The sequence below is a fragment of the Astatotilapia calliptera genome, chromosome 3, assembly GCF_900246225.1.
Source record: "Astatotilapia calliptera chromosome 3, fAstCal1.2, whole genome shotgun sequence".
Classification (NCBI taxonomy): Eukaryota; Metazoa; Chordata; class Actinopteri; order Cichliformes; family Cichlidae; genus Astatotilapia; species Astatotilapia calliptera.
Window position 1 is genome coordinate 27,721,661 of NC_039304.1, and position 59,806 is coordinate 27,781,466.

Below are 59,806 nucleotides of genomic sequence, written 5' to 3' on the forward strand. Positions count from 1 at the left end.
CCCTCGTTCACTGACATTAAGCTGATCAAAATGTCTGGGTTATGGATTTGTACTGCTGATGTTAAATGTTGAGCCAGTTCTGTCACTAATGATGAAGTTTCAGTCGGCGATCTTGTGTTTTCACCTTTCTGATCTTGGATGTGAACATTAACTGCAGCTCTTCACGTCTGTCAGCAGGAGTTTAGGACTCTCGGTGCTGCCACATGACTGCATCAGTGAGCAGGTGCACATGTGTTTCTAATAAAGTGGTCTGTAAGTGTACAAAGCTTATTATTGGTTAACGAAACATGATGTGTGTTAATGGTTAAACTACCAGACTTTCAGACTGAAGGCCAGAGTCTGTATCCTGTGTAAAAATGCAAAATATTGATATTTTTTTCTTAGTTAAGACAAGATAAAGATTGTTGCTTGGATTAAATATAATCTTGTTCACAACATTAACCACATGTTACATGCTGAGAACATTTAGCTAAGGTCTTGTGTTTGTTTCAGATAATAAATCTGTATTAAGACTCAAGGCTCACACCGAAGGCCCTCAATCAGGAGTTCTCTCAGGTCACCTTGACCATGTCTATATGCCTACATGCCTAAATGCCCTCAGTTACTTCCATCTGATTGGCCAATTAGATCCTTGTGTTAGCAGTAGAGCAGGTGTGTAAGTATAAGAGGTCTGAGAGGCAAAACCTGCTCTCTCTTTACAAGTTTGTTTCTCTTATTCAGGTGAGCTAACAACAAATGACACACCTGATCTAAACAATATAAAAGCTGGATCTAAATTAAGAAAAGGCCCCCATTTCAACCTGGTGATAATGTCTGCTTCATGTTGTGAGGTAGGGATGTTTCCTGATCTGTAACCACGACCAGGTATCACCTGATCCAGCTGGTATGTGGAGGTTTTGGCAGCGCCGGGAACATTAAACATTCTTCAGATGTGAGTCAGGTTAGCACAACGCTGTGGGCTGTTTTATGTTCGTGCCTTTTGATGAGCTCTTGTGGTTTGTTGACTGAAACAGTAACAAGGAAAAAGTACGTGTAGAGCAATGTTGAAGTACTTCACTTTGCGCTTACTTGTGTTCAGAGTTTTCTTCATCAGCTGAACTACTGCTACTTCACACTGAACCAACATGAGGCTGCACCGGTGATTTGTGTCAACAAGTATTGAATGGACTCCTGAAAATTGGGAGCAGCCGTTCCTCTCCGGACACTGTGCAGCCTGCTGTGGTCATACATCACTTCCAAAACGTAGTAACGTGCAGAGCTTGGTCAGAGCACCTTAGCATCACATTTTAACAAATGAGCTTCCTGTTCTGTTCAGTGGCAATTTAGTAATTCAAAAAATGCTCCTTGTCCCACTTCCTTCCTGTTACTAAGATGTTTAAGGATCCAAACACACTGGTTTTGCTGTTCCTAAATAAGATATGTGAACAGGGGTAACAGTGGCATCACTTATATAAGATTATATTATATAAGAACATTATTATGTGTAATACTGAGCTCTGTGTACTTCATCAAGATGCAAACAGTGAAACGTTGCTTATGTAATAATACAACAAAGACACATTAATAATTAATCTGACCGTTTATTCATAACATACCTTTAAACACTCCGCTTTACACACAAGACGTTCAGCTGGACTCATTGTGTGGACGTGACTCATTTATTTGAGCACAGCTGTGTACATGTGCATAAGTGACTTGAATGATTGATAAATGAATGCAAATGAACACGTACTGTGTCTTTCCTACGGCTGGCCTGAGTTTTAGGTTTTGATTTTGAAGGATTTTGTTTTTCTGGTTGATCTTAGATTTTGTCCTCTGAGCTGACGATGGAGCGAGTGTTAACCAGAACAAGAGAAAAGATTTAGTGCTAAAGTGACAAAAGGACACAGAGAGTTCTACAAGATTTTGATATTAATTCGAATTCGATGTTATTCAGTGTAAGAAATCTCATCATGTTGCACAGATAGCTTTGGTGTGTACCAGAGTAGCTAGAAGTTTCAATTTCATGTGAATTGAAACTAAACTAAGAACAGAGAGAACACACCTCTGAAAAAGCCAATATTGGGAAATATTTCCTTTTTTTTCCCTAAGCGCTGATAAAACTTTGTGCAGGACACTTGATAAATGGCACTTGCAACATCATGAAGTTAGTGTGCACACTAAATAATAATTACTAATATTAATGATTAACTTCAGATTAATGCACAATACGCATCATTAATCTGCAACTGAGTCTGCTGGAACTGACAGACACATTGTATGATGGCACACAGAGAAGGACCAACGTTCCCTCCAATGTGTGACTGAGCCGGGGTGTTCTGTTTATTCTTCTCTCAAAGATAAGATGGAGCTCTACAAAACCGGTTTGGCTCTCTGAAAATCTTTCTGCAACTCGGAGCTGATAAGCTGAAGTTGCCACTTGCGACCTGACAAAGCAACAAATCTGTGATGTGCATGCTCATAGACGGCTCCTCCTCTGCATCGATTTTCAAGATCCGAGGTTAAACGAGCTGCGGGTGCAAAGGTGAACTTGTGTCATGTGACAAAAATGCAAGTTAGTTAAAACTAAAAAGCATTTCAGTTTGTTAACCTTCTATGAATTACACAGAAAAGAAGAGAAAACTATTCTGAACAATATTATTAAATTGTATTTACTGAGATTTTACTGTAAGTAGTTACTGTGACAGTACTTTTTGTTTTATTCTATATCATTATGTTTAATCAATATAAACATGTGATAGTCCCTGCTTTAACCTCTGTTTGCTCAATCACTGCACTTTATTTCTTGCTATGGATGACCTACAGTGGAGTCAGCAGCTGAAGCTGAAGAACCAGAAACACCAGACTGACTGCAAAACCTGCGAGAATGAACTCAGGGAGGAGCTCGTGTAAATAATCTCAGCACAAACAAAGAGCACCTGTGAGGAGTATTTAAGTCTCTGTAGGCTGAATGTGAACTACACAGTACGAGCTGCATCTGTGAGGATCGGGGCTGCCAGCATGTCCACCCAAACAGGTACAATGTTATTATTATTACACTGCAGAAACTGGAAGATGAAACTGTAAACTGTGAGAGGAAACAATGTATACCAAGTTGAGGCTTTTCTTTAAATGTATCAGATTACTTTTACTCAAAAATGTAGTTACTGAGTTATAGTAAATGGCATGAATGGTTAGAAACATGTTTTAAAACAACACAACAAAAATGAGCTACTTAATCAGTCGCATTTAGGTTTTTAAGGTCAGTTTTCTGGTGTGGGAAACAGGAATCTACAACAATCTGTCTGAGTTTCAGTATTTTATACTCATTGGTAAATATAGAAAATACTTGTGCTGGGTGGGTGATCCCTCTGTGGTGTGTTGGAATAATGAGCAGTAAGAAGTCGAACAATCAGCACAGGGAGCTTAAAACAACTGAACCTGTCCTGAAAAAGAGCCGATTTGCAAAGTATGATTCAAAGCGACATATTGCGCTAAAAGTGGAAACAAACTAGTCTGTTAAGTGTAAGTGGTGTCAGCCTCTGTAACATGACACACTTTTATTGCAGTATTCACACTGAGTATTTGTAAAAGTGCACTTTGTCTTGATTTTTTGCTGGTGCAACATGTTGGAATATTTGTTGGAAACAAATAGTCAGATTTAGGTCCCCTCTAGACGTCTTCAATGATGATCTTAAAATCCATTCTGCAGCTTTTTTGGCTGGTAGAAGCAGAACCAGACGTTACACGATCACAGCTCAGTTAACACCATTAAATGAGGTTCATCTGTAGTTTGCAGTCTGTGTTGGGACTTTTTATTGCTCTGTTACTGCGAGCTTTCATTGCTTTTTGACTCAAAAACAAAAATGGATGTTTTAAATTTAATGAAAGGATGGATAAAGCAGCAGTTTCAGACTTCAAGTTTTCTATTTAAAGCAGACAAAAACAATCCAGAGTCTATTATCTTGAGCAGACATGTGATGTCACGTATTTGACATGTGATTCAAAACAAATCAACCACAACACAAAAAAAGAAAAAGGCTGCCAGGATCTGTCAAGATGTTAAATATACTTTTGAACTATGCCTCCAGCTACCATCTGCAAACAGGACAGACAGGACTGACTCTTTTTGTGGTATTTTCCAGTGACAAACATGGCCTCGGTACCATTGGAGAATCAGTTCCGGTGCTGCATCTGCCTGGACACCTACACGGATCCCGTCTCAATCCCGTGTGGACACAACTTCTGCCTGGATTGCATCGAAGGCTACTGGGACACAAAGGACAAGTCGGAATGTCCGCTGTGCAAAGAGACGTTCAAAGAGCGACCGGAGCTGAGGATCAACCGAGCTTTTTCCGACATGATTGAATTCTTTAAAAGGTCTGTTTTACTTCCATACTCTTTGTGTCCCAATCCCAGTATCTTTATTGCCAATGTACAAGTGCAACAAAAGTGAGGGCGGTAATGTACGGTGTTAAAAATAAATAAATAGCGATAATAATATACAAAATGAGAGACATACAGTAAATGTGTGTACACCAGTCCCTGCATTCACGATGCTGAATTAGAATTAATTTCTTAAAACTGCTTTAATTGTGTGTGGTTTCATGGCTGTGGAGTAGGAAGCAGATCCAGGATCAACTGACCAATCACGTTGTCTGCCCATTTAGTTAGCATTAGCCAAGAAGTTAGCTCTATTAAAAACTTTCACAAGGAAACCGACATATCTTAATTTGGCTAATATCCAACCTAACTTGATTATAGAGCCTTACTCTACCTTAAATGCCACATATATTGACCATGAAGTGCAATGTCACATACAGTGCATGTTTACACCATGTCCAGCTGGCTATGCATTGTGTTTCTGGCACACCAGAGTCCCTTAATTTGAATTTATTGTCTTGTTCCGTTTTGTGTTCTCTTCCAGATGGCAGATATATTTGAATATATTCAATGATATTTAACATTATCTTCAAAAGGTCTTTGTCACCCACACTGATGCATGGGGAGGACGTCAAGCCCCCGGCACACCAGCTATCAGACCGTGAAGACGTGCCCTGTGACGTCTGCCACGGGAACAAGGCGCCGTCGGTGAAGTCGTGCCTGGTGTGTCAGGCGTCTTACTGTGAGATTCACCTCGTGCCTCACCAGAGAGATCCAGCGCTGCAGAGACACTGCCTCACAGATCCAGCAATCTTCAACACCAGCCACCTGTGCAGAAAGCACAACAAGCCCCTGACGATGTTCTGCAAGCAGGATCACACACCTGTGTGCTCGAAATGCACAGAGGGCGACCACAAGCACCACAAGATTGTCCCCATGGAGAAGGAGAGCAGGAGGGTGAAGGTGAGGGAAAAGCTTCTTCCTTTGCCCTGCGTTTTTTGGGAGGGAGGGGGGGTTTCCTGAGTTCACAGATTTTTGTGCGTTCTTCTTCTCACTGTGTCATTTTTACATTGTTTGATCTTCTCCAGATGAATCTGAGGGAGACAAAGTCCGACATCCAACAGATGATCCAGGACAGGCTGAAAAAAATGGAAGACATCAAAAGTCCAGTGGATCTAAGCAAAGTAGGTCGTTGATTGGTTCAAAACGTCAGGCTTGCAACCAAACAGTTCATTTATCAGTTTATTTATTTATCTAGTTGATCATTTTAATCAATAGAGGGCCACAGAGAGAGAGATCCAGAGCAGTTCTCAGATCTGCAGCATGCTGATAACCGCCATCGAGAGGCAGCAGGCCGAGCTCGCCAAGGATCTCGAGGAGAGGCAGCTGGAAGCCGAGAGGAAAGCTGAGGAGCTGCTCGAAGAGCTGGAGAAGGAAATCCACGAACTGCAGACGAGGAGCAGCGAGCTGCAGCACCTGGAGCTCACGCGGAGCTCGCTCCACCTCCTACAGGTCAGATTTATCTGCTGCATTTTACCGTCTCTCTGCTGCATCCGCATCTTAAAGCTGGTGCTCACAAAAAGCTCCCTTCTGCTTTTAGAGTTTCCCGTCTCTGAGCAGGCTCCCGGCCACCAGAGATTGGTCAGAGGTGGCAGTGCACTCCGATAACTCCCTGGGGATGGTCAGGAGAGCCGTTTCTATGCTGGGGGACATGTGCCAGGAAGTTGCAAACAAACTCTCAGCAGAGGGTGAGTAACCCTACAGCAACATGGACAACAAATCATTGTAAAAATAAATATATTATCTAATTCTTTAACTTCTTTGTCATGCAGAAGTGGACAAGATGAGTGCATGTGCAGGTATGATCACAAATATATAGTTAGACATTTTTTCCTATAAATTTTTTTTGAGCTTCATCAGTACCTGACCTGCTGTTTTCTTCTTGTATCTGCAGTCAATGTGACCCTGGATCCCGAGACAGCTTCAGGCTGGCTGGTTCTGTCCCCAGATAAAAAGAAGGTATCACCCTATAATCACTGACTTTATCACGATAACAGTAAACACACTTAGATGGACATGCTGATTTTGTCAGCTTTTTATGCTCAAGTGGAGAAGGAGATTCAGAATGAAAGTTTCTTTGGCAGCGATGATGAGCCCATTGTTGATCCTCAGGTGAGCCTCGCCAGCCAGAAGAAGAAAACTCTGCTCCCAGACAGTCCCCAACGGTTTGACTCCTGCGTCTGCATTTTGGGGAAACAAAGCTTCACATCTGGAAGACGCTACTGGGTAGTTCAGGTGGGATCAGGATCTGGAAGTCATGTCCTTAAGAAATAGAAAAAAAATCCAAATAATACCAGAGATGCTTCTAGCCCTTCAGTTGATGTTTTTGCATTAAATACTGTATTTACATGTATGATTGCACAATTTAATAAATCCCTTCACCAATGTCTCATTTTCTTAGCAAAATATAAAGAAAGTAATGTAGTTTTCAACACAACTGGGGGGAAAAGCTATTATTCATAGTGGTTATTATTTTCTCTTCCTCTTGCTTTTTCCATCTAATTCTTTGTACACCGTGTTTCAGGTTGGGGATAAATCAGACTGGGATCTTGGTGTGGCCCAGGAGTCCATCAACAGAAAAGGTGCCATCACAGTTCGTCCTGAAAACGGTTACTGGGCCATCTGCCGGCGAAAAGGTGGCAGTCTGAGCGCTTGCGCCGGACCCTCGGTCACCCTCAACCTTCACGAAATCCCCAAGAAAGTCAGCATATTCCTGGACTATGAGGAAGGGTCGGTGTCCTTCTATGACGCAGAGGCAAAGACTCACATTTATACTTACGGCGGGTGCAGCTTCAGTGAGCCTCTCTACCCGTATTTCAACCCCTGTGTTCAAAACAACGGGAGAAACATGGCCCCGCTGGTTATCTGTCCTCTCGAGGGAGGTGTCAGGGAAGAACAGGACACAGCCATCGATTTAACCGTATGATGTGACGCTAACTAATGTTTTAGATCTCATTCCTGTGCTTCCCCTAGATGATTAAAATGGTTGTTCCTACAGAAACCACATGTCACATGTCTGAGTTAGCAGGCAGTCCAGCTGGAAGAGGCACTAACACTGTAGTTTGAGTCTCACGCAGGCGTCTTTGTTCCACAGGTGATGTGAACAGTGTGCACAATGTTATTAAGCAACCCTGCCACTGGCTAACATAGCAAGTTACTTCTGTTTGAGTGTGCAAACCCTAGCATGCAAAAACCTGTACAGCCTGTAAGATGGGAGTAAGTTTTGCTCTCTCTGTCATGAAGTGTGTGCAAAGTGGGTTTTTAACTTTTATTATTCAAATCTTCACAAAATACTACTAGACTAGTATTTACTGTACTTGAGATGCAAAAGTTGAAACTGAAAATAAATTCTAGTTTTTTTGGGAAAAAAAAAGAAAAACAAACAAAACTCAAATATGCGTTTTTGGGTCCTGTTATTTTGAAGGAAGCTGATTTGTTGTATATTTTAATGTGAGGTCTAAATAAGCTGCACCTCACCATTATATTCATTATGTATTATGACACACACATCAGGCTTCACATAGAGGAGAAATCCAGCTTTAATGTTTGAACATTAAGGCCTTGAATTAGTATTTGTTTTTTTTATTTTTCAGACGTTGTTGTTCAGATGTTCTATGTCATCAGACAGGTTTGTCAGAATATACGTTTTCATTTTTGGTTTCTTCTAAGGCATACTGAGACGTTCTGACTTTAAAAACTCTTGCATTTCATCACATTTGTGCTGAAAGTACCTAAAGCTCACCCTGAAACATATCCTATATCAGTGCCCAGACAACAAACTGAACAACTTATTTTCCTGCACTTGCACACAGTAAAACATAAATCCCAGCACCTCAGAACACACACAGATCACATCAACAGAGGGCCCTATGAGTGCATGATCCAGAAGGCCTCATAAGAGCTCCTGTAACTACTTAAAAACATGCTTTAGTGCTTCCTTTATTACCTCCTTAGAAACACTGAACCATATGATAGAGATCATCCACCATCAGACCCATCATGCAAACAAAAAAATGTGCACAGGTCATATAACAGTTAGTTAAAAGTTTATTTAGACCCTGTTAACAGAAAAAGGATTAAACAGATGTGGTGTGTGTTCAGTAAAAAAAATTACATCAAACAGTAACAGAGTATTATAAATATTTAAGCGATTCTGAGTCTGACGTCAGAGCACAGTTCTGCTGGATGTGAGCAGACGTAAGTACTCGGCATCTTTATGGTTTTGTTCCTCCCTCCTATAATTGTTGCTCTGCTCATTTTACTAGGCCTGGGCCCTGTTCTGAGTCACAGTGAGCAGATCCAGATAATGGAAAATACCCCGAGTGTGCTGAACCTAACATTGACAATCAGGATAAGCGGACACACAAAGCTGGTTATCAACATGATAAGTTAACTCAGTGTTTCCACTGAGCAGGTGTCAGTATGTGACCAATCACAAATGGTGGTGTAGAGGTTAAACACACAATGCGGACTGAAAGACAAAGCTGCAGCGTGGGTGTGTGTGCGAGGAAAAGCTCTGCGCAGTAGTTTAGTATTAAAAACAGAATGAATGTGTGAGCACTTTAAACACTTTGGTGAGAAAGACTGGAAGAGCGCCACTATGCTAACACATTTTAGCTTTTTGAAAGGCAGGAAAAAAAGGGAAAAATACAAACTGTGTAAATTAACGTATCTCTCTAACAGAGCTCTCTCATTTGGACAAAGCACAGTCTGATGGATTACAGTAAAGTATGTAATTAAATTAATGTCGAGCAAGTTTTACTTTTTATTCTCAGCTGCAGGCTTGAGTGTCTTTAATGATCTGAGAGTAAAGAATAAATGTAACTCTCTGAGTGAATTAGATCCACAACTACATAAAAATACTGCAAGTACCTGCTCTGTTTTAGGATATTTATGGAACAATAAAGGAAATAAAACCAGTAAAGTTGGGAATAAAGATGTGTCTATGAATGTTTATTACTGATGCTCATCGGGAAGACATCAACACTTTAGATGCTGTTAAAAATTTACACCCACTCAGAAGTCTGAGGAATCTTCAGGGATGGTGATTTTCTGGAGCACTGGTCCATCAGTAGGCGGTGATTTCATACCTCTTGATCTCTAATCCGAAACATACCCTGTTCACAGCATAAGTTACCATGGCGATATACCTGTCTAAATTGATGAATGTTTAAAAGGGGAAAAAAGCTATTTGTACCCGCTATCACCCATTAATAGTCATTTACTAATTAAAAAAAAACATTTTTTAATTATAGCAGGGATACGCGTGAGTTCGTGATGAATCCTTTAAGTCCCAGCGCATTTTCTGTAATATCTGAGGTTAGATGAGAAGGAGGGAGAAAAAGGTAGAGTGGGGGTGGGTTCGAGGAACAGTGAAAACAGAAGGATGGCAACGCTCGTGATGTGATTAAACGTCTGCTCGAACGCAGGGGTCCCCTGGAACAGAGATGTAGTGAGAGAGAGAGAATGAGAGAGAGAGAGGGGGAGAGGAGGAGAGATAAAGCTGAAGGTGAGTGTGAAACGAAGCTCTAACTTTACTGAGCCAAGCTGGCTTCTGTATGTTGCTGCAGGAGCAACGCTGACGACGTGAAAGGTGGGTGATGGAGCATCTGCAGATTCTTTCTTTGAGGGTCACTCTCGTTAGAGCGATTGTACTTTTTATCATTGCACTTATTGTCCATGCTTTTGAGGATTTTTCGGAGCAACATCTCTAATGTCACACAAGGAAATGCTAAAAGGTTCTTTTATAATTTATCAAAGTACTGTCTGAATTCTTGTGTTTGCTTCTTAAAACAGTGGCTTTTTTAATAGTAAGCGTGTTTGTGTAAAGGAATGCAAGTGCAAAGAGAGAGACAGGGATTAAATTGGAAAGGTGCACGAGGTGAATGAGTGGGAGTGTTTACCCACAGATGGCCTCTCGGCGGTGGGATTGTGATAGTCCGCTGTACCCCCTCCTGAGTCCAGCTGGCGTCGCTCACGCGGGCCTCTTCCTGGCCAAAGCATTACCTCATCACTTCTATTTATTTTCTGCTTCAATATAAAGCGGTTTTCTATTAATATTCTCACCGTTTAATTAAGCAGTGATGTGGCAGAGCACCGGGATGGGTTTTTTATTACATTTACAGCAGTGCGGGTTTGATAGACTTTAACTGTGCTGAGGCACACAACTTTTCTCCAGCAGCACCGTGCTGTGTTTTCAGCCTGTTTTCAGTCGTCATGTTCTGTTATTAAAAAGCAGAACAAGAACGAGCATAGTGGTTTTGTATACTTAATATTTTGATGCATGAACTTGTTTTAAAGGGCTAAACATATGTAAAAATGGTGGATTCTCCAACAGTATGGGTTGTTGAAGCAAACTAGGGGCAGGAGTCACCAAGGTTCAGGTTTTTTAACAGCTGTTGCCATTGTTCACCAGTAAGTTTATTTGCAAACTAAAGATGATCAGGTCGTCCAGTCATATTGAGATTCGTGCAATGTTTTCATGTGAATAACTGTGTCACTGACTCGCAGGCCTGAAGCTTCAATCCAGTCTGGACTTCTGACTCAGCACACTTGGCTGATGGCCACTCCTGCCCTGGTGTGAGGGACCGGACGCCACCACTTATTCCGCGCATTTATGGACTTCCTGTCAGTCGTAGTAAGCCAGCTGAGGAGTCCCTGAATCGTTTAATCTCCAAAGAGATGAGACAAAGCCCTGGCTGATGTTTTCTTTCCAGGTGAAATTATGACCCTGCTGGTAAAGTGAGGTGCGCGCCAAGAAGAGTCTCGCTAAAGAGCTGTGGTGACCATTCTGCAGTAGAAACGCGAAGAAAAAAAAGATGTCTTGTCTGTCATTTACCCCTGCACTCTACCTTGATGCCCACTCCGTCTTTGTCGTTGGACTGCTGCTGCTCGTCCACCGGGGGCCCTCCGAGGTCAGCTGCCAGAATGACACGGAGCCGATCGTGTTGGAGGGAAAGTGTCTGGTGGTGTGCGACTCCACCCCGTCGGCGGAGCCGTCAGGTAATGCCCTGGGCATGTCAGTGAGGTCAGGAACTGGGCGGGTGGCATTTTCGGCCATTCGTAACACCAACCACGAACCCTCAGAGATGAGCAACCGAACCATGACCATCTACTTTGACCAGGTGGGTTTTAAGGCTTGTTTTTGGAAAGGTGTGGTGCAAGTTAAGGTTTTGGTTGAATTTCACGAGTTCAACCAAAAATGACGCTTCACCTTCTGCTGCACTCTAAAAACGGTCAACAGAAACTTATGTTTCAAAGGACATAGACCTCATTTTGTATTGAATCTGGAGAGGATCCAAATCCTGGACACTGCAGGCAGAAAGCTAGTATTTTATTTTTAAAAAAATATCCAAAATGTCAAACAGAAGTCCAGTCAACACAGAGAAACATGCGGGGAAGCATAGACACTGTGACAAAGACTGAGAGCTGATTAGGGAATGGCCAACAGGACAAGGAAGGACAGTAAACAAAACTAACACAGGAGAGGAAAGAAAACAAACTTTCAAAGTAAGACAGGAAACAACCAAAAAGGAATGATACAGAAATTAATGCAAATATTAAATAAGCATCACACAAGGAAACAGCGCAAAGGAAACATGCATTTGTTTGGACACAGAAAGATGGAAACCACTGACGACACATTTGTATACCAGACCAGATTATCTTTGTTTCAAAATTTCCAACTTAAAACTGAGGAAGCTTTTAAATAAGTAAAAGATAAAGTGTATTTCTAAACCCCCTAAATTAATCAATTTAAATAAATAAATAAATAAATGTATGTGTAGGTCATTCAGCCTCTGAGCTTATGTCCCTTTGTGCACAGGTGAATTTTCATAGTGGAATAAAAAAGTAAAAATATAAATAAACTGCAAACCTGGGACAATAGGTCCCAACTAAAAACTAAAAACCTCTGTGTAGAATCTACGTCAGCTCCATTATTTGCAAGGAGCCACCACAGCAGATAGCTCTGCATGTTTGATTTGGCAGATTTTTACACCAGATGCACTTCCTGATGTAACCACAAAGAGATTTGTGTCTCCACCCAGGATCAAACTGAGATTTCTGGCTTGTTAGATGTAAACCTCCTTCTGGGGTGGCTGTAGCTCAGGTGGCAGAGCAAGTCAGCCACTAATCAGAAGGTTGGTGGTTTGATCCCAGGCTCCCTCCTGACTGCATGCCAAATATCCTTGGGCAAGATACTAACCCCACGTTTGCCTACTGGTGGTGGTCAGAGGGCCCGGTGGAGCCAGTGTCCGGCAGCCTCGCCTCTGTCAGTGCACCCCAGGGCACCTGTGGCTACAGTGTGGCTTGCCATCTGTGTGTGAATGGGTGAATGACTGAATGTAGCGTGAAGTGCTTTGGGGTCCTTAGGGACTAGAAAGGCGCTATACAAATGCAGGCCATTCTTCTTTTGGCTGCTCCATTTAGGGATCACTACAGTGTCTCCTCCTCTGTCTCCATCTCACTCCATCCTTACCATCCTCCTCTGTCACACCAACCCTCTGCGTGTCCTCCTTCACTACACCCACGAACCTCCTCTGTGGGCTTCCCTTTCCCCATATTCATTCCCTTTGTCCCCTATCCCTCCTCTGCACAAGTCCAAACCATCTCAACCTTGTCGTTTTAATTTTGTCTCCAGCTTGTTAGGTAAACCACTACACTAAAGACCTCTATCCATATACATAGAAATAGCAGGTCAGCAGGCAAATTTTGCAAGTTACAGTTTGCATGACTTTCAGGACTCTCAAATAAGACTACAAGAAACAGTCGATAAAAGAGGAGCATTGATGTCTGTGAGAAAATCTCATGCATAGACAGTTTACTGAGAAACCAATGTTGTGAACTGACCAACCAGCCAGTTTTATAATAACCAGAACAGACTGCCATCGCCATTTATAGATACAGCCTCTTCTGCTGTTACTAAACTTGATTTATTGCCATCAAAGTCCCCAGTTACTGATCACACTGTACAAACAGAAAAAAGGCCTTCACAGAAAAGCATTATTACGACGGAGTGACTCACTGCCAGTTCTCTCCCTCCTTTTCTTGTTCTCCTGCGAGGACGAGCAGACCAACTTTCTTGTAAAAGAGAAACATTAGAAAAATTTAGGTCAGAAAAATAAGAATAATAAACCACAGTGGAGGCTCAGTGAAAGATTATGGATTACACATTTGTGGCTAGTTGGTTGGTTGAATTTGTGAAACTCTTTGCTTCTCTCTTTTCCTTCTTAGATCATAGTGAACGTTGGCAGCCATTTCGATCCAGCAACAAGCATCTTTGTGGCACCCAGAAAAGGAGTCTACAGTTTCAGCTTTCATGTTGTCAAAGTTTACAACCGGCAGACGATACAAGTAAGAACAAAAATGTAAAAGCGTCACGTAACACTGAACGGATCTGTTTGTTTCTCAAAGAAAAGTTAGACTTATTGCTGTTCTAAGGTTTGTGAATTAACAACAGACAGAGAGGTGCTAAAGTCTGGTTCTTCTGTGATGTCCACACAGTACCAGATTCTACTGATGTATAGACACAATCATCAAAACTGCATCAGCGTCCAAACATACCTGATTCTGTTTTACATGCACTCATTCACAAGGCCACTAAAGGTTGTGTTCCTTTAACCTCCTAAGACCTGAACTCTTCCACTGCATGCATTTTTAATTTCTCTTTGATATTTGGGCTGATTGGGACCCGATGAATGGAAAAACAAAGAATTACCAGATTTTTCTTTTTACCTGATTTTTGTTTCTAAGAAAAATGAGAGCCACATATGAGGATATTCGTTTAAAATTTTGATAGAACAGTAGCAGTATAATGTCCTCTTAAGTGGATATCAGGCCCTTGTAGAGCAAAATTGAGTATTTTGATCTAAATAACCCAAAATGTGATGTCCACATATCTGGATGCCAGGTCCTAGGAGGTTAAAATACAACTATAACTAAAAATAATATCTTTCACCACAAACAGCCTCAGTCCCCTGACTTAATATCTGTGAATGAATTTACAGTCATCTCAGTGTTATTTCAGTGGAGCTGGTTGTTTCCCTGTGTAGCTTTACTTCTAATCGTCCATTTATGGACGCTATCCTCACTTTCGCGATTGCGCTGTACGACAAAAATGAAGTCGCAGTTGTACACATCACATTGAACTTTGTGCCTCTGCCTCCAGAGTTGAGAACATGAGTGCAGTTTTACTTCTTACTGCTATTTTAATGATATCAGTGCAGAGAGAATAATTCACAGATTATACAGAGGAAGAGTTTCTGAATGTGATTTCATTCAGTTTTTACTTCTTCTACTCCTGTACCAGCACTGATGTGGAGGTTTTAGGATACAGTACATACAGGATACTGTATGTACTGTAACCAAACACTGTCTTCTAACCAAACTTTCCGTACAAATCTTACATCCTGCTTTCCCAGGTGAGTTTGGTTCTCAATGGCTGGCCTGTGATCTCAGCCTTCGCAGGCGACCAGGATGTGACCAGGGAAGCTGCCACCAATGCGGGTCTGGTGATTATGGAGAGGGGGGACAAGGCTTACCTCAAACTGGAGCGGGGGAACCTAATGGGAGGGTGGAAGTACTCCACCTTCTCTGGGTTTCTGGTGTTCCCGTTGTAGGGTTGACTGAGGTAGGATTATGAGAGCTGGTGTTCTGACCATAGTCACAGGTGTGGAGGGGAGGGCGGGTGTTACATAAAGAGTTCTTTGTTACTTTCACAGCCATCAACACGAAGGAAGAGGAATTAACTGATACATTGAACTGCACTGACGCATCTTGATGTGTATCGATGAATTGGTGAATTCACCTTGCACCAAATAATCTTGGATGTATTTTCCATTTCCATTGCATTTTTATGGCTTATTGTGTGTTTTTCTGTCATTAGTCTGTGGTTGCTTGCAGTTTTCCTTTTAATGCATGAAATAAGAAATGGCCAATAAAGAAAATAATTGTGTCTACTGACTGCATCAATCTATTAGCACTAACAAATTAATATTTTCAGTGCTAGCTTGCCAGTTAAAATGCTTTATCTCAGAAAGGTACGAAGGAGAATATGATCCAAGATACTTCACTTTCATTAAAATGTTCAGTGTAGCACTTCATTGTTGTCTTAAGTATACAGACTGCTATAATAAAGAGGATTGACAAATTTGGGCAAAGTTAGCAGTATGCAAGCTTGCTAGCTAGCAGACATACAAAGATTAGATGTTTTGTGAAAATCCAGTCTGAAGCTTTTCAATGTTCTTTGTGTTTTGAAATGGGATGTGAGCAATACGCATATTTGACTGAGAAACAGCACACTCATTGGCTAACACTGACTTCATTCTTTTATTCAACCAGGGCACCGTGCAGTCACTCACACGGCCATGAACTCCTCTGTATACCAAATTACCCTCAAGTCAAATGTGAGGCTATCTGTCTGACAGCTAAAGCTAGCCTCAAACTGGCTCATCTAAAAACAATTGAAAGCACAAATCTGCAACAGAATGGATGAAAAATATAATGGCCAATTGTACAGATCTTTAAGTTCTTACTGCTAAAACAAGTTTTTGAATCAAGGACCATAGAGATTGTAGCTTTCACTCAGGCATATGCTAATTAGTGCTATATATCCATATAATAATATGTATTCTATATAATACCAGAAGTGAAAGTGATGCATACCAAGCTATGAGTCAGATATTTCCATAAAAAAATACTCCAAAAGTAGACATTGAGATGTCCAGCTCAGTGACTCGAATTAGCACAGGTGAGGCCTTAGAGCAGCTAGCTACAGCTAGCTTGAGTTACAGAAAAAAAATACTGATGTGACTCAAAGGAAGCTGTGAAACTGATAAGCTTACTTTTTTATTTAGAAGTTACAGGTAGACTACATCAACTCGTTTAGCTTTCCAGTTATAATATCCATAATTATCCATAATTATTATTCAAACAAACAGAGGCCCATACAAGCTTGTTAACCGTTCTTCCGTTTATTTAATGAACATACTGTTTCCCTTTTCTTCACAAAGGCTGCATTTTGCTTACCACATATGTCCTTAGTTAAATGCTGACACAATTGTGGCCCCCAAACACCCTCTATCACACTTTACATATGCTCTATAAATCGCTCTGTACAAACAGAAGGTTGTTCTGAAAATAGCAGGCCTCCCTGCTGTTTGTCCCAAGAGCTGTCCTGAAGGTAAGAGATATTGTACTATTGAGAGTTTTACTATGCCCATAAAAAATGCAGGTACTTTTCTCACATAGAAAAGGTGTTCAGTCATGAAAACTGCAGCTTTTTTTGTAAAAGTCATAAATTATACATGAATTTCTGTCTGTATTCGTCGCTCCCTCTGACGCACAGTGCGCACAGTACAGTGCACCTCTCAGCGGTGGATCCGGTGACAGATGGAGGGCTGGCAGTAGAAAATGAAACCATTGCCAGGAGCCTGCTGAGTTCACACTGGACCTTCACAACCTATTAGTGTCAACGTCCCGGTGCACAGCAGAGGCCTGTGTTAGCACTTTAGAGAGTCGTGTCTGGAGTACAAAAACAACATGAAGTGAAGACTTTGGTTCCAAAAGCGAGATAAACTCTTCAAAGTTAAAGACAAACACAGAAAATGTGACAGGGAACATTCATAAAAACACCACCACAGCTAAAGTACAATTACTGATGTAGATTACAAAAGACATGGCTATACATCAGTGATTGGGCTGAATCACTGAACAAAAAAAACAGCAGTGCCCCCTACAGACAGGGGAGGCATGGTAACATGGTAACAGAAATGATAACAGAAATACAAAACTAAGACTTAAGATACCAGTATAAACGGAGGGATTACAACTATAATAACCAAAATATAGGGACAGAATCCTAACCTCAGAATATAAAATATACAAGAATCAAAAGTCACAGACCAGGACCATGACATACAATTATTGTTGTCATCTATAAATTTTCCAATGCACTATTTTACCAACCAAATAAAAGCTGTAAAAAAATAGTGAAGCAGATTCTTATTTTTTTGATTAGAATTATAGTTATTTACTCATGTTTATTAAGAGAAACGTTAGTTTTAGTGGTTGATTCATTTCTGACTCCTCTCATATGTAAGCCCGCTGTGTTCGCTCAAATTTGGGTATAAACATAATTTTTTTTTCCCTTGCTGGATAAATAACAAAATAATATGTGTTTTAAACAGGTTTTCACTGTTCTTGTTTTATGACAAGTGGTCTAATGAATTTGTTAAGCATGGTAAAACAAAATAAATAATAACCTAAAATAAACACATATTAAAGTCTTAGTGGATTCTTTAACTGTTTAAAATGCTTAATAAATTATTCTAATGACATACCTGATGTGTCTTAAGAAAAATAAATGCAATTTTGGGGCTTCTGTTTTCCACATTGTAAAGAAAAGCTACTGTTATCAGTGCAGCTTATATAAAATCACATAGAAAGAACCAGCTGCTTATTGCCTTGATTTTATTCTATAATAAATGTTAAAGTTAACACAAGGTGTTGGAGATGTTTTTTTATAGATAAGATTAAGTTAGCAGTTCAGATGAAAATATAGTGAAAACTCCCGAATCTGTTCTTTTGTAACTTTCACATTTTGCAAAGCCATCCACATGACTGTACTGGACCCTGTAGCAGTTCTGGTCTCTGTTCAGTATGTTCAACATCTCAGGTTTAACAGAATCAACTTTTGGAGGAATACTTTCATTTTTCTCAAGGTGGACCTAAAAATCCTCTGCAGAGACATTACTCAAATCAATATAAAAATGAAATACTTAAACAACTTTCTGACTGATAGCTTAAAAATTACCTTACCTGCATCGTTCAAGAACTTGCTTATGTTGGTGTCTGAAATAAGAAAAGAGCAGATAACAAAACATAAAACATGTAAAGGAAATACAACACCAATAACTTCTTAGTATAAATGAACTTTTTATTAAATTGTCAGATTTTTCTTTAAAGCAACATCAGATTTTTTCCTTTTTCTTTCACAAAATTCACAGGAAAAAAAATTAAGGCTGAACATAAGGTTTAACATTTCAAGTTATTATCTCAAAATTCAAACTTTTGAATACGTAGAAAATTTGAGACATTTAACTGTAAGTTTTGAGATAAAAATCTGAAATTACAACATATAGAAGGCAAAAAAGAAATGTTTTTTGCGTCCTGTTTCTTAAAAAGTCCAGTTTCTGGACATCACCTACCCATCATTTAAAATAAATCAGATACACATTAGGATGATTTCAAAAAGTGGTAAAGTTCAGATAAAAACCATCCTAATATGAGAACATTGTACACATACAACACAACCGTACCAAATAAATATTTCACACAGCATTGTTCCAGCACTTCATTGAAGCTACATCATGCTTCTGCGCAATGAAAAATGTGTTTCTTGGGCAAGAAACAAAAACAAATTCTTGATTGAAATTTAAGTTAAGGTGACACTTTAATCTAACTGATTATCATGTAATGAAGGAAAAGCATGTGTATAGAAAAAATTAAATAATGAGGACACTGTACATGCAGTTTATCACTGTGAGAGAAAAGTTTCAACTTAAAAATCACTCTTTGATTTAACAAGAGAGTGGATATCCCCAATGTGACCCACCTGCTATTCAAACCTTGCTAAGGGGAGATTTGCTAAAATGGGCGGTCTCCACCAAGGCACAGTTTAAGATAAATAAAGATTATTTTCAACTGTGAACGCTGCAAAGCTGCCCTCTTAAAATATGGAGGTTGGACAGTCCATAATGGGCCAATTTTAATGCAGCTCCTTTATTTTTTAACATCTCGGCTGCACTTAATGCGCCAACAAAACAGCATGTGTAAGCAAACATACAAATACAGTACAAACCAGGTTTTTGCACATACCGTATACTAAACAGCAGTGATGTTTGTAGGGTTGCTGAAGTTTGGCTAGCTATATAATGATGCGCTACGAGCGACGCAGCTATGTTAGCATAGCATAAACACAATGAAGCTGGAGGGTGAACGCTAACTTTTTTCCACTCGATAAAAGTTAATGTGAGGGTTCCTGATGCTGTCAATGGACCAAATTTCAGTCACGAGAACAGCTGACATAATACATCCACAACACGAAGTTAGTCATTATTATGCTGCAAAAACACGGGAATAGAGCAGCTGCAACAGAATTCAACATTAATGAATCAATGGTACGGAAGTGGGGGAAACAAGAAGAATGAGTTGAGTAAAGTTTGATCTGATTTTGTTTTGCCTAATGCGCCTTATATTCCGGTGCACCTTAGTATGAAAACAGACCCATTCATCAACAGTGTGCCTTATAATCCGGTGCACCTTATGGTCCGAAAAATACAGTAATACAAACAGTATATGCTGAAAGGCATGTGTTTAATTTTAACCTCCTTGACAAGCCAAAGAAGTCCCACCCGTATCCATGGATTATTGCAGGGGTGTCAAACTCCAGGCCTCAAGGGCTGGTGTCCTGCAGGTTTCAGATCTCACCCTGGGTCAACACACCTGAATCAAATGATTAGTTTATTACCAGGCCTCTGGAGAACTTCAAGACATGATGAGGAGGTAATTTAGCCAATTAAATCAGCTGTGTTGGATCAAGGACACATCTAAAACCTGCAGGACACCGGCCCTTGAGGCCTGGAGTCGAAGACCTGTGCATTAATGCAAATCCTACGTTTGGTTTTATAACACATATTGACTTGTTGTGATTAACAGTCAGTCTGCCGTTAAGGCAATTTCTGGCTTAAGATGATTTCCTGGCACTGTGTCTTTGGATATTTGTTGACCACAGTAGGTGAAAAAGCATCAACCATATGACCAGACTTGGCCCATAATTCTACTGCTGACAGTGCAAAAGAAAGGTGTGATGTTTTTTTCACTGGTTTCAGCATTTCAAACAAAATAAACAGAATAAATACAGAAAATAATAGAAAACAAAAAGCTTTTTCAGAAACCTGTCCAGATATAAAAATCCACTACAACAGATTTAAAAAAAAAACATGCAAAAAAAACCCCTTAAATATGATCTCAAATTTGAGAAGTTAAAAAGAAAGAGGGAAGATTAGACAACACACTCAGCCAACTCCTCCAGCCTTGTTCCCCCAGCCTCCCAAGTGTGGCAGAGGGACGTTAACGGCAGATGGTGCTGTTGGGTGCCTCTTCCGCTCTAAAGGATCTGTGGCGCAGATGTGCATGGTGTTGTTGTCACCAAGTTGTAATCCAACTACGTTGCAGAAGTGCATGTTGATTCTAGGTGTGGCAGGATAGCAGAAATTACCAGGGCTGGAGGACTGACGCTGCAGAGAAAAGAAGAAGAATATTTGTTTAAAGCGGTTCAGAATAAAAGAAAATCATGTTAGTTTGAGCCGCTGTAAGATTGAACAAAAATGTTTACATTCATTTTCCAGCACTTAAAATTCAGTCTTTTTTTGTCTTTGCTAAGAACTATTTTGGAAACATTTCATTTGGTTTTCTTAGCTTCAGACAGCTCTTTTTGTTTTTCAGTTTTTCTACTTTTGGACCTCTATGATGTCACTGAGAGCCGATGTCCCTAATACAGTAACCCCACTGAACCCTCAAAGCACTTTCTTACTACAAACCTGATTCAGTCATTTACACACACGCACTTTTTTCCTACGTTCTAAGTGTTTTTAACCTAATATTCATACATTCATTGTTCAGTGGATACATCGGGGGTCAGTATTTTGCTCAAACATACTTCTACATGCAACCAACAGAAGCCTGAGATCAAAACACCAACCGTCCGATTGGTAGACGACCTGCTCTACCTCCTGAGCCACAGACACCGCTGTGAACTGTAAATGATACAAAGTTAAAGTAAAAATTTGAACATGAAGCTGGAATGGAGCGTACCATGTTTCATCTCGTGGCTAAAAATTGTGTATCATGCAGTAAACCTTTTAATCTTTTTTTTTAATCAAAACATTTCTTAGCACAAGAATTGATGACTGAAGCTCAAATCTAACTGAAGATTTTGGCCCTCTGTGGACAAAAGTAATGGGACACCTTCACATACCACCTACAGGACCTGCTCAGACATGGAAACACATGCTATGAAGCTCCTGTTGTATATGTTCGTGCTGATATTAGTGCCAGATGATGTTTGGAGCTCTGTAGTTACTGAGTCAGCAGAGCTTTGGAGAAGTTTGCTCTTTTCGGGTTTTTAACTACTGCCTACATATATTTTTACTAGAATTGCTTTTATTTTGACACATTTTAACATTTATGAGGCACAACATGCAAGAAACATTTGGGTTATGTAGCTGCATGCTAAACAAGCAGATCTTCATAAAATAGTTATGGAAAGTGGACCAGTTCTCATATATTGTTTTTCTACTGTACTGAAGGACCCAAAGCGCTTTATACAACATGCCTCATTCACAGCCATCCATACAACCGCTTTTTTCCTTACTATATAACATTCACACACATTCATTAAATCACATATTATACATGCATTTGGCCATCTGAGATTCCAGACTGGGTGTACCATATAGGAAAAAAGGGTAGACATGAACATAACCCTTGCCAGGTCACTGGTGACCAGTGCTGGTCAAGTTACTTGAAAATAGTAATTAGTTACTAATTACAGATTAATTCTCCAAGAAAGTCATCCAGTTACTTTACAAATTACTTAGTTTCTGCAAGTAATTAGTAACTTCATTACTTTTTAAAAACATGATACAAAACTTGAATATGTAACAAAGCAATGGTCCTTTCAGTCCAATTCTTTTTTTCTGCATAATCCATCATATACAATTGAATTTTTAGTAACGCACTAACACAGCGTGCTTATGGGAAAGTAACAGTAACTCAATTACTTTTTTTGCAATAATAATCCCTTTACTTGTTACTTGAAAAAAGTAATTGGATTACAGTAACATACTTCTTTTAACATGTTACTGCCCGTCTCTGCTGGTGAACTGGTAAGTTTTGAATTAGGTTAACTTATGAAGTTAATTAGTATATTCAAGCTCTTTTAATTGAAAAACATTAGACCTGCTCATTGTGGAAAAAGTCTTTAAGTCGGTGAAAAACAACGAACACACACACCTGGTACTGAGAGAAATGGTTTTGCTTAAAAGGTGGGCAAATGTTTTTCGATGATCTATTTTGCGGCTTCCTCGATGGAGCTGACGGGGGCTGCGACTGAATGGGCTGAACAGAGGATGGTTTCATTTTATAGCCTGCTGAGTGGGGTTGGTCCACCTGAGACACATTGGCAGTTCGATGTGAAGGTGATTCTGGAAGGCAACACATTTATCTTCAGACATGAAGCCACAACAGGCACTTTATTTGACTACAACAAACGGTTCCCCCTTCAGTCAACCGTTTCTGTTCTGCTTCAGCAACAACTTCCTTCTTACCTTTGACTCTAGTGTTGTCTCTTTGATTTGCAGGCCAACTGCCAGCCACTTCCTGTAAGAAAAGGAAATAAAAGAATTGCTCTGTTGCAAGTTACAGCAAAGATGAAGAATGTGGAATAAAGTGAGGATAAACAATCTTTACCGGCCTCATTTTCTCACAGTTCTTACAGGGTCTCAATGGGATCCGAGTGTAGTGAAAATTATTTAGATGCTTCCTGTGGCTTTGGTGTAGTGACAGTGTGTAAAACTGTGACGACAGTGGCTGATGAGCTTTACCGCAGTGTAACTTCCCTTGGATTAAGGCTCAAGATAAGTAACACTGATACTAATAATGGTACTAAAAACACACATGCTTTCCACTAAAAGTCTCTCACGATTGTCGTTCTTTCACAAGATATGCTAAAAATGTACAAACAAGATTAACGTATTTCTTTTATGAGTAAATCTATAAAATCCACATCTTGGAAAGCATCTACACTTACTGTAATGTTTTAAACTTTAGTTTTTTCTTGTTTTTTTAAGTGAAACAATATAATTAAATGTGTGGTAGACAGATCTACATCTACGCCCCTCTCATTACACAACTATGATTACATGTATGTGATTCATAGTCAGCATTACATTTTGGCTTAACGTAAGAGTCCATTTCCATCCCCCCCATATGAAAGTCCTCTACTTAGATGATTGCACCACTTGGTCTTACTTCCTATATGGACTATTTTCTATTATGAAATTTAAACCACAATGTATTGCAGAAGTCTAGTTACCATTCAGACCACTTGAATTACAATATGTTGAAGGGGTATTTTTGATTTTTTTTTTTTGTTCAGTGATGGCCCAATGTGAACCTTAATGTAAAAAACCACTAGACCAGCAGTTCTAGATATTAATCATTAGTTAGTCCTTCAAGAAAAGTATGCTTTATGATTCTAATAAAAATGTAACCTGAAGTGAAAGTCTATCAGTCTGTTATGGGGAGGGGAGCAACCATAGTCACTAAGGGATTTTTCCAGGTTGATGGCTTCTTAAACCAGAGGGTGTGGGAACTCCAGGCCTCAAGGGCCGCTGTCCGGCAGGTTTTAGATGTGTCCTTGATCCATCACAGCTGATTTAAATGGCTAAATTACCTCCTCGACATGTCTTGAAGTTCTCCAGAGGCCTGGTAATGAACTAATAATTTGATTCAGGTGTGTTGACCCTGGGTGAGATCTAAAACCTGCAGGACACCGGCCCTCAAGGCCTGGAGTTCGACACCCCTGTTGTAAGGAAAAAACCCTAAAATAATCCAAAGAAAAACCCAGCCATCAGACAACTCCTTACAACCAAGCACATGGTGACAGTGGAAAGGAAAAACTCCCTTTTAACAGGAAGAAACCTCGGGCAGAACCAGGTGCATGGACCATGCGGCCATCTGCTGCGACCGGTTGTGGGTGAAGGGAGGAAGACAGGATAGAACACACATGTCCTTAATTTTAAAATTAAATATAGTGGACAACAGTATCGGTCTTCACCTCTTAATCTTTGAATTCAGGTGCTTTCAGTCTCATGTGCGCAGGTATATAAAGTCCTGCCTCTGGCCATAAAGTCTGCCTTTACAAACATATGTGAAAGAGTGGATCATTCTGAAGACCTCACTGAATTACAGTGTGGTGCTGTTAACAGGACGCCATCGTTGCAACAAGTCAGGTTATGAAGTTTCTTGCCTCCCAGTTAGTCAACAATCCCCTCTGTTTAAGAACCAGAGTACCTCAGACCACGTAGCGTTACAGAGCGGGGTCACTGAGTCTAAAAGTTGCAAACCTCCTCTGGCATTACCGTCAGCACAAAACCTGTGCACAAGGAGCCCCATGCATGGGTTTCCATGACTTGTACATGTAATGCTTAGGTTGTCGTGCTTATTTTACATTTGCTGTGTTCAGGATTCCTCTTTGAAAATTCCCCTAGTGCAGTAGGAAGTGATGCACACAGTATTTCCCCGTGACTGAAGAAGCGCAGTGTTGAAACAATACTGTATTGGCCAATTCATGACAAAAGGGAAAGAAATGGCATAGAGCACATTTTGAGTATTTGAATGTTGTTTTTTGCCACTCAGCTCATTCTGACTACAACACTGATGGTTGGTTTATAATTTCAAACCTACATGGTGTTTGGAGCTAATCCTTTCTGACAACTATATATAATTTGTCAGCGTTGAACTGAAGCAAACGTGACTCTCTCTGCTCACCTGAATGGGCGGGCGCCCTGTAGGGACATCTTCACAAATGTTTGCAGGTTTCACTATGGTGCTCACTGCAAAAAATATACTGCTATTGTTATTATTGTTATTATATAGATAAAACAAGCTTTTATTGTAGTTTTCTTTTGTAGTTCTGTAGCATCAGTTCATTTTCTAGCCGGAAAGACAAATAGAGTTCACACTGCTACATGTTGATGACAATTAGAAGAACATGAAAGCTGTAGCGAAGTTTGGTTTTGACAAATCTGTTGGTTTTTTGTTTTGTTTTTTTGCTCTGTTTCACACAGAAACTTACGGAGCCCCGCAGGGGACATGGAAGAAAAAAAATTAAGACGGACTTTTGCAAGATCTCGCAAATGTTTTGCAAGATCTCGACTTAGTTTTGCGAGATCTCGCAAAACTAAGTCGGGATCTCGCAAATGTTTTGCAAGATCTCGCAAAATAAACTCGGGATCTCGCAAAATTTGCGAGCTCTCGCAAAAGTTTTAGCCGCCAGCTCGAGGTCGAGGCACGATGTGCCGGGAAAGCGGTGTTCCTCCCAGCTGTAGTACGTCTCGACCTCCCGTTAGCTTCGAGATGGTGGGTGTCAGATCTCCGAAAACGTCGGAGCACTTTTGCAAATATGTGATGTCTTGTAAACCAAGCAGATATCTGACGTTTACACAACTACATTCACGCCTCAAAACATCTTAAAAGTTTATTTTGTGACCCAGAAAGAATAATATTACAACTAAGTAGCTGCCGCCATTGTTGGAATTCAACTTTTGCGAGATCTCGCAAAGGTTTTGCGAGATCCCGAGTTTGTTTTGCAAGATCTCGCAAAACTTTTGCGAGATCCCGAGTTAGTTTTGCGAGATCTCGCAAAAGTCCGTCTTAATTTTTTTTCTCCCATGTCCCCTGTGGGGCTCCGTAGAAACTTTAAGTGGAAGCTTTAGAAAAAATCATGTTTTAGACACTAAGTGAGAAATTAGCTTATCTTTGCATTGACTTGAGTCTCTAATCTGACATAGCAACAGACAAGAAAAAATGTAATGAGTGCATTTTCAAATATTGTAGACTTTTTCTTTAATGCACTCAATCAAAAATATGCTTATTGGCTTCAGATATTGGTATAAATATCTGAACCAGGGCGTATTGCTCTTCTTGCTGTGACACCTATTAAATAACCAAGTTGTAATGTATTCACAAGTACGCTTTAAATGTGTGGTGTTAAACATGGTGCGAAACATACAAAACAATATCACAGAATCTAATATACGCTGATTATGGTAAAACAGACCTGCAGACTGAGCAATAGAAAACCTCTCAAACTGCTCAGTCATTTCCTCTGTTTCCGTTTGGTCCTGGAAAGAGGAAAAGAAACAAAAAATCAGTCCGTGACGTAAATTAACCTCCTAAGACCCGAACTCTTCCACGGCATGCATTTTTAATTTCTCTTTGATATTTGGGCATATTGGGGCCCAATGAATGTAAAAACAAAGAATTACCAGATTTTTTTTTAACCTTATTTTTGTTTTTATGAAAAATCAGAGCCACATATGAGGATATTTGTTTAAAATGTTGATAGAACAGTAGCAGTATAACGTCCTCGTCAGTGGATATCAGGCCCTTCTAGAGCAAAATTGAGTATTTTGGTCTAAATAACCCAAAATGTGATGTCCACATATGTGGACGCCAGGTCCTAGGAGGTTAAGAAAAAACAAAAAAATATGCTGCGTCATGTCAAAGTTTCACATAGTAACAAAATTACTTATGTCTATGAAAACAAGAGGTTTGTCCCTCACCAGTTTCTTCAGCACTCCATGAACGGCGTCAATAATTGCACGTTTGTGCATCTTATACAGCTCTTCTGTCACAATTGTGCACACTGCAGAGGGTGTGAAGACAAAACATTAGGGCCAGCCAAGCTGCTCTGGTTTTCTTTAGAGTTTAGATAACCTGGTTTGAAAGATTTCTTCAGCAATTAAAAATGTGAAATATAAAGTAAATACTGTCCTTAACAAATTTATTAGTCCACCCGTTTAAAACTAAAAGTTATGCTGTTATTTATTAGCCAAATAATGAACTGAATTCACAAATTTATAATCAAATTTACCCAAATTTGAGCTTCTTAAGGAAGCTGGGTTTTGTGTGCATGTAAAGCACTTTGGTTTAAAATGTGTTATAGAAATAAAATCTCCATTTCTTTGCTTAGTCCTGTTCTAATCAATAACAAGAGTCTCCAGCTATGCTAGATGCTTTAAGAATAATGCTAATGTTCAACCTCTGTGGTTCAAAAACTACTTTACTGCATTAAGTATAAAATAGCATAAAAACAGATAATACACATAAGAAATTTAAAAAGCAATAAAAAGGGTGAACAGAAAGACCGCATGACATAAAAGGAAGTTTATAAAACTGTTTCACTGATTCTGCAAGCCTCATCTCCTCAGGCACATCATTAAAAATCTGAGGGACCCTGATGACAAAAGGACCTTCAGATTTAAGCCTTTGCAGAGTCAGTAGAGACCCACCTCAGGCTCTAAGACAACCATCCCACCCAGTTTTCTTACCATGAGAAGTGGGTCTTTGAGCAGGTTTAGCCTCCCAGCATTTCTGCATGAGCTCCATTAGTCTTGCTAACCCGGCACGCCCTGCAGCCAAACAACGGATCTCGTCCAGCGATGGACGGTCTCCCTGCGGGATGCGGAGACGAACTATGCTGGACAATGCATCTGCATCAGAGGGATGTGTGCGTCAGGAGAGCATCAACATTTTACGTTTCTGCACTGATGATTATTTTGAAGTGATGTGTTTAAATTTTCTCTAACAAATAGCTTCATATGAACAAAGGACTAAAAGTAAAGTGTTTTTTGGTTTGCTAAATTTACCTTACTATTATGGGACACTCTCTGCCCTCTTCCAGGGTAGCATAACACTTATGCTATAACATAAGTGTTAGCACTTAAGCTTATTGAGTGGCAAAAAGCATGACTTCACTTCAGTTTTGCAGACATGTGATTGCTAACCATGTACTGTTAACAGTGAGCCACTTAGAGGTGTGAGATTAAGGTGACATTTGGTGACGAAAACACCAAATGAGATGCTGCACTCTATGTGAGAGAGGGTATCTTGGAGGACCACGACTGCCAATGCCATCCTACAAATCACTTAAGAAGAAGAATATTGCTGCATAGTTTGAATGGAAGCGACAGATTTATCTACAAACACTGTCCCGCTGCTCTCAGAGCTGTAACTGAAGTGCGACACAAAGCGAGATTGGAGAAGGTTTGCTTACAAAGTAAAAGCTGCATGTTTTAGACTATGATGATCTGGATGACTGAGAACCTGCACAGACATACTTGTTATGATGTTGTGATACAGAGCTGAGACACAAGTTTTACTAAAAATTCCTGAACAAAAAATTTAACATGAAAAACTAAAGGAAATTATTGCAATCTGCCAGCAATCAAGGCAATCACAGCTGAACTTTCTTTGCAACTGATTTCACTCACTAACAGAAACATTCAGGATCCACCAATTTTGCGAAATACACATTTTTCCCTAGCAACCAGTGGTTCTATGATGGCCAACTGGGCTTCACTTTTTAGACTGGGAGTAACTGCCATCTGTTATGCTATGTTCACACTGCAAGTCTTAATGCTCAATTCCTATTTTTTGATCAAATCCGATTTTTTTTTGTCTGTTTGATGATGATGACCATTCAAACAGCAGTCGCTTTCTAAAACATCAGATATGTATCGGATTCAGTACCACATACGAAAGTGACCCAGGTCGGATTTGAAAATATCAGATTTGTTCTGTTCAAACTGTCATACCATGATCGGATATGTGTCGCATAGGGTCAAAAAAGTCGATTTGATGCGCTTTCGCCTGCATTGTGAACGTAGCCTAAGACTCTATGCTGATCACAGACCGTCAAACTTTCTGTTTGACTGTTGGTTCATTGTCTAAAAACAGTCAGTGGAGTCTTTAGTTTAGTTATTCTATCTTCTGGTTACACATGGTGAATTTCCACTATGTGGCTTCAGTTTGCTGCCAGTTAGAATCAAAAACACTGGCTATAAAGGGGGCTCTGTCAATATGCATTCAATCATGTGAAGCTCAGAGTCAAATAAGGATAGAAGCTGTTTTTGAGCCAAGGAGGGGGAAGATTATGGAAGCTACCTACGTGGATATGGTTCTTTTCCTGTGACAATGGACCATAACAGTATACCATAGCTGAAAGAGAGATGGAGAAAATCAAACACAGCAATTATAATAATGTATATCTGCAGTCATTGTCGAGTTTGGCTATCAGTTTGTCAGTCTGCTCCATGACATCAGTAACAACAACACGACCAGATTACAGAGGGAGGAGTTAAGCAACTGGCTGCAGTTCGTCAAATGAGGAAGTCACATGATTACAATTACGATACATTATTCCTCAGCCAAGTTCCCTGGAACCTGTTAACCTCGTGTGTTACCACTCGTATTTTTATTTACCCACCAGCAATGAGCCTGTGGTTAATGGCTGTGGATTAGAATGCAAAGTTCACCATCTAATGTTTTAAGATGAGTGTGAAGGTGAAATTTGGCATTGGTACTAATTCCTAAATATCAAAGGAAAAATTGACTCTTTTACCTGTAGATATCAGATGCCCGAGTTGGGTTGTATGAGATGCTAAATGCCTCTGGGGGCATGTAGCTGATAGTTCCCCCTTCTTCTTCGTCGCTGTACTTCTTAGATTTCCGTGTGACACTTTGGGAAAACTTGGCAAGGCCGAAATCTGTAAGCTAGACGGAAACAGAGGGAAGGAGAAGACAATCAGGCAGTTTGTTTGGACAAAAATACTGTATTTTACACAAACCTACAGTGCATTGTATTAAAAATATTACTGCTTTATTAAAGACACCTTAAAAGAAACTGCTCAAACTGTTATCTATCTCATTTTACTGCAATCTTTCCGGTCTTTGATGTTATCCATGAAAACAGTCATGGATAATTATTTAAAATTACATTCATGACTTGTGGAGTATGTAAGTTGCACTTGAGTAACCCCTGAAATGACAAAGCAAAAAATCCATGTGAAATGCTGAAGTAAAACTACTTTGTAAAAACCCCCCAAAATTAATTATATTGGCCAACTTTCTGAAAATCTTACATTTTAATTTTATAAACACATCACAGAACAAATGTTTTTAAATGTCTTTAGATGTATTAAGAGTTTTAGAGGATATTATTAATTAGAAAAAATAATAGTAGTAATAAAATCATATGTAAGCTAATTTTAAACCATTTTTATTCACCAAAAACCTTTTAATAACCCAATTATTACAGGTGTGCTTCATAATAAAGTAGTCAAGTGGTCTCAATATTAAGCTAACAATAGTAAGAAATGGATTTAAAACCCTTTATTCAAATCAATCTAATATCTGCTAACATATTAAAAAATAAACCCATCTATTCACCAAAATCATCAAAATTTAGCTTCGTTGAGAAAGTTGGACCTATTGCCGCTGTCACAGGGTAAGAGGTAGTCTAGACTCTGGCTATCATTATTGTATTTGTAGAGTCACCAATAAAACACTCAAACATGTAATAAACGTGTCCATTTCATGCTTTGTCTCTTCAAAGCTTGAAAAGGACCTAAATTTAATCATCAACAGATGAACACAAGGTCAACTTGGTTGGTACCAAAGGAGATTTATCAAATAAAGAATTGTTGGCTAACGGCTTGTGATTGACAAGTATTCAGTTGTCTGGGTGGATGCTCTCCATCGCGAACAATCCTGCCAACATCTTTACTCAAGATACTTTGGAAGTCCTGTTTCTCATAACGTCTCTGATTCAGTCACAGTAAATACAGTTGGATGAGGTTTGGGACTCTTCCAAGAGGAAACTCCACCAGTTTTACGCATTAAAGTCTGTTTACAGTTGTGCAAAGCCTTTTGTGGTAAACACCATGATGTCATTGTGGTTAGGCTAAAGAGTGGGGCTCAAAGTCAGATGGAAAGCATTAGAGAAAATACAATTTTCTTTAAGCAAATAGTATTATTAAATTTCTTTATGACTGGGCCAAGTGTCCCCTTTTTTGGAAATCAAAATATGGTCACCCTAATATAAGACCTCTGCTGGTGATTCAAAGGTTTGAGTTTTCAATGTGAAGAAGAAAACGCAGCTGTTTGTATTTTTCCTTCCAAAATTTATAGAAAATAATTACTTCTAAATCAGCAGAGCACCATTTTAAAGTCTAAACAATCACCTTGGCATTCAGAAAGGAGTCCAGCAGCACGTTGCTCGGCTTTAGGTCCAGGTGCAGCAGAGCAGGAGAGAGATTGTGGAGGAAGTTTATACCTAGGGCCACCTGGTGGGTCAGTCTGAAGGCCAGTGGCCAGGGCGGGGGTCCTTGTAAAGTTCTCTGTTAGAGTAAGGGCAGATCATTTTGGCTTTACACTTTGACAATCTCTTGTCTTACATTTTTCTCATCTAGCTCAGTATAACCTCCTACTCATACATAATTTCTCAATTTAAACCCAGGTATTTGTAACTGGACTCTTCCAGTTCAGCTGCTTTGTTGTTTAAAGATGTTACACATGAAAACCGGCCTAACCTTTAATCCTTATAACAATTTCAAGAAAGAGAACAATCAATATTAGTCTAGAGCCACCCTAAAGGCTCTTTGAGGTTGAGCTTAAAGACACAATGTCTATATGATTGCAACTGACATGATAATTTAGCATGTTAGCATCAGCTAAGGTAAAGCTAATTATTTTGTAACCAGACATACTGATAAAGTCTGAACTACTGACCGTAAACTGAGTCACAAATATGTGTGGATTTCCCTAAAGGTGAATCCCAATAGACTTCCATGTTATAATGCTCTACTTTTAAGACTTGAAGTTACAGTATGCATAATTAGCGAGTGCTAGGGTTAGCTACAAAGTCCCCTTGTCTACTCTCCTGTCCATATGGATAAAAGACAGTAATGGACTTTTTGTAATGAAATAACCCACACTGCCATAATCATTATTGGGAGTTGTATTGTTCAGCTGAACCTAAACAATATCAAACCAAGATTTATTTACTATTAACTAACATTGATTTCTTCTTATGAGTGGTTCCTAGCTTTAAGCACATGACTTGTTACCATGATGGCAATGATTCTTGTACACTGAAAAAAAACAATTTTATATCTAAGCTCAACCAAACAAGCCCTTAACTTAAAACATGACATTTCCCTGACCCAAGGAGAGGTAGTTTACATGTTGAAAAAAACAGTACAGCATTTTAGAAGGGCTTGTTTAGGAAATTTTAGGCCAATCTATCCAATAAATTTTGAGACACTATAATTCGTCAAGCCTTTTGGCCTTCATCTAAGTGGATCAGGTATGTTGTTTACCTGCAGGTTGGCAAGTGATCCTCTCTCCATGAACTCCATGACCAGCCCAAGCTTTACTGGTCCAAAAGAGGGACTATGACCTTTAAAGACCCCAAGGACTGGAATGACGTATGGGCTGCTTCCTTTACACATCATTCTGACTTCACGCAGCAAGGATGAACTGGTCCTGTGTGTGTCGGATTCCCCCGTCAGTAAAATCCAACTCTTGTTATTATCTAAAAACAGTTTGGGTAACCACTTACCCATCGTCATCGTGGAGCAGTTTAACGGCCACATCGCAGCACCACATTTGATGTCTGGCCTTGTAGACTTGTCCGAAACCTCCAGAGCCTTTTACTTCCCAGTCATCCAGATCAGAGTCTCCAATCTCCGCGTGAGTGGGAGAGCTGTGCAGTGCCATATTTCACTAGAATATTATATAAATGAAGACAGCAGGGAAATTTATTTTGTTATTATACAACTGTAGCTTGCCTCCACCAGTGTGTGAACGTGTGTGTGAATGGCATTCAGTGTGGCACTGCTTCATTCAACATGCCTACCCATATACAAATAAGAAGTAGGTAAAATAAATACTTTTCTGGGTTTATTTGGCTTGAAATGCCAAAATTGGTGCCCAAAGAGCAGAAGTGTTAGCTAAAGACTTTCACGTCATGGAGTTTGAATGTGTTCCCCTTTGAAAAATGTTTACTTCTGTCAGGTGTTACCTTGTTATCTGGTCATCTGTTCAATTTGCTGCCAGCAGCATCATAAATACTGATTTTCTTTATTGCTTCAGTCATTGAGGAAGTTGAACCGTATGTTAGGAGGAACTAAAGTGCCTCTGGTAATGTCCATTTTAAAAGGTAAAATTCAGAGAACTAGCTTTTCAACACACACCTCAACATATACACAGGAAACCACACTCTTTGTTTTTCAGGGGCCTTGACACGCTACAAAAATTCCAGAAAGTCGGCAAAATAAAAGAAACGTGTCAACAATGCAGAAACACAACAGCCCTGCTGTGAAAGCTACCTCTGTAGACTTTGTTTTAGTGAACACTGTGAAGTATTAGAGACTTTAGTAGCTTCGGTTGTTCCCCTAAACTGCGATTTATACTAATTTAAAGGATGCCTAATGTTGTGTCTTCTGTGAACCAGACTGACACTACATTAAAGTTTGAAACCATTACGAACTCATTGCAAGACACTCACATAAACACTAGTAAGAGAATCTAGTGGATTTTTCAAAACATGGGGAATTACTCACCCTTAGTTATTCGCTCCTCTCTGTCATCATTCAATCATACCGAGTAAGTGTGAAAACCCTTGTGCTTATTCAGTGACTTTCTACTCGCTACTAGAGGCTGGACCTGGTGGAAGCAGAAGCGAAAGTTCAGCTCCGACCAATAAATGTCTTTTTTTTTAACTTCTGCTTCTGTCCTGCTCCTTTTTTATTTTTTTTAACCCTAGTTTTATTTCACAGATTTAAATCTTTAAGTGTTATTTATCACCAAAAAAAGGGAAGAGGAGAAATAATCAGGTGAAAAGTTACAAAAGACTTTTTTGTTGCTGTGAGAGTAATAATCATTCTGTAAGATTTTTTTTTTAATTTGGCCAGCAGATGGTGCTCAACTCAGTGTGTCAGTAATGTCAGCTGAGTTATAGTAAATGGGAGGGTTTTACAAAATCACAACACCGCAAGTATGGAGGACTGACAAAACAGGCATCACACGCTTTTGTCTTGGCCTGAGCTTCTTTATGTGGATGAATCAGGGCTAAAACACAAATGAGACAAATAAAGACCAGGAAGTAAAGATAATCCTGAAATTAAAATGAATAAATACCCACCAATAAATACAGATAAAATACATTTAAAAATAAAACAGGTAAGAAAAGATAGCGTCCTGTGTTGATCTTTTTTTTTTTCTTAGGGTAATTTCATTAAAGGTTGGTTAAACATTATAGATGCAGGTTAACTAGCCCTAACATGATCAATTAAAAACACTGGCATTAAAAGCCAAACACGTCATTATGTAATGACAACAGTTTATAGGTTCGCATCAACAGGCTTTGTTTCCAGATGATTAAAATAATGACAACACCGCCCCAGTTCAGACATTCCTGTGTCTTGCTTTTTTATTACAGGTGTGTCTGAACACACACCTGACATGTTGTCATTCGATGCAAGCCTGAAAGCAAGACTGATAATTTGCTCTGCAATCATATGCTAAAGAATCAGGGCGTGTGTGCTGAGCATTCTTGTCCTGTAGAAGAATCAGGGCGTGTGTGCTGAGCATTCTTGTCCTGTAGAGCAGGAACGTCAAACTCAGGTTGAATGAAGGCCATGCTGAATCACAATGACATACAGGGACATAAAGCAAAATTAATCTATAGTGACATGATTTATGTTTAGACCCATTGCCAAAAAAGACTGAAATTTCTATAGCAGATTGTAAAAAAAAAAAAAAAACAGTGCCTTTTTCTGTCCTTTAATTGTTTATCTATTAGCTAATTGCTTTGGTGTAGCATGACTGGATTGGAGGATTGGAGTCTTCGTCCAGCCAGTTCTGGCCCACGGGGGTTATGTCTGACAAACCTGATCTAGCAGAAAAAAACAAGCAGACTATTCAGGTTAAAGTTCTAACTGTTAGTTCAGCTACTGTGATCATCTTTGGGTTGCTTTTTCAAACTGACCTTCATAAAGTGTACGATCACGCTGGGTACAGCCAGCCCTTCAAGAAACTAGCTGCACATAAAAGTGTTCAAACCGGCTTTGCTCTTGAAAAACAAAGACTGCCTCAGTGAAAAAGAATCCACTGAATGTTCCTCACTATCAAAAACCATCACCTTGTTTGTCACCTTTCATTTTTTCAAGGCTTTTTGTGTTAGCCAGGTACTGAGCATGCAGGTGTGCAGAAAGAGCACCTCTCTGTTTGCACAGCTGCAAATGTTTATTGGGTCTTATCACCAATGGTGATGAGACGGCTTACAGGGAGGAGGTCAGCACCCTGACCCACTGGTGTCAAGACAACCATCTCACCCTCAACGTCGCAAAGACAAAGGAGTTGATAGTGGACTTCCGGAGGTGCAGAGAAGTACACACCCCCATCACCATCAACGGCACTGCTGTGGAGAGAGTGAGCAGCTTCCACTTCCTTGGCGTACACCTGGCTGAGGATCTTACGTGGTCAGTACACATAAACAAAACAGTGAAGAAGGCGCAGCAGCGCCTCTTCTTTCTCAGGAGACTGAAAAGATTCGGCATGAGCCCCCGCATCCTCAGGACCTTCTATCACTGTGCCATTGAGAGCATCCTCACTGGATGCATCACCACCTGGTATGGCAACAGCACCGCCTACAACTGCAAAGTTCTCCAGCGAGTAGTGCGGTGCTCTGAACGGATAATTGGAGGTGAGCTTCCCTCCCTCCAAGACATCTACAGGAAGCGGTGCCTGAGGAAAGCGGGGAGGATCATCAAGGACTCCAGTCACCCCAGCCATAAACTGTTCAGACTGCTTCCATCAGGAAGGAGGTTCTGCAGCATCCGGTCCCGTACCAGCAGACTGAGAGACAGCTTCTTCCACCAGGCCATCAGACTGCTGAACACGTCATAGACACCTCAGCTTCACTACTGGAACTTTAACATTATGCACTCCATACTGTACAGTAACGCCACTGTTTTGCACATGTCTCAACTCTGTATATTTTTATATATTTTATTTATTGTTTACTCTATTTAATTTGTAAAACATGTGTATACACACACACACACACACACGTAGAAAAATATTTAGTATACACATCCAGAAATGCATATACTATTATATATTGTACATATATTTATTAGTTTCAGATGTAGCCATTCTTGTATTTTGCTTGTTTACATTATTGTATTTTGCACAACTCTGTTGCTTGTGAAGCTCGCACACAAGAATTTCACTCACATGTGCTGTGCCAGTGTGCCTGCACATGTGATGTGACAATAAAAGTGATTTGATTTTGATTTGATTTGATTTATTGGGGACATGAAGGGGGATGTCTCACCTGAGGAGGGCAACATGAGGTGTCATAGGTGGACAGAAATAAAAATCTAGAATTTTCTGCAAAACCAATGGGTTATAATCTTTAAACTTCAAGTTATTTTCTTAATATTGAGCTTTTTCTCAGACATTTAAGTTCGTGAGTCAGAATTTTCAGATTACAACTCAAGATTTTGGAAACATTTTAATCAGGTCTGCAGGCCTGACAAGGAGGATTTGCACTGCTGTGCTGTGTTTGGCTGGCTATCAAACCTACATAAGAATGACACAACACGTGGTAAATGTTGCAGCACGTCTAAAACAAAAATGATGCTTAAACCACTATAAACCACTATTCTCTGAACAGACACGATATAACCACTGATAACAAGTGATTGTCTTCCTCAGTGACGTGTCATGCAGGAGATAAACTAGAGATAAACGCAACACGTGTACATGCACTTCGTGTTGCAGGAAGGCATTGATTTTCATACAGTCATGTAGTTGCATCTGTGGGGTGGAAGCATCTAGTGAGCATGCTCAGTTGTTTCTGATTCTTTATCAAGATGTAAAGAAGAAAAAATGACTTGGAAGGGCAGTTGATTGTTGATGCACAAGTATCTTCCACAGAAACTGCTTAACACACATCATATGGGGGTTCTAGTGTATACAGAGCTCATTATGTCACACAATGGAGGTTATGGTTGGTGGTAACTCAAAGACGTGTGAAACAGTGATTCTGTGAGGTAAATCATGAGAGCAAGAGAAATGTATGAGGCTGTACAGTAAGCTGTTAGCTGTCACTCAGCAAATAACAGAGGGGTGACAGAATAAAGGCAAAACATAAACCTATGAGAATTTGAGACTAATCAGTGCAGGTAATGTTTTTCAATCTTCTCTCCTCCAGTTTTGAACTGTAGCCTCAGTTTCCTGCTTTTAGCTGACAAGAACGACACCCGCTGCGGTCTTCTGCTGCTGTAGTCTGCTACCAGACTGCTGTGCATCCAAAGATGCTTTTCTGCAAACTTGGTTGTAACAAGATGTTATTTGGGTTACTGTCGGCATCAACAAGGCATTTTTGCACACAGAACTGCCACTCACTGGATCTTTTCCCTTTTTAGGCGGTTCTCTGTAAACACTAGAGATGGTTGTGTGCAAATATACAGTAGATCAGCGGTGTGTGAAATACTCAGACAAGCCTGGCACCAACAACCATGCCATGTTCACTGTCACCCTAAATCCCCTTTCTTCCTCATTCCTCATTCTGATGCTCAGTTTGAACTTCAGCCATTTGTCTCAATATTATCTGCACCTAGCTGCTGCTGAGTGATTGGCCGATCAGACATCTGTGGTAACAAGCGGTTGAACAAGCGTACCTAATGACATGGCATGTGAGTGGTTAAAAAGGGTCTATGAACAACAGCTGTTGAAGTTCTTTGCTTGTTTTTGTTTTTAAATAAATGTCATGGTAGAAAAATGAGTAAAGCTGTCACCTCATCATATTTTCTGCTATTCAGCAGATCTTACTTCCTTTATAAACACAGTTTTCCCAGACTTTAGGATAATAAATGTATACTTTGGTTTTAGGGAAGCTCCTCAGCTCAGCGATATGACCTAAATCAGACTTTACCCACACAGAAAAGCTTTAAAGGGGATGAGCTCATTGTCATTCATTTTGGATTTGTTGACACCGGATGTAGTGTAGGAGGTAGCAGCTCTCTTCCTGTCTTCGAGACAGACAAACTACCCCCCTTTTTTCCACCTCGAACCGTGGACGGAGACTTTTATTAAAAACCTGCAAATTTAAAAACAAATATCTTTTTTTAAATTTGAGCTACTGAAAGAGAAATGCGTTACCAAACAGCCCAGCTTTCCACTTTACAAAGCCTGTCAGTGAGCAAAGTGAAATTTTTTTAGAAAAACTAGAAAAGGAGCGACAGAAAAACCCGTTCTGACGTCAGTGGAAATCCCCTCTATCTCCATTGTGACTCTGACAAAAGTCAACACCTAAATGTATTTTAAAACACATGTTCCGATGCGTGGTTTAATCACACAGTCGTATATTTTTGTCCAGCTTCACATAAACAAAAGACAAAACCTATGAGCCCTCCTTTATTTGAATCAATAAAGGAGCATACCGTCAATTCTTTCTGTGTCCGGTAATTCTCCCTTGCAGCCGCGCACGGCCTCGGCAGGGTTATTATCATCAGGGTATTACTACAGGTGACCCAGTAAGAGGTAACCACCCGGGCCTCGCTCGCTGGTTTAGTTTCGGTTTTGTGCTCGGGGGTTTTCACCGGTTGGTATGATGTATGATGTATGATGTCCCTGCCCGGCGCTCACTGGCTTCCTCATCCGCCCGTCCCCTGCTGCCGCCGCCGCTGCAGGGACGTGACTGTGAGCTGTGCTTCCGAGCAGTGAGCGTCGAGGAGCATGTGGTAAACTTTGGACCGCTTGCGTAGTTGTTTTTGTTTTACGGTTGCGGAAGACTGAAGGGGAGCTGCCGCCGCTGTTTCTCCTGGAAACGAAACTTTAACGGCGCGGATCGAGCTCACGTAAGAAAACGACACCGACGCGTTACTGTTATCGTTATTATTTGATGCTTTTATATGTTTAGAAAACATTTTTTGTGTGTTCCGCTAAGAGAAGCGAGATCGTTTCCTGGAATTCAGATCTAATAGAAAAGCGTTTCCCAAACACTCAGGCAGGTCCTAATAGAGCCGAATCATCGGGCCATTGTTTACAGGCTGCTGCTGCTAGATTACAGTTTATTTCTATAAATTAGATCTTTGGCTGGGTGGGAGCTGGAGTGGCGGATTGGCCGTTAAAGCGGATGTTTTGTATGGAGCTGGTAATACTATATGAGTCTTGTTTACATGAACTCCGATGATTTCAGGTACAAAGGTGGCGGAGACGTATTTGTAATGCTGTCATTCTGTGCCCCCTGCTTTGAAATGTGGGTAAGCCTGCATTACAGCGGGTGTTCCCCTAGCCGTTTGACTTGTTGCAGATGACTGTGAGTTACTATATGAGTATTTCCACAAAAAAAGGGGAAACGGTTCCCCTCCAGCCAAGACCTGCTGCATTCAAACACTGCCTCGGTATCACAGGGCTCCCATTATTTCCAGCTTCATATTTTAGTTGTTAGACTCTTCTAGAGCGTGTTTGCATCAGTTATACCCGTGTTTATTGATAACAGGCCATTGGAGCTTCCCTCAGTTTAGGATAGCTTTCTTCTCATTGGCTACATCTGGCAAACAGAAGGCTTGAGCAGAAAATATACACGTAAATGTCATTTTGAGTACACTGTAGTTGTTACATTTATTGTAATCTGGCCAAATGACATGCACTTGAATAGTGAGGATATTTTCCTTGATTTCTTATCATGTAAAATAAATGAACTGTTGATTTTATATATTTCACTTGCATTTTAGTCAGAATTATTGCATCATGTTTATGAATTGTGTTTTTGAGTCTGCTTGAAATCTACACCCAATAAGCAAGTCATAACGGCAAACCCTAGAAATTAAGTGATTGCAACCGCACAGGTATACATGCTGGTACCTGCTTGTGTCAGTTATTTTGTAGGTTCTATGCAGGCCCGACGCAGGGCTCTATGTTTAGGTTGAAGATAGACCGGGTTGCTAGTGACCTGCATCAGGTTGAGGTAGGGTTAGGTTTTCATAGGTCCTCTTTTTATGGATAAATGAGGAATGAGTATAAACATGGGCAGCTGAGCTTGACAGGTTTGGAGGCAAGGCTGAGATGGTTTGGACACGAGCAGAGGAGGAAAAGAGGAAGACCGCAGAGGACGTTTTGGATAATAGTGATGGAGAACAGGCAGAAAGAGGGAGGCAACCTCTAAAGAGAGCATCTGAAGTAGGAAGAAGAAGAGTTATCCAGCTGATCTAGACCTCAGAAGCCTAACAGTTGAAACCACAAGCTATACTCTGAACTGGGTGAGCCAAGACCCTCAGGTTCCATGTGCAGTTTCAGGCTTGGAATAGGCTGACAACATTTACTAACCAGTAACTATTTTGATGGTAAACTGATTATGTTTAGATTTTGGACTATTGAACTATTTTTAGATATTTCTTTACATCATTTACGGTCGGAAGAGAGAAAAGGTCAGCATGTGACTGAGGTGTCCAAAAGCTGCACTGACTTGAAACTCCTGTCTTTCGCTGATGTCAGGAAAGATTCCCAGCAGAATGAAATAGAGGAAATGACAAGCTTCCCTCAGACGGGAAAATTCGTAACTGGTTTTCAGCAGGAGCTGCTTAAAGATAGTTAAAATCTACTGTGAGACCTGGTTATCTCTCATGCTTTTTTTGGACTATGTGAGTTCACCTTTCTAAAACTGTAAACATCTTTTTACCCATGTTAGAAAAAAGCCAGCTGTAGTTATCCAAAACACCAGACACTCTAATAACTAAGATATTGACTGGCAGCAGTCTTAGTTTATATGTTTTCTTCCTTTAACCTTTTTTAACCCGACGGATACTGAAATGTGTTTTTCGCAGTATGTTCGACCGTCTGTCACCAATTTAAGAAGAAAGGATGGATGACGAGAGAAGCGACGCAGGCGGAGGAGAGGCGGAGTTGGAGGATGAGTTTGCGTGCGCCGGGATGCTGCGGGGGTCTCTGACCTCCCTGCACAGCACGGTGGAGCGGATATTCAGTGTGGCGTTCAGCATCGGGGCGGACGATTTGCCTCACGGCAGCAACGGCCAAATATGGCTGAAACTGCGAGGGCCGAGCGCCAGTGTGAAAGCCGCCAAGGTGAGGCCCTGCTCTTGTTTATAATGCCCTATCAGTCCAGAACAGAGATAAGTTATTAGGCAGTGTGGCTCATAAACACGATGGAAGTTGACTTTGCCAGAGGTTGCTCTCTGCAGTAACCTCTGGCCAAGTCCAGTTTCACTTATCGGTAATTCTGGTAACTGAAACTGGACTCGAGTTCACATTAGTGGTGCTAATTTTTCCTTATCCAGTGTTACTCCATTGATTTTAAGCTTTAGTTTAAAAAGTTGCCACAGCAGTGAAAGAAAACAAGCCAGAATACCATTTATGGGGAGCTTTAGCAGTTATGTAGTAATCATCAGCTGATAGCTCAAACGCCACTCTGTTACCAGAGTGGGAGGGGCGTGACGGTGGGAGGGGCGAGACAATGACCCATATTTGCTTTATAACCACAACAAACTCACTGTGATGAATTATACACCTTCTATTTAGAGCTGGATCAGGTGACCTTAGTTACGTGTTTCTTTCTATTATTGTATCATCTTTACATTACAATATAAAGAGTCTTGAGGCCACTGTTGTTGTGATTTGGCTCCATATTAATAAAACTGAACTGAATTAATGTATGTGCTGTGACTTACTTAGAAGTACTGCAAAGAGAGCCAGAGAGACATCAAAATGTTCAAAAAGCACACCTCGCTGCTGCTAATCAAGCAGGAGGGAGGTACGAGATAAAGTGTGCGTCTGAGTAGTCAAATATTTGCGTTCGGTAGCTGGAAATTACTTAAGAGCTGTGAAACTGAAGCGCTTTCATCACCCCTACTCTCATTTCTCGGCAATATCCCTTTTAAGGATTATTTGCCCGTTCGTTACTTTGAGCTTCTCATCACGATCTGTCAGATCAGGAGGCCTTTTCTTTCTCTTTTAGTATTTAATCTTTCTTGCATCAACTTTCACAGGAAATCTTTTCTTCTTTATCCGAATCACAGCCTTTATCTCCGGGGCTGCCTAAGCCAGTTTTTGGCTTTTTTTTAACCTAATCACTCAATGTTAATGGAAAATTGTATTTAGTAGTCAGTATAATCTTTTAGTGATATAAGTTTGCATATGGTAGAATACTGCATGTAGTTATTTGTATTAGGAAATATTCAACCATGTATACTTAGAGGCATATAATTAATTGTGTTTGATCTTTAACAGGCTGCAAAGGCTTGGTGTGTATTCCACACTAGGATGCACACCCACATCCTGGGAGCACGAGAAAGATCGTACTTTCTCTTATTGTTTTATGGTAGGATTAACGTAGCTACGTTTGTTTTAGTTAAGTGCTCTTTTGTTTAGATGAACTGCAGGACTTCTTCACTGTGTTATCTAGGGTGAACCATCTAGGGTGAGGGGGAGGCTACCCTCTTCCTGACCAAGGATGTTTGACCCTTTGATCAGCAGTAACACACACACACACACACACATACGTTCAATGGAGTATAAAATAAAGACCAGGGCAGTTCCTCACCGGAGTCTCTCAGTAGGGAGCTGCCCTTGCTAGCAAGAACTCTGTGTGTTTCTCTTCTCTGAGTCTTTACTGAAGAAGTGTTTTAGAATATTTTCCTTAACACTCAAGTAAACAAGTTTCCTGTGCAATCATTCAGATTTTACTATTTTTTCAGTATCGTCGACCGCCCCGCTTTCTCCATTGTGCACCATATCTCTGCATCCTCGTGCAGGGCTAACCCACTTTTGTCATTAATCCAACTGTAAATTTATTTGGGTTTTTTGTGTCTACAGTCTACTGAGTGTTAAGGGACCATTCCCAGGTAATGACTCATCAAAGTTTTTTAAGTGTTGTTTCACCCGTTAGGTTTCAGTCCACATATTCAAGCGCCTGTTGACACATGCAGTCAGAAAGATTCGTTCACTCATACAAAGACTAGCAGACTGATGCACTGCAAAGTCAGTCGCTGTAGTGTTACAGTAGTAGCTGTAATCACACCATTGTCGGGCATATAGGCAGTTTGAGAAGACATGCAAACCATACGTAGGTGGACTTCCTCTTTGCTAAAGGCCATTTTGGGAGACGCAAATATCAGCTTGACTGAGTGATATGTCAGTGTATTGTGTTTTATTTATTTTTATATTGTTTTACTGTCCTGTGTTAGCTGTGTCTAAAAACATTCTCCTTCATGTGCAGACCGCAGCTGTGGAGGTTCAAACGAGAATAGTAGGTGTAAAAATGACCAACGGAGGTGGAGATAGAGTCAGTCAGTGGATCTGCTGCAGCTGCTGTCAGCGAGATGATTTTATAAACATAAACTATAATAAACTGCTTATTACCTTTCCTGCTTTCTTTAACGTCCGCAGCTAGATTAGAGCGTGGACGTTGCAGACTTTGAAACTTTAGCACAAATAGGGGAAGGTGGATCTCCTGTGGATGGACTTCAGTGGGGTCAGGGTTCAGTCATTCGTACCCACCGCATCGGTCTCTTTGTGCGCCAACGGTGACATCATCACACAGCCAGAGCCATTTATGCTCGCCACAGCTTTTGCAGCAACAGCAAATGGTACGAGGTTACAAAACTCTAGAGGTTCATCATCAGCCAAAACGACACTGGAGCGCTGCTTGTGGTTTTGTTGTGAGACGATTAAATCGAACTCTGGTTTGTTTTCCCCCTCGGTGCGATTCGTTTGTGCAGATGTGAACACGGTGATCACAGCAAAACAACTGCACCGAGACCATTTAGAGGAGGTGGTCTTGGCTCGGTCCCAAACAGACTACGAAGCGTGTTTATGGTGAGAACGTCATCTGACCTCAATCTGACTGCATGTTTGAGCTAAACGCCTTCGCGTAGCTAGATATGCTTTACGAAATGTAAAGTGTTTCCCAGATAAACACAAATTTATCCACGTTATCCACTAGGTAGTACACAATACCTAGACACATCCGGCTAGTAAGTGGACTGACCGTTCTCGTGCAGTCAGTCCTTTGGTGTCTCTGAACTTCCACCTTTCTCTCTAAGTGTAGAAAATAATCAAAACCTTAAATATTCCCAGCACGATGCATGGACAGAGCATTCAACTCTGGCTCTTCCCATGGAGCTTCTTTTTCATAATTACTAAAGTTTAACAACACTATTTTGTTTTTTTGTTTATTTTTTTCAGTTATTTGTGAAAGGAGTTGTGAACCAGGAGGAACAGCAGGAGATTAAGTATCCTGGGGTGCTTCACTGTGTCTTCTGCGGAGCCAAAGGCCTGTTCATGGACAGCCTGATCAAAAGCACCTCAGCACATATAGTGGTAAGAGCTCAACAACAGGCTGGTTTCACAGTAATAGTTACTATAGAGAGGCATTTGTTACACCTTTGTTTGTCTACTACATTGGTTCTCTAACCTTTTAATAACTTCATTATTACTGAATAGATTTTTATTAAAGATGCACAAATTGTAGAAATCTGAGCTGATATTGATATTAGAATAACAACAGTTTTTTTTCTTTTTTTGTATTTATTTCCACTTTTGCCCCAAATAAGCAAAGAAATCCTCCTTATAAACAATACCTGATCTGTTTTAAAGCCTTTCAGTTTGTCATTGCCCAATTTTTAACGGATAGCAACCAATGTGACACAACTGATGTGCATATAATTATGGGTATTAATGTCATGGTCATTTGGGGCATTTAATGATTTCTTTGAAGTGTTCTTTTCCCAGGGTGGGATAAGCACAGCATATATAATCTTTAATAACTTAAAAACAAGAATTGTGTTCACCAGTTTCAATTTGTTATGGATTGTCTCTAGTCATGATATCTAGAACCCATTGGGAGTGTACAGAAGTTCATTTCTGGGTCTCAGAGACTTAAAATGAAAAAAACACGTTAAATGAAAGTAAAAAGGTTTAGAGGGTGTAATACATTAACAAGCTTAGTGTGCCATTATTCACTGATGATGCAACAAAGTGACTAATAGTGTGATATCAAGAGATTACAGTCCTGTTATTCCAATAAGAAATCACATTATTAGTCAATATCAGTTTTACGCCATCAGATGGAAATGTGTCACACGCCTTCCACAAGTTAAAAACTGCCTTCAAAACCAAGACCGTGAAACAGTTTTTGGGAACTTCTGGTCTATTCTTAAGACGACTTATAGAACGTAAAAATGCAACTCTGCATTCTGACAACTTTCTTTTTCAGTATGATTTGTTGCCCGTAAATTTCTTGGAACGTATTTTAATAATCTTACTTAAGAGGAAGAGGAAACTCCAGTAAGAATATTTTGAGGTCCCCATTTTAATGTGTGTAAATGTTTAAATTAAGGCTTAAGGAGTGAGTTTTATGGGTGACTACCTGAGCTAAGTCCATGTCCATGCAGGACCGGAGGAGATGTGGCCCAGTAGTTTTGTCCATATGGTGCACTTTTGCTTTACTATGAGCTTGAGGTCGTCTGGCCATTCTCCTCTGACATCTGGCTTTTCAAACCACTGGCACCATGCACATTCAAAATCACTTGCTTGGTTGATGCTTGGTTTGAACTTGAACGGGTTGTTGCCATGTGACTGGCTGATTAGACATCTGCTTTAATGAACAGTTGAACAAGTGTACCTAACAAAGTGCCCTGTAAGTGTATGTAACTGTACTGGCAGATTTCCACACCTGGAGAAGCCATAGACTGTAATGAAAACATTGCCACCCTGACACCTACCATTGGCCTCTCCCATGGGTTCATAATTCCATGACTTAACTTTACCATTACAGCCGTCACCATCCTGCTTCCTTTTTTTATTTTCTCAGTCTTTCTTAAATAGATTCTGTATTTGAATATGAAGAATTTGTAGGCGAGAATGGTATTTACTCTGTTTGGAGTCTGCTTATAGTTTTGGTTGCACGCAGGTGAATCATCCAGTCTTTCAAGTAGTGATGGTTTATGTTGAAATGCAAATACTGAAATACTCATTGGATACTGTCAGACAATGATTTGTCTTTCTATTAAGTTTTTATTGAATTTTCATTCATTGTATGATATAATGGTCAGTGGATACAAGACCTGAAAATTAACAGTTGGCCCACAATCCATTAAAGGAAACAGCAAAGGCAAAATAAATAAATTAAACATTGATCTGTTTAAGTAGAATTCTTTTATTCTTTTGTTTTGGTCTTTTTTGGTTTAAATGATCTGTTATATTATTATTTTTCAGTCATTGGTAGAACTCAGATTAATGCCTTTCTGTCTTTCTCCTACCAAATCAGGTCGTCTCTCCAGGATTCCTGCTCATATCTGGCCTGGTGGAGCCGGTGGTGCGAGCCTACTCTCTTATTACAGACCTGGTAGAGAGGTATGAGGGCACACAGTCCAAGCGCATGGGGGACGGAGGCTCAGGTGAGTCCCTGGATTCACGACGGGCCTTTAAAACTCTGGTGGAGAAGTGGGAAGACAGGCACATCCTGGATCTTCTTGTGCTGCCAGGATCAGTAAAGGAAATCCTGTTGGACTTGGTGAAAGAAACGGGACTTGGATCAAGCCCTAGTTCATCACTGACTGATGTAAATACAGAGGCAAGGCCACATGGGGATTCAGAGGATAGGTCTAAAATACCCAGTGCCCTAAAGCAAACAGTCCCTGATCCTTCTACCACTACTGAGCGATGGGCTGAAGGGATGGCTGCAGGCACAGGAAATGACTTTGCAAATAAAGACTCCTTCCAGGGTTTTTACATGTCTGCAGGCACCCGAGGGAGGGCAGAGGGTGCTGAAGAAAGACCCGCGCATTCACCACAGGAGGTAGGAGAAGAGCACTTGGGCCAAGCAACAGCATCCGGGAAGGAAAAAGAGCAGGAGTTGCAGCTGTCGATGGGAAACAAGGAGTTTTGGCTTCTTTTGAAATTCTTTACCGCCATGGGATACACAGAGGAGGTTGTGAAACGAGTGCTTGCCAGAACAGGACCTAAAGAGGCATCGCAGATTCTGGACTTAGTTCAACAGGAGCAGGACCGCAGTGACCAAGAGCAGAGGAATCGGGTTCTCCCAAACCCAAAGAGGGAAGACGCTGTCGACCTGAATCAGACAGAGAAAAACCGACCCTGTGAGACAGAACACAGAGAAGATGGGGGAGAAATAGCAGGAGGCGGTGGAGCCATACGTAGCGATGGAGAAACAGAAGAAGGACGAGAGGGGGAAGACGCAACAGGGGATGCAAGACACAATCAGGGAAAAGTCAGTGCAGACGTAATGAATAAAGAGCAAGAGGAAGACTTTGTGCTGGGGGTGTTGAAGAAAGCGGCAGCCAGCTGTGGGTACCCCGAACAGAACGTAACCAAACTGTACAACTTGTTGCCTGATGGATCGACTCACCAGCTGCTCCTGCAGCTGCAGAAAGAGGGAGTCAAAGAGGCAGGAGCCTTCAGAGAAGGACCGAGAGAGATGGATGATGTGGTCTTGGACACTGGCGGGTCAAAACTTCAAATAATACCAGAACTTCAGCCTTATACACCTCCAGAAGAGAGAGAATTCGATGGTCGAGAAAAGATAAGGGTGTCAAGGATTGATAGTAGTGTCCCTATTGAGGGACGAGATATTTGGAATAATAAACCCCAGCAGTCACCGGTGACCTTGTACACCTCACAGCAAAAGCAACACCAGCCTTCAAAGTCACAAACTCCTCACCACATCATCCTACCTGGGGTCAAAGGGCCACCAATGCCTACTTATGCCTCATCCATGGATCCTCAGCTCACCAATTTCCAATCTCATAAGCAACAAGGCAACACCAACTACTTGCCTAATCCATCTCCCACAAAACAGAATCATCATGCTCAGAACAATGGCTCAAAGCACTCCTTTAAGCAAGCCCTTCAAGCTCCTCAGCCTTTATTCCCTGGCACGAAGGACTCGTCTCCCACCAGAGCGATGGACAAACGGGGTTTCGTGTCTACTCCTCCAGTGGTGGTGACAGGAGAGCAGCGATTCTTGGAGAGCCTGCAGATCCCCTTTGAACTCAAGCTGACAGACCAGCCCGGAGACCCAACACTGAGGACGATCATAATTGATGGGAGTAACGTGGCTATGAGGTAAGAATTACAGCAAATAAAGGTCGTACTGGGAAAATGCGGTAAGGTATACAATAGAGTAGAAGATTTATTTTGGTGGGGTGTTTATGAGAAGGGAATATGAGAACAGGAAATATAGATAGTCCTGTTAGGCCAAATATGAAGGACTTCTTGAGAATTTGAAAACATATTTAGAAATGAGGATCTACTCTTTGTGTCCTTTTGCTCTAAAAGTAAAAGCTTAAAATGAAAGATATAGTTATTATTCCATCTTAGTAGTACATTATGCCACAGTTTATGAATGTGCATGATTAGTTGAGTGCATGTTTACACATTTAAACATGTTATAACAATGGAATTGTGCATTAATAAGATACCCATGCTGCAGTGGGCCTCTGTAAACTTTCCAGGAATGGTGATTGTATTTTCTCATGTAATAGATGGTAAAGGAACACCTGTGGCTGATGTGTAGACTCTGTTTAAAGATTTATAAAGTTGTGATGGCAGTGTGTTCATTAATAATTGTAGTCTGCGATGGGCTTACCTACCCAGCGAGTGGGAGCAGGAAGATAAACTGACCCAGAACTATTGGCGAAGCATGACGTTTACACAGAAACACAAAGCGAAGGGAAGGAACAGAGATCTATGCATGTAGGTGCTAAACAGTTTTTTAAAGGGTTTGATGGGTAAGAGTAGGCACCATCAACAAATGCATATGCTGCAGTCATTTTTACCTCAGAGCTGGGAGTTGCATTGGTCCCGATTTGACCGTGTTACACAGTTACGACCCGGCTCAAAAGCCGCAACAAAAAAGAGAGGAGACGAATACCAGATTGTAGGTGAGAAGAGGTTTTAATCCTAAAATGCATAGCAGGTTGGCTAACATGGCTGGTACCACCAAGGCACGGCTGGTGAGGCTTTTTGAAAGCCTGCCTCAGATATGCTTTTATCAACACCTGACTAGGTGTGGCCAATTACCATCAGCTGAACACACTGAAGAGATTAGGGCTGCAGAGGGACGTAGCAACACATTTTGGTTTCTTCGAACTGGATGGGTAAAGCCTGATGCTCTTCGTATGGCTTATTTGGTGAACCACAAATACACAATAGTGGTAATAGCGAGTGCTAGTTTTGCAGTTTCACTACTGTTTTGCTATCCTGGATTGGGAAGTCTGGTTTGGTGGGCCTTCTCTGACTTTTCGAGTGGAAATTCCAACTTGAAGGGTTATTCTGGTGGAAAATATAAGTGCAACATATCATCAGAGATACAGATGTCAAACAAAGGGGTGATAAGGTCACAAGGTCCGATACTGCAGGGGATTAGGAACTGTTTCATGATTAGCATAGTGACATGTAGCCTAGTTCCTCTTAGATGTATTTTTATCTGTTGCTTTTGATTGGACAGCACAATCGTCAAAAGTCAGAGGTTCCAAGAACTGGAAGTCAGCATATTATTCTTCACTGCACTTCAACTTCAATGTTAATGTTTGTTGGAGACGCACATAGTGATAAAAGAGAAAGAAAGTCCAGTGAACTGTGATCATATGAAGCATTATTTGTAACACTTTAATGGCAATCTTCATTTTTCCACAGTCACGGACTGGGTCATTTCTTCTCCTGTCGGGGAATCGCTCTGGCTGTACAGCACTTCTGGGACCGAGGCCATCGTCAAATCAGCGCCCTAATTCCACAGTGGAGGCAAAAGAGCGACCCCAGGGTCAAAGGTAACGCTTTAAAACTTAATGTATTGCTGAAATTGAACTCTTGTCAGTGTCAGGAGAGTGTCATAACGTTATCACATAATGATGTTCTCTTCTCTCACACGTAGCACACAGCAGGAAATGTGAGCAGTTTTTTTATTACTGGAATATACTTGGTTTAAGTTTTCACTTACAGACATGTGAAAAAGAAAGTCTTTCACATGACTGTGTGAATAATTAGGTACACCCAATGAATTGTTGACTTTATCAGTCTCTCATATCATTGTGGAGGAATTTTGGACCACGTTACAAAATTGCTTCAGTTCGTTGAGGTTTTCAGGCATGAGTTGGTGCGCAGCTCTGTTAAGGTCTATTCACAACATTTCAGTCGGGTTAAAGTCTGGAGTTTTTTCACAGCACCTTGATTTTTTTCTTTTTCAGCTATTTTGTTGTAGATTTGCTGCAAGTGCTTTCTATCTAACATTCACATGCATTCATTCCCCGATGGATGCATCTATCTGTGGATGTTAGCATCCATAGATAGAAGCTTGGGCAACATGCCCAAGGATATTAGCAGATGAGCTGCTCTACCTCCTGGGCTACAGCCAACCCCATGCTGTGCATTATGGTATTATATTAGCATCTACACCAGAAATCTTGTTGTTTTTTCAGATGTAGCCTTTTAAATCTAAGCTGTGCTGTCATGTTCTTTTTAGAGAGATGAGTCTTTCTTCTGGCCGCCCTTAGAAAACAAACCATACTTATTTAGTCTTTTTCTAACTGTGCTGTCACGAACTTGCTAACTGAGCCCTGTAGAGTCTGAGATGTAGCCATTGGTTGTTGTTGTTTTTTGTGTGGTTTTTTTTTTTTACAGTTTCTGTGGATAAATTATTATTATTCAAGTCATTACATTTTTGTCATCATAAGTGAATGCCTGGCTAATCTGGCTCAGCTGTAGAGCAGAGGTTTCAGGGGGCAGTGCCAGGAGAGACTAGTATGCGTTTTCGGTGTCCCATTTAACACAGTAGCATCCTCGGGCTGGGAGAGAACCTCACGGGTGGCAGCTGGAGAAGCCAGAAGGACTGAGCGAAAACTGGGCATTATTTGAGAAGACAATTTTGAAAAGTGGAAGTCAACAAGAAAATAAAGAACACAGGCAAAGCCAAGCACTGTGTCCAAGTGTTTGTGTGCTGGGAAAAACCTGCTAGACTATGGAAGCATGAAGGGTGTATTTAATTTTTCAGAGCACTGGTGTAGGTAGGAGAGCTGTGTAAGCCGAGAGCATGCAGCTCTCAGCTTACATGACACCTTCCTGCTTTTACTGCCAGAGTTTACTGGCCAATACTTCCTTCTGTTCTCACATAGTTGCCACAAAGGAGCTGACAGGTTAAAGTCAGATAAATATAAAGCACTGGAAGAGTGACGTGTGTAGACTTTAGGGCCCCAGCTAAGAAAAATCTTGATTTATGATTCATTTCTTGATAATTTTTTTGTTGAAGTAAGAAACTTAGTTTAGTCTGTCAGAGGTAACAAATGTGTTGCATAAGACACCGTGTCTCCGATCACAATCGAACCAGCAACTTTTGCTTGCTAAGCAAATGTGTTAAACTCAGTTAATAAAAACAAAGCTTTACTGTTGATGAAGCTCAATTTAAATGAGTGATTGAAACTGCAGCTTTAGAAAATATTTCACTAAAAGGTTTAATTCCAAAAATTCTACTTCATGGCTATAACTTCCGCTCTATGAGTGTGTAGCTAGCATCTCATTGGGGTCAGGCTGTGACCCCATTGTTGTGCGTGTTTGCTCCTTGCTCCTGCTAACTCTGGATTCTGCAAAAGACTTCAAACGAGAAAACAAGTCATGCTTGGTGAATGCAGACTTCATGTGAGCTTTCAGCATGCGTGTGGGTGTTTCCCCTCATAGCAGACTGCTTCGTAAACAAAGAGTTGTTTGTGTCTGTCTCTCAGAGAAGCACTATCTGACAGAGCTGCAGCAGCTGGGCCTGCTCTCCTACACACCATCCAGAGAGGTCCAAGGCAAGAGGATCAGCTCGTATGATGACAGGTACAAGACACTGAGATATTGTTTTGTTTACACAACCCATCACATTTCATGTGGTTTTGTTGCTGTACACACTCCAGTCTATCTGGATACAGTTCAGATAAGCCAAAAATTGATACCCATGTCTTTGTGTTTATGCAGAATGATACTGCAGCACGCACAGAAGACAGGCGGAGTGATCGTGACCAACGACAACCTGAGGGACCTCTTGGACGAGTCCCCCGTATGGAGGGACATCATTAAAAAGAGGTAGGGCAGTGCTGCGCAGTCAGGGGGACTGAAATTTTGATTTGCACTGAAATGGTTTCACTCACATTTACCAAATGTAATAAAAAATCAGTCTCCGGACGTTTTTGTCCATTTTTATCTAAAAGATCCAAAAAGTTGGGTTGACAGAAAATACTGTCAATACCCTACACAATGTTTTTCACTAAATACATTTTTCCTCTGTGATCTGTTGCTGCTCGTCCAGTCTTCTTCAGTACACTTTTGTCGGGGATCACTTCATGGTCCCTGATGACCCTCTTGGAAGAGGAGGGCCTCACCTGGATGACTTCCTGCGTTCAGAGCATAGGTAACAGACCCAAGATATCCGATCTTATCCAATCCTTTGAGAATAATTTCACATGATGCTTCATTTTCCTTCTCAACATCTTTCAGGAGTCCAAATCCAGGAAATCACTCTTTTGCTGGCTCGGCCTCATCTTTCAGTTCCTCCAAACAGCCACGCTCCCAAACAGAGGTCATCAACTTCCGTGACCGAACACTAGGGGGCGCACTGGACGCTTTGGGAGCAGCCGGCAGGGGTAGAGGAAGGGGACAAGGAAAGGGATGGGACATGGGACAGAAGCAGAAGCAGTATGGTGCTACAGGTCATGGCCAGGGGGTCCGGACCGAGAGGAGTCCTGAAGAAACAGCCAGCCTGAGAGAGCAGCTCTGTCAGGTTTTCCCTAATCAGGACAACATGGTGACGCTGGTGCTGCAGTGCCACTCGGCAGAGACGGACATCAACGTGCTGTCTGATCTGATTTTGGAGCAGCAATCAACAAACTAGAAATCTCTCAGTTTTAGTGTTTCACCATAGAGTTTTCTCACAGAGTTGTTATTCATTTTCTCGTGTGACTATAGACTCTATGTAAAAGATGGATTTTAGCAACTGTGACATCATCCATTGGTTTGTGGTTTGTTTGTTTTTTAATCAGAACCAATGAAGGTGAAGTGGATTTAGCTGAGAAAATTAGAATATTGTACACTCAGTTTTGGCCAGTGTTGCCAACTTAGCGACTTTGTCACTATATATAGTGAGTTTTCAGGCCTCCTCAGCATCTTTCTTTCTAAAAAGCGACTAGCGACAAATCTGGCGACTTTTGGTGGTGTTATTAGGAAGACTTAGAACCACTTTTTGACGTGAAAGCACGTATCACTCTTTCTCTCAACAAGCAGCGGATGTCGCCATGGGCACCTCGCCTGTGCCAAAGCGCTCACAGGTGACGGATTGTTGTCACGCAGCAGTCGCAACCCAGCTGCTGTCAGAGCAGGAGATGTTGACCCCCTACGCCTCCAAAACTGCAAATGAATGGCGCATGAGTGACTGACTGTAACACAGTCAGTTCTTCTTTTACTCCAACTTTTTGCAAATCACAAAGTTTAAAGCTACACACACACAAAGTAATTCTGCCAGAGTGCCTATTTCAGGTCACTTTTGCCAGTACCCAGCCCAGACACAGGAGGTGGGTTAGAATTGTGACATAAAAAAACAATAATTGCTAAAAGAAATTTAATTTGTAGTTCTAAATATATTCTAAATTAATTTATTGTGTTTTTTACTCACTTTATGTCTCTTCCACGATATTTCTCTCTCCTACAACATAGGTTACAATTACATAAGCATGACCAATTGTGCAAATTAGGTAATGACATTATTTAGCAACTTTTAGGACAGCGATTTTCCTTACTGAGGAGTTGGCAACACTGGTTTTGGCTTCACATTTCAAATTCGGAGGTTACATCCATCTCCCATATACAGTCTGTATGGATATAGCACAACAGCAACTACAAAGAAAGAAAGATAGATAGATAGATAGATAGATAGATAGATAGATAGATAGATAGATAGATAGATAGATAGATAGATAGATAGATAGATAGATAGATAGATAGATAGATAGATAGATAAAGCTAAAACTAGACCTGCTCTGTCAACTGAACCAGAAAAATCCCTTAGTGATTGTCAGTTCATTATTTGTGTTTGTTGTTTTGATTTTTCTTTCAGAACTATACAGATGTATTATTCTTCTACATTTATGCATTGCTGTCAGTGTTTATTGTGTATTTTATGTTAGTCTGATTTCTGTCAAAGCACCAGTAAAACTGAAGACATTCCAGTGTAGCTTTAATGCCAAATACTGGCATGCTAACACACCAAACTAATGTGAATATATGGTTAATATATTAGTTAGCATTCTGACGCATTAAATTGACATCCAAAAATTTGGTCAAGACATAAGTTAGGATGCTAAATCACCTAATTGACACACAAACATATGGTTAACGCCTTAGTTAGCTTGCTAATTACCAAACTAACACATTAGCATGAATATATTAGCTAGAATGTTAACATACATAGTTAGCATTTTAGCATGCAAAAACACCAAATTAACATTTTGGTTCTGACACACCAAATTAATGTAAATATATATAAACATATTGGTTAGCATGCTAATATTGACATTTAGCTTTAGTACAGCTTCCTAGGTTTAAGTTGGTTTTATGGTTGAGCAGAAGTAGCAGGGACTGCCCGTCCACCTGCAGTGAGCGCTGTTGTCAGATGGAGGCAGTGTACAAGGTATGTTACCGCCATTGTGCAGGCTACTTTTGTTTGTCTGTGAGCGAATTTTTTACATACAGAGAGCTGAAGTGAAACCGAGTGTTAAAAACTATGAAAATATTACTGCAGCCACTGTCTGTGCTATTCGTGCTTTATTTTTTTAGTCATTTTTCGAGGTTCTCCGATTCCTGGTGAACTCTTCTATTGCTCCCTTCTCTATTCCAGCCCACTTGTCAACCAGTCAGCATTCTGCAGTTGCAAATATCATCCACTTACAGCGACCTGCAGCCTAGATCTCAAAGGACTGCATGGGAGAGCGTCTTGGGTGGGGGAAAACCTCCCTGTTTGACCAAAAGCTGTACGCAGATGGACACATTTGTGACCATAAAACCAGCCTTAGAGACACTAGCTCAGCAACAGAGTCTTATTTTTATTTTTTTGTATTTTTATAAGACTAATATAGTCATTGCGTAATGACACCTATTAACTATCTTTCTCCGGGTAGTTTTAACTCTGGGAAAACGATTGTGAATCCCATATGGTATCATAACAGAGCCATTTTATAAACAGTTAGTCTGCTTTGGGTAATATAAAATTACATATTTTGTGTATTTTTCTGTTGTTTTTCCTTTAATTTTACAGCCACCGGTTTACTTAGAAAATAGGTTGAAAGATTTCTCAGAGGTACATAGTTGGCACTGAGAATAGATTTTTGGATATACAGTAACTGGTGTAAGAGTGTGTCATGCTGAGAAAGTAAAAACCCAACTTTGCAAAAATCTGCACAATTATATATTTTAACTTATTTTAATTAGGTCTTTTGTTTCGCATAACTTTGGTTATGAGTCTATAATTATATCTTTAAGGTATGTCTGGATGAAGAAATTAAGAGCAAACCAAAACATGGAAAATTCATTCTTCATCCAAATGTCATTGTTAATGTGGGCTACTTCCGTGTGAGTAAATAGCCGTAATCTTATTTGTATTGTTAATATTTATATATTTTATTCTTGTTCTTAATTAAAATATTTTTTAAATGGTGTTTCTATTGTCCTCTGTCAATTTCTGTCCTGTGTCCATCAGGATGTATTGTTCTCCAGCTAAAGCGAGGGAGTATGTAATCAATTGCGTTTGTTTGTCTGTCCGTCTGTTTCTTAGCAGTCTGGTTTTTGAGATATCATTTTTGAAATTTTGTGTGACGGTAGATTGCTAAAAACAGCTGTATATTACCCACAGCTTACTCGATCATCTTCAAGCCTCACAACAATAATCCAGGCCTTGGGAGATGTAAGGCCTAGGAGGGCTAAGCATTTGATCTTAACCTTCATTGTTCGTCCCCAAGATCAAAGCTCACCTTCAAGAAATATATGAAGAAACCGTCCATCCATCTTCGTGCTCTTTATCCAGGGCCGGGTCGCGGGGGCAGTGGCCTAAACAGAGAGGCCCAGACCTCCCTCTCCCCAGCCACCTCCTCCAGCTTGTCCGGGGAACACCCAGGCATTCGTAGGCAAGCCAAGAGATATAATTTCTCCAGCATTTCCTGGGTCTGACCAGGGGCTTCCTCCTGGTGGGACTTGCCCGGAACACCTCACCCAGGAGGCGCCCAGGGGGTATATTTGTCAGTTGCCCGAACCACCTCAGCTGGCTCCTTCCAATGCGAAGAACAGCAGCTCTACTCTGAGTCCCTTTCGGATGGACAAGCTTCTCACCCTATCTCTAAGGGAGAGGCCAGCCACCCTTCGGAGGAAGCTCATTTCCACCGTCACTACCCACAGCTCGTGACCATAGGTGAGGGTAGGGACGTGGCTTGCAAAAGTATTCGGCCCCCTTGAACTTTTCCACATTTTGTCACATTACAGCCACAAACATGAATCAATTTTATTGGAATTCCTCGTTAAAGACCAATACAAAGTGGTGTACACGTGAGAAGTGGAACGAAAATCATACATGATTCCAAACATTTTTTACAAATAAATAACTGAAAAGTGGGGTGTGCGTAATTATTCAACCCCCTGAGTCAATACTTTGTAGAACCACCTTTTGCTGCAAGTCTTTTAGGGTATGTCTCTACCAGCTTTGCACATTTAGAGACTGAAATCCTTTCCCATTCTTCTTTGCAAAACAGCTCCAGCTCAGTCAGATTAGATGGACAGCGTTTGCGAACAGCAGTTTTCAGATCTTGCCACAGATTCTCGATTGGATTTAGATCTGGACTTTGACTGGGCCGTTCTAACACATGGATATGTTTTGTTTTAAACCATTCCATTGTTGCCCTGGCTTTATGTTTAGGGTCGTTGTCCTGCTGGAAGGTGAACCTCCGCCCAGTCTCAAGTCTTTTGCAGACTCCAAGAGGTTTTCTTCCAAGATTGCCCTGTATTTGGCTCCATCCATCTTCCCATCAACTCTGACCAGCTTCCTGTCCCTGCTGAAGAGAAGCACCCCCAGAGCATGATGCTGCCACCACCATATTTGACAGTGGGGATGGTGTGTTCAGAGTGATGTGCAGTGTTAGTTTTCCGCCACACATAGCGTTTTGCATTTTGGCCAAAAAGTTCCATTTTGGTCTCATCTGACCAGAGCACCTTCTTCCACATGTTTGCTGTGTCCCCCACATGGCCTGTGGCAAACTGCAAACGGGACTTCTCATGGTTTTCTGTTAACAATGGCTTTCTTCTTGCCACTCTTCCATAAAGGCCAACTTTATGCAGTGCACGACTAGTAGTTGTCCTATGGACAGATTCCCCCACCTGAGCTGTGGATCTCTGCAGCTCGTCCAGAGTCACCATGGGCCTCTTGGCTACATTTCTGATCAGCGCTCTCCTTGTTCGGCCTGTGAGTTTAGGTGGACGGCCTTGTCTTGGTAGGTTTACAGTTGTGCCATACTCCTTCCATTTCTGAATGATCGCTTGAACAGTGCTCCGTGGGATGTTCAAGGCTTGGGAAATCTTTTTGTAGCCTAAGCCTGCTTTAAATTTGTCAATAACTTTATCCCTGACCTGTCTGGTGTTTTCTTTGGACTTCATGGTGTTGTTGCTCCAAATATTCTCCTAGACAACCTCTGAGGCCGTCACAGAGCAGCTGTATTTGTACTGACATTAGATTACACACAGGTGCACTCTATTTAGTCATTAGCACTCATCAGGCAATATCTATGGGCAACTGACTGCACTCAGACCAAAGGGGGCTGAATAATTACGCACACCCCACTTTGCAGTTATTTATTTGTAAAAACTGTTTAGAATCATGTATGATTTTCGTTCCACTTCTCACGTGTACACTACTTTGTATTTGTCTTTCACGTGGAATTCCAATGAAATTGATTCATGTTTGTGGCTGTAATGTGACAAAATGTGGGAAAGTTCAAGGGGGCCGAATACTTTTGCAAGCCACTGTAGATCGACCAGTAGAAAAAGCCAATATGAAGAAACCATATTGAGTAATATATCATATGAAAGAGAAGATTTATTTTTTCAATATCTTGCCCTATAATGTCCCATTGGTGCCATAAAAGCTGATGTCATCATATTGTAATAGAAAAATCCTAAAACAAGCACTCTCTTCTTTTTCTTCTTTTTCTTACCTTCTATCATTTTTACACTTACAATTTTGGAACATGGCTAAAAGTTTAAGTGAAACAGGGAACATGTAGTGTGGATGTAATCTCTGTAAACAAGGAGCTCAGGCTTCCGAAGGCTATTGAACTTGTAGGTATATGCACATAACTATCATGATGTGCTACTGACACCTCCTATTTGTGAGGACCAGCCAATGAGAAGAAGGCTGTCTTAAAGGAACAGAGAGCATATCCATACCAAGGCCCAGGAATAAATTGTATGGGAATCATTTTTTAAAAACACAACCTAATTGAGTGTTATTGCTGATCACGTCCATCCCTGTATGACCACAGTGTACTCTCCTCTGATGACTGCTTCCTGTAAAATAACGCACCGTGTCACAAAGTTTAGATAATCTCAAACTTATTTTTGAGCATGAAAATTGCTTCACTGTCCTCAAAAGACCTCCACAGTCACCAGATCTCAGTCCAACTGTGTGATGCTGTCATGTCAGTGTCGAACAAAGTCTCTGACGAATGTTTCCAGCACCTCGTTGAATCTATGCCATGAAGAATTAAAGCAGTTCAAAATGTAGTTTGTTTTTAATAAAGCATTATGCTTCGTATTTTTTGTAATCTAGAGTAAAAGATAGGTCTCATGTTGGATTTGTTCATATTTTTTGAGTACACAAACACATGTTGTAAAACCCAAATAAGGAAAAGCTGTATTTTTTTATCTTTCCCAAATGAATCAGATTTATAGACTTTTATATCAGCAGCCATAAACAACAGGAATAACCCAGAGGGGAATTATTAATTTTGATAACGACGGCTCTGTTTCAGAAATGAGAGGAACACAGCCATGGATAATATTAGTTCCAGTCCTGTTTGAACAAACCAACCATTCATTAAGGTTTAGATTTGCATTATATTTTCCCCTAATCATCATTTTGGAGCCTTGGCACCAGACAGAGAAACATTAAAAGGCATGTGAGAGTAAATTTAAAGGGGCATTATAACTCATTTGCATATGTGGTGTCTTTTCAGTCAGCATCAGTTTGGACATGAGAAGAACATGGGGCTGTATACAGGAAATGCAGTGGGGAAACAAACTTCAAAGCCCTGCGTCTCTGCTTCACGGCAGCTACACAAGTCCACACCTACTGCTTACCTAAATCTACACATAATAGTTTAAATTGTGTCTTTACTTTGTTACTAGCAGCCTGTCACAAAACAGATCATTTGTTCTTTAACTGACGAATGAAGAAGACTTTCAAACTTGATAGAACTGTACAAACTCTGTGTTTGCCCTATTATATACGGTATTCCCAAGTATGTTTGCACATTTTTCAATAAACCTATTTATTTTTATTTTGCTATTTTTACAGCAAAATATAAAGAAATATTGAGGTGATGGGATTTTCGCACAGTACTGCACGTGGCTTTCAGTTTACTCCAAC

The 59,806-nt window shown here is 40.6% G+C and overlaps 4 protein-coding genes across 4 annotated transcripts; 3 read left to right on the plus strand and 1 right to left on the minus strand.

Annotated features, from left to right (window-relative positions):
* Positions 1 to 2,800: 2,800 nt before the first annotated feature.
* Positions 2,801 to 9,324, plus strand: LOC113019112 (E3 ubiquitin-protein ligase TRIM21-like). Its single transcript, XM_026162636.1, has 10 exons — positions 2,801 to 3,016; positions 4,125 to 4,359; positions 4,959 to 5,325; positions 5,451 to 5,546; positions 5,641 to 5,874; positions 5,963 to 6,110; positions 6,195 to 6,221; positions 6,317 to 6,381; positions 6,535 to 6,657; positions 6,947 to 9,324. Exons 1-10 carry the CDS (start codon positions 3,001 to 3,003, stop codon positions 7,346 to 7,348), a joined length of 1,713 nt encoding a protein of 570 aa, XP_026018421.1. The 5' UTR covers positions 2,801 to 3,000; the 3' UTR covers positions 7,349 to 9,324.
* A 584-nt stretch (positions 9,325 to 9,908) lies between these two features.
* Positions 9,909 to 15,376, plus strand: LOC113019114 (cerebellin-1). The gene is made up of 4 exons (XM_026162638.1): positions 9,909 to 10,015; positions 10,933 to 11,546; positions 13,657 to 13,776; positions 14,844 to 15,376. The coding sequence occupies exons 2-4, from the start codon at positions 11,241 to 11,243 to the stop codon at positions 15,039 to 15,041; spliced, it is 624 nt and encodes a 207-aa protein (XP_026018423.1). The 5' UTR covers positions 9,909 to 10,015; positions 10,933 to 11,240; the 3' UTR covers positions 15,042 to 15,376.
* Positions 15,377 to 17,639: 2,263 nt separating this feature from the next.
* ripk3 (receptor-interacting serine-threonine kinase 3) lies at positions 17,640 to 33,731 on the minus strand. The gene is made up of 14 exons (XM_026162637.1): positions 33,675 to 33,731; positions 32,672 to 32,835; positions 32,430 to 32,595; positions 31,293 to 31,448; positions 29,672 to 29,823; positions 29,219 to 29,268; positions 27,600 to 27,761; positions 26,832 to 26,914; positions 26,327 to 26,390; positions 25,036 to 25,100; positions 22,812 to 22,863; positions 22,498 to 22,688; positions 20,499 to 20,720; positions 17,640 to 18,273 (listed from the first exon to the last, which is right to left on the minus strand). Exons 2-13 carry the CDS (start codon positions 32,827 to 32,829, stop codon positions 20,499 to 20,501), a joined length of 1,521 nt encoding a protein of 506 aa, XP_026018422.1. The 5' UTR covers positions 32,830 to 32,835; positions 33,675 to 33,731; the 3' UTR covers positions 17,640 to 18,273.
* Positions 33,732 to 38,572: 4,841 nt separating this feature from the next.
* Positions 38,573 to 53,758, plus strand: khnyn (KH and NYN domain containing). The gene is made up of 9 exons (XM_026162639.1): positions 38,573 to 38,981; positions 40,950 to 41,208; positions 44,326 to 44,460; positions 46,409 to 48,225; positions 49,798 to 49,928; positions 51,873 to 51,969; positions 52,108 to 52,215; positions 52,439 to 52,540; positions 52,627 to 53,758. The coding sequence occupies exons 2-9, from the start codon at positions 40,987 to 40,989 to the stop codon at positions 53,018 to 53,020; spliced, it is 3,006 nt and encodes a 1,001-aa protein (XP_026018424.1). The 5' UTR covers positions 38,573 to 38,981; positions 40,950 to 40,986; the 3' UTR covers positions 53,021 to 53,758.
* The last annotated feature ends 6,048 nt before the right edge of the window (positions 53,759 to 59,806 follow it).

Excerpts from the sequence above, each read along its gene's own strand:
- LOC113019112 (XM_026162636.1), top strand. Across the intron at positions 6,111-6,194 it reads AAACAAACTCTCAGCAGAGG|AAGTGGACAAGATGAGTGCA; the intron begins GTGAGTAACCCT and ends TTTGTCATGCAG. Across the intron at positions 6,658-6,946 it reads GACGCTACTGGGTAGTTCAG|GTTGGGGATAAATCAGACTG; the intron begins GTGGGATCAGGA and ends ACCGTGTTTCAG.
- LOC113019114 (XM_026162638.1), top strand. The coding sequence starts at position 11,241 with ATGTCTTGTCTGTCATTTACCCCTGCACTCTACCTTGATGCCCACTCC. Across the intron at positions 11,547-13,656 it reads TGACCATCTACTTTGACCAG|ATCATAGTGAACGTTGGCAG; the intron begins GTGGGTTTTAAG and ends TTTCCTTCTTAG. Across the intron at positions 13,777-14,843 it reads ACAACCGGCAGACGATACAA|GTGAGTTTGGTTCTCAATGG; the intron begins GTAAGAACAAAA and ends CTGCTTTCCCAG.
- ripk3 (XM_026162637.1), bottom strand. The coding sequence starts at position 32,829 with ATGGCACTGCACAGCTCTCCCACTCACGCGGAGATTGGAGACTCTGAT. Across the intron at positions 29,824-31,292 it reads ACTCCTTTCTGAATGCCAAG|CTTACAGATTTCGGCCTTGC; the intron begins GTGATTGTTTAG and ends GTTTCCGTCTAG. Across the intron at positions 27,762-29,218 it reads AGGAAAAGAACCATATCCAC|ATGCATTGTCCAGCATAGTT; the intron begins GTAGGTAGCTTC and ends CCTCTGATGCAG.
- khnyn (XM_026162639.1), top strand. The coding sequence starts at position 40,987 with ATGGATGACGAGAGAAGCGACGCAGGCGGAGGAGAGGCGGAGTTGGAG. Across the intron at positions 48,226-49,797 it reads GGGAGTAACGTGGCTATGAG|TCACGGACTGGGTCATTTCT; the intron begins GTAAGAATTACA and ends ATTTTTCCACAG. Across the intron at positions 52,541-52,626 it reads TTCCTGCGTTCAGAGCATAG|GAGTCCAAATCCAGGAAATC; the intron begins GTAACAGACCCA and ends AACATCTTTCAG.